The 72,089-nt window shown below is 42.2% G+C and overlaps 2 protein-coding genes and 1 long non-coding RNA gene across 3 annotated transcripts in view; 1 reads left to right on the forward strand and 2 right to left on the reverse strand.

The window, feature by feature from the left end:
* Positions 1-15,458: 15,458 nt before the first annotated feature.
* Positions 15,459-41,008, forward strand: plxnb1a (plexin b1a). Its single transcript, XM_086108904.1, has 37 exons — positions 15,459-16,325; positions 16,448-16,690; positions 17,639-17,821; positions 20,218-20,346; positions 21,008-21,108; positions 21,219-21,351; positions 22,356-22,512; positions 22,885-22,993; positions 23,713-23,821; positions 24,058-24,816; positions 26,189-26,287; positions 26,801-26,923; positions 27,319-27,412; positions 27,535-27,704; positions 28,354-28,505; positions 28,573-28,678; positions 29,057-29,193; positions 29,282-29,455; positions 29,999-30,215; positions 30,305-30,547; positions 31,206-31,382; positions 32,009-32,157; positions 32,256-32,356; positions 32,422-32,639; positions 33,308-33,486; positions 33,599-33,665; positions 33,894-34,040; positions 34,305-34,479; positions 35,029-35,132; positions 35,304-35,388; positions 35,823-35,995; positions 36,307-36,467; positions 36,712-36,859; positions 37,277-37,341; positions 38,441-38,516; positions 38,711-38,785; positions 39,311-41,008. Exons 1-37 carry the CDS (start codon positions 15,459-15,461, stop codon positions 39,413-39,415), a joined length of 6,510 nt encoding a protein of 2,169 aa, XP_085965030.1. The 3' UTR covers positions 39,416-41,008.
* Positions 36,269-37,349, reverse strand: LOC147210345 (uncharacterized). Its single transcript, XR_015100677.1, has 3 exons — positions 37,236-37,349; positions 36,717-36,850; positions 36,269-36,414 (listed from the first exon to the last, which is right to left on the reverse strand). It is a non-coding gene; the product is annotated as an uncharacterized LOC147210345 (long non-coding RNA).
* A 9,840-nt stretch (positions 41,009-50,848) lies between the features above and the next one.
* The window catches only part of LOC147210346 (LHFPL tetraspan subfamily member 4 protein-like), a 24,643-nt gene continuing 3,402 nt past the window's right edge, over positions 50,849-72,089 (reverse strand). Inside the window, exons 2-4 of the mRNA XM_086108926.1 lie at positions 56,419-56,655; positions 54,678-54,694; positions 50,849-52,819 (exon numbers count right to left, since the gene is read on the reverse strand). Of these exons, the coding sequence (XP_085965052.1) occupies positions 52,766-52,819; positions 54,678-54,694; positions 56,419-56,655 (308 nt within the window). The 3' untranslated portion in view covers positions 50,849-52,765. The remainder of the gene's footprint in view (positions 52,820-54,677; positions 54,695-56,418; positions 56,656-72,089) is intronic.

The following is a 72,089-nucleotide window of genomic DNA, read 5'->3' on the forward strand; positions in this document are numbered from 1 at the left end:
AGTAAAATAGTACATTGTTCTAATCTCGAGACTGCTCAGGAGAAAAGGATGAAGTAGGTATCCTCCTCCTCCCTCAGGGCCACATGTGCCTTGGATCCATGTTAAAAAAAAAAGGCTCCTGATGTGAAGTCTGGCTGGTCATTCATGTTCGTGTTTTTGGAGCTCTACGTTTGGTTTTGGGGTGTTGTTTTTATGGAGTAATAAACATTGCCCTTGTAAAAAGTCTTGTTTGTTCTTGTACTTCCTGTAAAATACGCTGACTAGAAAGACTAGTGTTTCCGCAACTGTTGGGGTTGCATTTAATTGTAGCTGTTTATCAAATAAAGCAGTCGACAGTTTTCCCTTCTTGAGAGGATTATTGTAATGTTTACATTAGAGAATCAGCTTATGTTGTGCTTTTTTTTTTTTTTTGACGCTGTGATGCTGAGGGGGGGAAATAAAACCCTCCTAAATCTCCCACTGATTAACAAAAAAAAAAGCAGTCCAGAAAGTCATAACGTTGACGATTAAACTATAAAACCTCCAGGGTGCCCACCACCCAGTATGAAATCAACACACACGGGTTTTTCACGGGTTTTGTGGTATCTCAGCTACTGTCTTAATTGAAAAAAAAATTGAAGCTTTTTAGGTTGTTTGTTTTCAAACACAAACATTCAATGCAACACCCATTTAAATTAAAGTACCGGTACATGAGGGAGAAACGCATATTGCAGCAAGTGCCCGCAGAATAACAGCCGCCCCCATGCAACTGATGTGATGATTTAACAACTTGTCATTCTTCATTTACAGGAAGATTTTCTTTCCACTCCTTGAAAGCTGTGCAGATCTGTTTGTATTTACACTGTCAATTAAGAGGAACATTCTGGTAATTTTTTCAGTTACAAATAATTGTGTCGCTGATGGTGTAATGGTAAACTCGCCTGATTTTTTATTGATTCAGGTATTTTGGCTTAGTTTTCATATTCTATCTGCACTTGCAGAGATTATTTTGCGGTACTCCTGACTCTCTCCCACAAAACACCGGAACTCTAAATTGCCCCAAGGTGTGAATGTGAATGTTAGGGCTGCAGCGATTGAATATTTTGGTATTTGTATAAACTACTAAAAATTTGAATCAAATAACCAGGTACTCGGATATTATTATTATTATTTTTTGCTTGGTTAAAAATACAGAAGACTACTGCGACTACTACTACTAATAATAATGATAATAATCCATTTAATAATAAGTGAACTGTTTTTCTTTTTTAGATAATCAACATTTTTATTATTACATTTTCAACTGTCTGTAGCAGTACACTCTTTTCCTCTCTTGAAACAATAGTGAGAATTTAGATGAATCTTTCCTCATAAATGTTGGTCTCTGAGACAAAGCGACGTCGGAAAACTAAAACAACACACTTGTGTAGGACTGCTTTATGAAAAAATGATCAGTAGAACCGGCAACTGCGTCAGGCTGTCGGCATCAAAGTTTTTCAAAAATTTGACGGGGGTACTCGAGGCAAAAAAAAGTCCCTCGAGCATTTTTTTTTTTAAACCAGCTACTAGTATTACTCGAGGACCAATTTCAGCCCTGGAATATTATGCATGGTTCTCTGTGTTTACACTATACAGTATGTCAATCCTGCAAATGAATAATGATCTGTCCAAGATGATTGTACCTCTTGTCCCGAGTCAGCCTAGTCTCCTCTTTCCTCATTGGAAATTGTGGTTAATATTATCCTGATGTCGTTCCTGCATTATTAGCGTTGCATTCCACTTCCCCATGAACTGCGGTTCAACAGGAAATACTTATCCCATTTAGTTTGAAACATATCTGGCAGGCTGGCATTGAACCTGAGAAGTGGCTTTAAATTACTAATTTTTCAGGTCCGTGGGATCTAACTACGTATATTCAGTCTGTAAGTGGCTGACTTGTTTTATTAGATGGAGAGAGAGTCATCGTATGGGAGACCGGGATACTTTCCATAGTCAACAACAGTTAAAACCATTTGGTCAACGACTTTAGCCTACGGCAAGTGTAGCTCAGGAAAAATAATCACAAGTTGCGAACCATTGTTTTACACAACAATGTCTGATTTTAATGAAGTTCTTGCTGCCTGAGGGATCAAATGTCACTGGCTTTCAGATTATTATTTTTTTGCCTTGTCGTCTACGTGCAGACATTTCTCCAGATGAATCTTTTGATGATTTTATGGACCTTAGATAATGAATAGCCTTTACACTTCTGTGACCGTTGATTTTGAAAACAAGGAAAGCTGTGAGGTGCAAGTGCAACACAGCTTTTATTATTGTATTACCCTCTTCATTCTTCTTTAAAGTTGTTTCATCCTTTTTCATTTCCATTGGAACTAGCATAGGAAGTGTCAGGAATTGTTTGGACAACTAAAAATGACTCCAACGAATCGGACGCTCATTGCAAATGACACCTAAATGTTCCAGTCGACTTCATGATCTTCTCGGCTCTAAACAGATGTTAACAGCTCACTGTGTGGCTATCTCCTGGTGGGGTCCTCCGCCTTCCACCCGAATGGACACCATGCTTATTATTCTAATATCATGCTTTCACATGAAGGTGGGTGACAGAAGCTTGAAAAATAGAGCAGACGTTGCTTTTATTGTGTGTGTGTATGTTTACACTTGCTGGAGGGTAATTTTGCAGCTGGACAAACAGTCTTGATCCAGTTGCTGCTCCACTAGAAGACCGCTCGGTAACAAAGCAAAAAGTGAATGTTTTTTTTTCTGAATTTTGCTAGCCGCCAGTGGCCCGACCGAATCATGTGTGATTGGTTGAAAACATAGTGACAGAGGAGAACAAACCACTTTTCTCCTTATGCCTTACCAGCCAGTGTAGAAGGTAAGTACCGTCCTGTAGAACCATGCAGGCAAACAACACGGGCAGTGCCAACTCTTCATTTGAGTCTGTGGTACGGACTGGAAAAAAAAAGAAAAAAAAACTTTTTTGCCCCTGCCCTCTGGATGCCAAATTGAAATGAGGAACCAGAATGACTCAAATTCAAACGATACCCAAACCTATGCCGAAAGGTACTAAGTCACGGTAGCGCTCACTTAACAATTGAAATCAAACTCTTTGGTCGTTCACGATAGCCAAGGGACTGCAACAATAATTCATCACGTATCGCCTTATCCATCATGCTTTTGTTCTCGGGCGAAATGAAATTTCCTCTCCCCCTCATCCTCATGAGCCAAACCTTGACAGGCCACATTTGTAGACCTCTCGTTCCTCCTTCTGACCCTCCCAGCTGCTATTTGTTGCGTTAAAAAATTTTTTTTCCCCCCCTTCCGGGTGCTCAGTTTGACCCCAGTTGCCCTTGACACTTACATTTGTGTGGCGTCAGCCAATCAATAGAAACTACTATGGCCCAGTGTCAGATGTTGAGCCCGCTAATTGAAACCTACAACAAGCCACAGCAGACGACAATGAACATTTTTTCGGCACATGTGTGTGTCAGAGTGATGAATGAGGAGTATAGAAAATCTGCCACATTCACACGGCAGTCACTTGTCGTGAGCCTTTGTCGGGAATGCAAAGCAACAACAAAACAATCCCGACAACCATTCAAATGAGTTGTTACATTGTGATGAAGAGCATGTCCTTCTCCTTCTTCGAAACGGATGAAATGAAATCAAAGTCCAAAAGTTGGCTGCCATATACTCTAATTGGATACATTTTGTTCTTTTTTTTCCCAATGTTTTCCATCAAGTGATGCAAAAAAAAAACACTGCATACGTTTATTTATTTATGTTCCTTACTTTACATTTGTCTTGTTTAAAGGCAAGGGTTTTATTGACATTACCTGCCTTCTCCAACTCACCATTATTTTCGTGTGCATCACTCCAAGGACGACGACTGGTGTTGCTGAGGAATTGTGATTGAAATTTGATGGTAAATAAATATCCTGGCTTTCACGCCACCTTATTTGGACTCCTCAAAATTCCATTCCCTATATTCTCCTGCGTGTATGGTTAAAAGTCAATGAAAAGGTTTGATGGCTTACTGCACACGATATAATTATTTGCATTCACATTTATTTTAAACACGGATGAAGATCAAAATGATGAACGTAAAAGCTTGTAGCGTTATTCAGATTTAATATACCAAATCCCTTTTCCATAGCAGAGTGACTCCTTAAAAAAAAGTGTGAATGTCACACCGTGGTCATTGGACAGTGATAATTCTATGAGGTTCCTGTGAAAATACTTTGAACGGTGGAAAAAACAGTTCTCTCGACTAAATGATTTCACTCGACATGAATGCTATTAACATCTTTGCTGAAGTTAAATGAAAAGACCAATATTGATTTTTGTTGCATTGAACGCAAAAGGGAAAGGCCTGGTTTCAAAGATAACAATTAATCCGAAACATCACTCAGACTCTTCTCATTAATAATGCATCTGTGAGCATCAGTTCTGACATTGAGCGCGCATCCAAGCTTTGATTGAAATATTCAACCTTCATGCCAGGCGACGGTCGGAGCCAGTCCGACTGCTTTCTCAAGTCGCCTGACATAATTACATGGACATGCTCTTCATCTTCTGCTGAAGTGTTTGTATTCGATGATCCATAAACAGTTTTGTATTATTAAATGTTTTTTTAAAAAAAAGGTAATACTTGCCTAGGCTCACATTTACAGTTTCCATTAATTTTGTTGTAACAATAAAATGATTAATTAATGTCACTTAATATTTTATAAATGACACTTTAACCCTTTCATGCACAAATAATGATAACCTGGTAAGCTCTCCATTGTAGTCAGCGCTGTCCCTGAGAGGGTTAAAATGGTATGGAATGTGTAGCGAGTGAGTCACCACTCCACAAGGCTTTTTTTTTTTCTACTCATCACAAAACAAAGTGAAAATATACCAAATATTTGGTTTACTTATGCAGCTCTATATGAAATGTCACAGTGTAAACTAAAGTAGGCTTACTTTATTAAAAAAATATAAATAAAAATCTGGGTAATTCTCCCCATTGAGCTGTCCTTTTGCACTTTCCCGAAATATTTTTTTTTCTTCAGTGTTTTTCTTCCCTGTTTCTTACCCCGTTTTAGTTAAATCCCCCAGGTATGATCAATCATTGATGATCCCAGGTGTCCTAATGCCTCATGGGACCTTCTAATTTGCTTGCCAGTCCTTATGAACAATGCTCCACATGAAGTGTCTCACACATATGCACACACATACACACACACACACACACACACACACACACACACACACACACACACACACACACACACACACACACACACACACACACACACACACACACATACCTTCTGCGTCCCAGCCCCTCCTCGCTTTTCAAGATCAGAGTTAAACCATATTGCTCTCCCAAATCTCCCTCTCTCACTTTGGCTCTTTCTTATCTCTGCTCACCTGCTCTTCCCCCCACTGGACGAGAGGAGCGGAGGCCTCATTTAAAAAAGCAGCGGGGTTTCCTAAGCCATTAGCCATATTAGTGTTGGGTCCATGCCCATGCCCTTCTCGAACAAAGACATCTTGATGCTTGGTGGATGCAGTTTGGTTGGAATTTGTCAGGCCTGACTGATTTGTTGGGCTACAGCCTGTTGGAAACGTCGTCTGGCAGTGCGGCCGTCTGATCATACGGCTGTTTTTGATTCTTTCGCGCTCATGATCATTCTATGACATCAGCTAAGAGTGTTGGACGTACTTATAACCCTTTCGGGGGCAGCGGTTACGACAGTGGACAGCATATCATGTTATCAGGTTACAGGGTGCATGAAAGGGTTAAGTCAGGAGAGGCCAACTACAGCCGCAGCGACACTGCCGGCAGAGGATTAATTTTAAAGAGATGACTGGTAAATGAAAAGGGTGTTGTCCTTGTGATTAATGACATCCAGAATCCTCTGCCTGTTTTTGTGCAGGTTTTATCAGGCGCTTTTAACCCTTGAGCAACATCTCCTTGGTCTCCGGATGACAGTCACACACCTCTGAGCTCTAACACCGCCAAGCTCCTCTCATCAATCCTCTTTAATTCATTATTATTATTCTTTTATTTATTTTTTTTGCCAACGATTCAGATAGTGGGACGACGACGGGTGCGAGTGTTACTACATTGAGCGTGCATGCGGGCGTGTGTGTATGTGTTGCAGATTGAACAAGATGGAGAGAGCGCAGTCTATTAAGTGTTTGACAGTTGAAGACCTCCCACTCAAAAACAACCTGCTTATATTGTCCTCCCTCTTCCAGACCAAGGAAGCCGAGGAGGGTGGAAGCTGGGTTTGAAGGCGTGTCCCTGGGGGCGTTCTTTTACTTACTAATGAAGCTGTCTGTCACTCAGCTTGCTGACAGAAAGCCAGAGTGTCACACCCACCCGTATCCACCCCAAAATGCCACTCGTTTGTCAATAGCAAAACTCATTTATCAGAACATGCAAAGTGGCTTTCATCATTTAGCCCCGACATCACATCCATTGTGATTTTTTGTGATGGTGGCTAACCAAAACATTATTATTCACTCATCCTGTTTTCATTCACCTTACATCCTGTCTATCTCTGTCACTTTGAATTTTGAAAGCCTTATATTTTCAATGGCTTTCAAGCTCTTCTTCACTACCTTTTGCTAACGCCGGACAGCCTTAAGCTCTCTCATTGTGATTGAATAGTTTAGTTCGTAGGTGTCAAACGCAAGGCCCGGGGGCCAGATTCGGCCCGCCACATCATTTTATGTGGCCCGCGAAAGCAAATCAAACCTGTCAAGTTCTACGATGTTTGCTAAAATCTGTGCCAAAATTTTAACTTCTCATATGTTATAAATAATAGAGATATTGTCAGCATTTTCTCATTCCTAAACCCCGCATTACAGTAACTTAAACAATAGTTGAATAAACCGTCATAACAGCCCTCCGAGGCGAACTCTAACTAAAATGTGGCCGCACCAAAAATGGGTTTGACACCCCTGGCACTATTAAAGATTACGTAGTTGCTTTTGTAGGTTCATTCCTAGCATCATTTCAAAATTAGACACTAGAATTTCATGATGCTTATCCACAAAGTACAGTCATACCTCGGTTTTTGACTATAATCCGTTCCAGAAGGCTGTTCGAAAAGCGATTTGTTAGAAATCCGAAACTATTAGCCCATTATTAGGGGCTTATACTCTATGCAGAAATAACAAAAAAAAAACAGTCAGATTTCCATAAATCACAACAAACACGTCTGCTCACAATGAACGTTAAACGAGGAAGCGTCACTAAGGAAGCCGAGAGCAGTCAAGTGGCATATTCGGGTTTGCTCAGTTTGGTCGAAAACCAGTTTTCGGTCGTAATCCGAGATGTAAAAATGTCAAATTTTCTGGTTGAAATCCAATTTGGTCGATAACAGAGACGTTTGAAAACCAAGGTTGGACTGTATTTAAAAAAAAAAACAAATAATAAAATACTGTCAACCATGGGAGATGGAGAATATTTACCTACAGGACACGGGCCTTCTGCCTCGGAAGAGGTCCGCTCTTCACTGAGTGCCCTACGTCATGCAGTTTTTCTCAACACTCCCCAATTTCAAATTTTCATCATGTACTAGTGAAACCTTTTGGCACAAATATTCTGTCAATAATTGCTCCGTTTTTGTCAGATCATAAACCAATTGTTCTTCCTTCAAAATGCGACCACACTGCAACCAGGATGTATGCACCAGTAGCTTCCCAATAAGCCTTTGAAGGCTGTAATGTACCAGCAACGCTGAGAGGTGACTTAGGAAAACCGTCATCGGAGCTTTTTGAGGGATCCAGCAGGATTATGTCTGCATGGGTGCCCTGGCCTCAGATGAAACAATGTCTGAGATGACACACACTGTGTATGCCGGTAAACTGTTCGGCATACAGCGTTTGGTTGTCTTTCTTCTTGTTCATTCCCGAGGCAAAAACATTTGACTTCTGCCTGATAGTCCAATTTGCAAAACAGAAAAGACGTTGGGGACAAGCAACTAAGCAATTTACCGGTGACCATCCTTGCATGATCTAACGCAACTGCTTCAGGAATGATACACAAACAATTCCCACATTATTATTTTATTCCTGCCCAGACTGAAAGAGTAGACAGTCTGGTGGTAGAACAAACTGGCCTTTCATCAGACTGCCAGTGGGGTTAAAAGTTCAACCGAGCGCTCTCAGATTGGCACGCCTCAATTTATAAATAAATAAAGCAAATCGGAGTGAAGTAAAATGCCTCCGACAGCGCATAATAGTTTAATGAGTTGTCCGTATGTTCTTTTATATCCTGTCCATCAAGCCAAATTGATTCGTCTTATTGTGTCAACATTGTCTTTAAACAAAAAATAACTCGTATATAATTCAGCTTGTTGGTTTTCAGCAAAATGAAGTGATGTCCACGGAGGTTATCGTTAATCACTCAATTTTCTTTTTAATCACACATAGTTCATTACACCTGTACAGGGTTCCAGACTAACTTTTTTTTTACTCAGTTTAGTGGCCTCTTAGGTAAAATTTTGTAGAAACTTTGGAGAGAATTTTGGAAATCGACTGTGAAGTAAATATTCACATACAATGAATATACATATTCATTGTATATTATATTGGCTCAAGTGTGTACATGTTTGTCATAAGCAACAAACACTGTAATTGTTGTTGGGGTTTTTTTGTAATCAGAAAATGTCGTGGTTGCTCATAGGTGAGTGGAATCGGTGGAATACTTTGCACTGTCTAGAATTTAGGGACAGTCTGGAACCCTGTCGATACTGTGGTAGTTCAGGCTTAAGTCTATTAATTCCATTCATCCAATTTCTATATTATATCCCTGAGGTGTCATACCCATTTTTGTCACCATCCACATTGTATTTATGGTTTTCCCCTCAGGGCGAGTTATGGCTATGAAAGCATATAATTACATCATTTTACATTTACAAAACAAATGGATGGAAAAGTACTTTTGAAATCAGAAGTGGAAAAAAATGTGCCAATATTGTTGCATTTAATTTTTTTAAAAAAGAGGCTTGGGAACCCGAGTCAATTGTCTTACTTAAGAATCTGAATGTGTTTGGATCTTTTTTTCCTTTTTGTTTTTTGTTTTCGTGTGGTATTTTGTACTGAACAATGTTCATCACTCGAGGCAACAGAGAACCCATGCCGTGGTTAAACATTTAGAAAATGCTTGGTATCCAGATAGACGCTTAGGATAGCAGCCACGTTGGACAGAGGGACAAAGAAGGGTCAAGGATTTAGTGAGAGGGCTGAAATAGAGGAGGATGAAGGACTGTTTCCACTTAACTTGTTATAAGTTAAAGGTTTGCAAGGGGTCATGTGCTCTCAAACCTGTTCATGAATAAAACAAAAACGATGGGCTCAAATTCTCCTCGATGGTGTTCCTGTGGGAATAGATGCAGATTCGTTGGGCTCCTTCAAGAGCTCCCGAGGCTGCTTTTCATAACTGCAGAATTGATTTGATGCTCGGCAGAAAGCAGACCTCGGCATATTAGCAATAATGCTCTGGTTCTGTGTCACCCGTCTTGTGGCTGGAAATGGGACCCCCCCCCCCCCCCCCATTGTAGCATCTGAAATCCAATAACGCCAATAACTAGGCTCGATGTTTCCCAGAGCCCAACTGACCGAAAAAAACAACTTAAGTAGCATCCTTGCCTTGAGGGACACGTGTATTGGTTGACTGCGGACAGTGTTACAAGCTGATTAAAATGCCCACAGAGCAGGAGAGCGAAACGTCCACTCTGCATTTGCTCAACCCAGTCTGGTTGTCACGACAACGGAGGGTGACAAAGGGCTCCCTCAGACGATTGAGTGGAGTGAAAGGAGAAGTGGGCGCGCGCTTGTGTGTGTGTGTGTGTGAGTGTGAGTGACGGAGCGAGTGACATGGAGTGATGGTAGCTGTACAAGCAGTAGGTGGTAATGTATGCGGACCATGCACAAACAAATGAGTAGGCTAGCACGCCTCCTTAGCATTCCTGCGACACAATGACCCTACCAGCGTGTCCTCTGACGTCACAATTGATCTGAGCATATGGCCAAGGCTGTATTGAGCACGCGGACTAGCTGCAGAAGTTTTTTTTTTTTTTTTTTTTTTTTTAAAGCTTTCTTTCTTTGGAGCAACGGAATACAAAGGCTTTCCGTGCTTCTCCTACATCAAAATTTTAATTTCTGGTACCACACAAAGGGGCACTCACTTGTTGTTAAAGTGTATTCAGCAATCGTCTTAGCTTTAAGAAAGGCACTGAAACACACCCTCCCCCCGTAACCGCCCCCTCCGCCCCCTCCCAAACAGCAGAGATCATGCCAATAGTTTGATTTACAAAGCAGCAGTAACTGCTGCGAATAGAATCAACAACATGGCTCGAGGCGTAACACCGTATTAGTAGCAGCAAAGCCTTCAAAACACCACCATCCATTAGACATGATCTAAACCAGTCCATTTGGCTCTCAAAGCTGTCCACTTGTCCTATAAAATAGTTCGCTTGGGTCAGCTGTTCAATCAATCGCACTCCCCCTTGGCGCTCTTACAAAATGCATCCCATCTGTCTTTCAGGTTGGAATACGATCACCTGACAGTTTGTGGAAACCAAAAGAGTGAAAATGTCTTTCAAAGGCAACATATAGTTATTAATTCCCTTGCCTCATAATGTCATAGTGTCTTCATCATTTCTCACTTAAGTGGTTTCCGTGAGCCTCACCTACGATCAACATTTTGCTAGAGTGGTCCATCTGCTGTTTACGAAGGGAAAAGGAATACAGTCAGAACAGCGGTTAATAAAACTAATGGAAAGAGACGGTGGCCATCGGGAATTTCAGGGAAACGTTCATTTTCCCGAACGGCCAGGATATTTCCGGGGAGCCCCGCGGCCTCCCACAGATCGTCGAAATTTTCTCTGCATGATATGGTTGCAACCTGTCCTGTTGATGACAACTTGTCATTGCATGACGACCCTCTTCAAGGAAATAATAGAACATTTATATTTAATCCGAATGATTTTTGCTGACCTTTTTTTTATTTTTTTAAACCCATTTGGTTCATGTGTTTAACCAAATTATCCTCCGTGTCAAATGCAGATCTTATTCCATTGGGTAGCAAGCAGCTAGGCTTAACACCTGCTTTGCCTGGCAGAGGGTCCGGGGGTGAATGGATCCTGCTATAAATTGGTCTCAGTGTGATTGTGTGCACATTAAAAAAAAAAAAGTGTGTTTGTGCCTGAGCACTTATGTGGTTTAGTGTGTCAGCTCGCTTTCCAAAGGAAGTGACTTTTATCCTGTGTCCGTTCGGGCCAAATTCTCAGCCAGAGAGGAGTGAAAGGGACACTATTCCCTCCAGCGGCAGCACACAGAGCCCCTTCAGCCCAGCGGAGGGGCAGAAGGGCCGAGAGAGAGGGAGAGACAGAGAGGGGGGGGGAGAGAGAGAAAGAAAGAGAGAGAGAGAGACCCTTCTCTCTCTACATGTGAGGACAGAGAGATAACCATTGACAGTAAAGAAGGTGACGGAAATGGAGAGGGGCCAAGCAAGGCAACATCTGCCTTTCATGTTGTTTGCGCTTTCACTTATCTCACAGCACACATACAATCGCATGGACACCATGGCGAGATGCTCTTACCTTCTGAAACTGTCAGCGGAAATACTGCGTCGTCAAAACGCAACGCAGCTGCAACGTTGTTGTCTAAAGTGTTGTTTAATTGCTAGTTTATGGGCGTTTTAAATTGTTGAAGCGCCATGTTGGTTGCTTATGGATGAAACTGAAAACAAGTCATGTGCTGGGTTTTTTTTTTTTCCAGAGGCGTTCTTGGAGTGCTCACACCAATCCTGACTGAGAGCAACCACGTCACTGGTCGCACTGTGACAGTTATTGTTTTTGCTGTGTTGTTAATGTGTTTTTCAAACTGATGTCGACTGTCAACATTAAATGTTAACTTCAAAGTCCTTAAAATTCCTTTTGCAACATCCTCTCATTCACATACTTAATGACACAGCATCAGGAACAACTGTGGTTTCAGTATCTTGCTCAAGGGCACTTTGGCATCACTTGCGGGGTGAATAAAGAAGCTTGTCTATTTCATCCAGTGTTGAACAAAAATGTCCAAAAAAGCAGATACACCGAGTAATGATAGTCCCTTCTGCTATCTCATGCAAGAGCATTTCATTGTTCTCCATGTCACTTCCCATTCCTGGCAGAAATAAATGACCAAGCACACATTCTTTGAAATGAATATTTTTTTCTTCGGACCAATCGTGTTAACTGAGATAAGATTCCACTGCACGCTTGATAGTCTCTCACGGAACAGTACTGTGTTCTGGCAACAGGAATTGAATAGTTTACAAATTTTAAGGTGGTTCATATTTATATTTTTTTTCATTAATTTTTAAAATTCGTTTTTAAAACATATTTGGCAGTTTTGATTCATTTTACTTTTTGTAAAAAAAAAAAAAGAATGGATAATATAGGGAGAGTCGTACGCACAAGGTTTTTCTTTAGGGTGTCTTAAAAACAAAAACAAAACAAAAAATAACATGCCTGCATTGGCAGAGCCACCATACCATGAGAATAAACACACACCATAGAAGCATTGACCAGTTTTCCAGCACCCAATAAGTAATTATTTGAGTTTGTGTTGGGTTACTGAATCGGACCACATGAGCTGTGCGATTGCATAGTCGCGAAGGGGAGCGAGGGCTGCTGCTTCTGCTCATTGACAAAGGCTGCTGTAGCCTTTCCAGTTTTCACATGATCGCATTGTAGCGCCGAGCTATATTTTATATATAACCGGTGTGCTTCTAAACGTCCAACAGATCACAAAGAGACATGGAAAACCTCATCCTGCTTTTATCTTTTAAGTTAATTCTGGTTGTTTTGCACAGCCCTACACTGTATCTGTTCTGTATCCTCTCAACCAGACATGCAACTTTAATGTACCCTGTGAATTGGATGCACACATGCTACTGTAAATGTGCACCGTCCGGGGCCCAAATCCAAGCCCAGCCACCAGAACACAACAAAACAAGGCCAAGCTCCATGGCTCCAGTCCCAAAATCTCCCGCTGCACCGCCATCGCTGACCCCCGCATATTTTATGGGGTCATAGGCATTCAGTGGGCTGTCACGGCTCATTAGGGGCTTTAGTGATGAACTTGCACAGTAGAGTCTCTCACTGATTTATGAATGCGAACAGATAGAATCGACGTAAGAATGGGTTGGTGAAGAGGTCAAAGATGAACACGTTATTGTAGAAGTCCTGAGAAACATTTGCTGCAAGATACACGCATACAGTAGCTGAGTTAGTACATGAACCAAACTCAATTAACTAATGTCTCGCCACTGACTGAACACCAAAGAGGTTATTAATGTTCCCATCTTGAAACTGTGAATAAACATGCGGAATTATTGCTCGACAGAAACTTCCCACTCTCTCAGGGAGTTGTTCGACTTCAGTTGTGTGACATCAACTTTGAGGTCAGTTGAAATGAAAACTTGCTTACTTGCATCCCTCTTGTTGGGGCAAAGATCCATTCTGGAAGAACTTGGCCCCAAAAAAACAAAACAAAACCCAACAACAACAACAAAAATTCCCCCAAGAGCAACATCCCAAACTTATCTTCCGCTCCATCCTTTCACATCTGTATTAGGCTTTCCCTCCATGTTGCACATCCCATACTGGTCACATGGTAGCTCAAGGGGAACCCTCAGCGCTGGTCGGCAAAAGGAAGTTCCCAGGGCGACGGGGTCCTTTGCGAGCTATAAATAAGCTGACCGCTGTGTGTTTGCTGGTCAAAGAGCAGGTGAGGATGACAGCATTTGCAAATCTTTCCCAGAAAAACTCTGACGCTGACTATTTAACTACACAGTTTTCTAAATATTGACTAGGAGCTTTGAAGCGAGAAAACTGCTTTTACAGTTTTCATAGACCCAAAAGCACTTAAGGTCTGTTGAAGATTTTGTCATACACTAATTTCTGTCCATACTGTAAATTGAACCAAGACAATGGCAGAAGGCCTGGAGGATTATACTTATCCAGCTCATGAATAAGTGAAGATCCTGAGACACTTTCACACCCCCCTAACCAGACATGCAGCCCAACATTTGCAGCTGCTCCTGGATGGCCTCCGGTCATCTAGACACTCTTTGATCTGCTTCCGTTTAGACCCTCCCCTGCTTTGTCCTTATTGTTGCCCCAGTGACGAGAGAAGAGTTAGGTGAGATACTGTAGATCAGCGGTTCTCAAAATACGACGATATAATATGATATGACCTGCATGAAAACTGTGGTATTTTCTAAACATAAAAATAAACACGAATCATGACACGAGGAACATCCTATCTGGCCGTAACGCTCTGTGGTCGCTATGGTGACGTTTAAACGTGCCTTCAAAATAAGATACTTGGCAAATGCAAAGTGCATGAAAAATACGACTCACCATCGCCGCATATTATGCAGAGTGGGCTTAGTGTGTGGGAATTTCCCATTGAGATAAATCCGTATTTTAAGTAGGACTCCTGATACTGTCTATTAAATGTAGCCTTCTTTTTCTTGAAAGTCGTAGGCTAACCATTTGGCTACTGTACCGCCTGACAATCGTGTAGCACATTGTTGATCAAGCTAGAAATAACACTCATTAGCAAAGCATATCAATGTAAATTAAGGTCCTTGTTATGTCTGTCTCTAAGCGGTTTCAAAGGGTATAACTCTGTGGTGCTTAAGAGTTACTCACTCATTCCTCTGACCTTTTTTCTCTGTGAGGTCAGTGAAAGGTCTGAGGAACCTGCTCAATAATTAAAGAGATTTCAGCACAAATGGGAATGCTCTCAGTATGCACAAAGTACTCTCTCAGAGGTGTTAAGTGATGGCTCATGACGTGGGAAATTAGTTGTTTTGAATGCCCAAGATGTAAAGAACACTGCCCATTGTCAAAACTGTGCGAGTAAACTGAAAGAGGTGACAAGTCGATGAATATTTTAATTATATGCTAATCATGCAATTTGCCCCGATCTCTTTAGGAATGCTTATGTCTCATTTTAATGTCTGAACCCAATGGTCACTTTTTTTTTTCCTTTTATTTTTCATCCTGACAGGCGGAGAAGAAATGGGGTATGATTAGGCGGTAGGAGTCTTCGTCTCAACAAAGAACATAGATGGTAAAACATTTCTCAATGAAGACCGTTTATCTAATTGCAACATAAGACTCCAACGACAATGTTCAATAATCTCTTGTACAACTGGCATCTGCAAGATTTGTTTAGCACCATTCTGCGCTGCGGTTTTAATGAACTTCTGCATACTTACTGCACTGATTGTGTGTTTCTATCACTCAGGTTTGAGCACACATACAATGCTCAATAGTATAACTTTATTGAATGCTACAATTTTCTGCCTAGACTCAACAGTAGGCACCTAACAGCTCCCAACAGAGCAGAAGTCTTCAACTGAAACAGTGTGTAACCCTGCTGCTTTCCCCCTCTTCAGAATATCTGCCATGCTACATGGGAAGGCTCAGAACTCCTCCCTACTCTTGTTTTTCATCGTCGTCGACATCGTTGCCTTGGTCCATGGTCACTCTTACCCAAGTTTTTCCCGTGATGACACCGAATTCCAGCACCTGGTGCTCCATCCCGACCCATCCATAGGGAAAGTCTATGTGGGGGCCAGGGACCACCTTTTTCAGCTGGATGGATTAGATGGACTTCGGTTGGAACAAGAGGAGCAAACTGGACCTGTGAGTGACAGCAAAGACTGCATCCCTCCTGTGACAGAGTCCAACTGTCCCCAGGCCAGGAGAACCAGTAACCACAACAAATTACTGCTGGTGGATCCGAAAGGATCGGAATTGATTACCTGCGGCAGTGTATACCAAGGCACCTGCCAAAAACGGAGCCTGACATCAATCAGTGAGGTTCTTTTCTCCACCGAGAGGCCAATGGACACTCAGTACGTGGCAGCCAATGATCCGTTGGTTTCAACCGTGGGGCTTGTGGTGGGGCTTCGGGGTGGGGAAAAGTCTGTGATGTATGTGGGTAGGGGCTACACCGCCAGCCAGCCACCAATTTCCACCCGACACCTTTCATCAGAACCGATTTTTTCCTATGAGGAGACGGCTAAGCTCGCCGTCGCTGGCCGTATGTCGGAATATGACCACCATTTTGTGACCACATTCACACGGCGAACATACGTGTACTTCTTGTTTTACCGCCGAGACATAAAGTCGTCATCAAGGGAATATCAGACCTATGCGGCCAGGGTTTGCCTTGATGACACCTCTTACTATTCCTATGTGGAAGTTCCTCTCGTTTGTCGATCGCCCTCCTCCCCTTCCAGAGTTTACAACCTTCTCCAAGCAGCGCAGGTAAATGTAGTATCTCTCCTTCGTTTCTCTCTCTCCGTTTTGTTGCTTCTGTCTTCGGCTCAAGATTATACCACTGCTATGGCACCTCACTGAATTTCTTGGATTTTGTCTACATCTAACAGGTGGGTCAAGGTCAAGACAGGGAGGGCGAGGACTTATTGGGAGTGTTCTCCACCCGTGTCAGCGCCACGAACCAAAATCCCTTAGATGGCTCAGCTCTGTGCATCTTCCATCTGGATGCGCTTGACAGACGCATTGACGCCATAAGAGACCTGTGTTACACCCAAGATGGGATGTTGGAGGATGGAAGAGAGGTGGCCTACATCGAGTATGAGGTCAAGTCGAGCTGTGCCAACTTACTCAGGGTATGCACACAGTATATAGCTATTTTGTAAAACTGGCATGTTTCTTTTATCTTGTCTGTTATCCTACTCCCCTGGAAAATTGCACTCTAAACCTTTTTTTCAATGTCCTTGCAACAGCTTGCACACTGGCTAATAAATTTATGCGGGCCATAACCATAGATCATTTCCTGCTATTTACTCACCTCACTTGGTGTCAGTGGCCAGAGAAAGCGTAAACATAGTAAAAGTCCAGTCAAGCAACAAAGTGTGGCAGCTTTAGTGGGATTAAACTGCATTATGCTATGCAGTGAAGTGATTTTTAGGCAAGTCTTGTAATTAGGCCACGGGAGTGAAGCCCAGTTGCCCCAGAAGTAGCTTTGACCAGCTGCAACCCACAGATGCTTACATCTTGGCAGTTGGAGTTCAGTAAACCAAGGCAACTTGGAATCAGCTTTGTACAACGATGTAATGAGCACTGGCAAGGAGGAACAAGGTCAAAATGGACAACATGAAAGGACAAAGACAAGCCCTGCCAGAAAAATGACCACAGAAAAGAACTGAAGAAATGCAGAATGAAACTCGAGAGGCAAAAGGATAGATGACAATAAAATGTGGTTTTCCAGACGCAAACATGAAGCAGGGTTGAAAAACTTTGACATTTCTCGCCTTTTTCCTCAATCTGCAGCGTTTTGAGACTTTGCAGACAAGAAATTTAGATTGGGTGTGACACGCTTTGATTGATGCTGTACACCCGTCGCAACGATTGAAGAACATTAAGTCATTGGAGAACCAACAGGAAGTCATGAAACGACCAAAGATTAGATTAGAAGACATCCAAAACAGGATCTCCCGAACATTACGGTGTTTGGTGACAGTTAAACATGAATTAAATTTCTCTATCGTCGAATGTTTTTCTCTCGCAAAGGACAGATCAGCTTGGAATAAACCATAGTCACGTCTATGTTGCAGAATACCCTTCAAGCATATCCCTGCGGCTCCGATCACACCCCGAGTCCAATGGCAAGCAGAGTGCCGGTAGTAGCCAAGGCTGTGTGGCAAACCTTTTCTACCCACCTCACGGCTGTGGCTGTCAGTGTGAGGTACGACCACAGCATTGCTTTCCTGGGAGACTCCAAAGGGACACTTCACAAGGTAGCTCATCACATTCATCACTCAGTACTTAACTCCCTCCAGTTTTTGTGCACCCACCTGCCAAGTTGTTGTTGTTGGGTTTTTTTTGTACATTAAATCAGCGGGCCCCACCCTTTTTTGCCCCACGGACCGGTTTAATGTCAGACAATATTTTCAGGGACCAACCTTCAAGGCCGGATAAATACGACGATATAATGTGTTATGACCTGCATGAAAACTGTTGTATTTTCTAAACATAAAAATAAAAGACGAATCATGACACGAGGAACGCCCTATCTGGCCGCAATGCTCTCTGGTCGCTAAAATTTAAAAGTGCCTTCAAAATAAGATACACCGCAAATACAAAGTGCAGGAAAAATATGGCTCACCATCGCCGCATATTATGCCGAGTGGGCTTGGTGCGTGATAAATCCGTATTTTAAATTAAGTAGGACTCCTGATACTGTCTATTAAATGTAGCCTTCTTTTTCCTGAAAGTCGTAGGCTTCTCTTCTGTCTCCTGGCTGGTTCTTTTCCCCTCCTTCCCAAAGACACTTTCCAAAGGTGTTTGTTTTTTACTCATTTTGCTAGCTCCCGGGTTTTATTTTAGCGGTAACCTTGACCTGTGTCGAGTGACAAACTGTAAACTGATTTAACAGAGAATTCGGTAATTTTTCAAAGCAAAACATCTTTCAGATTCCGAAATAAATGAAACGGAAGTAATGTAAGTTCTTGATTCTGTCTGTGCGGCCCGGTACCAAATGACCCATGGAGCGGATACCGGTCCGTGGCTCAGGGGTTGGGGACCACTGCATTAAACAGTTTCTTATGTGGTCAAAAAATATTTCAAGAATGTTTCCCCTAAATATTTAGAATTGATATTTGAAAACCTGGCATTGGAAGTTGGATAAGTGCTGGAATGCACACGGCAGCGTACCCAGTTACTTGATTCACTTCTCAGAAAATTGAGCACACTTTGCACCTGTTAAAACATGAGCAACAAATGTCAGCGATTGTTAACACCTTGAAGATTTCAGTCATTCCGTCCTTCACAGAACTCCGGCACACGAGGAGAAGAATAGCTCCGTAATCCTGCCATTTGGTTTTTATTACGTGCACTTTATTATGTGATTGTTGGACACTTGGAAAGTAATGCATTTTTGAGCTAAGACTATGAGACAGAAATGTATTTTTCTTTGTTTTGGAAGACGGCTGACCAGAAATATTATTCCATGTGCAAGCAACACTTGATTTTGTAACTGCCAACTCAGCAGCTGTGTATAACCACCTGTAGCGCACCGTTGACATCCATCTGATAAGGACTCTTAAAACGGACATATTTCATAAATAAAGACAAATAGATTTTTGTAAAATCTGCACGAGTACATTACTTCTAAACTACCAAGCACCACAGAACAACTTTCATTGCCATTATGTGTTGAGTGCATCCTCATAATGGGGATTCTGCTCACAGTGATCGCGTGCCGCCGGATGGAGAGAGGCAGCAAAAAAAAAAAAAAAAGGCTCCTAATCTCATAAACATGAGGCAACATGAGAGTTTGAAGGCTGGGGAATCATTTGAAACCAGGGGTGTCTTCCTCTGCTTATATTGGATTTTTGAGTGTGCTAATTACATTCATAGCCACTTCGGCTGTGATCTTGCAAACGTTTTATTGGGTTTAGGGCTAAACCTTTTTGTATCACCAACAAAAAAAATACTGCTCCATATGGCCAGTTCAGCAATGCAGTTCTTAGCTTTTGAATGATCCAAGCAGGGCTGCGAGTCACAAGAAGGTGTCATGCCATATCGCCCATGAAAAAAACCTGCTTTCAACTCTGCATTACTGAGAAGGTGGATCAAGGCACAAACTAACCGTTGGTGCTGGCCTCTCCCCGAGCAGTTTTACAGTTGTGCTGTCCCAAGTTTTAAATGCATTGTTATGCAAAAGGGGGACATACTTGTACATCCAATTGCCACACTCGCAGGGCAAGCTAATCTAAACTAAAAATAGATTTTTTGCCGTTGATCTTTCCCAAAATTGTCAGAGCAACGGATGTCGTTTTTGTAACTTAGTTATTTATTTTAACCATTTCAGGGACAGCGGTCACTACAGTGGACAGCTTATCATCTTATCAGGTTACAGGTTATTATGATTGGTGCATGAAAGGGTTATTTAAATAAGATTTTTAGTATAGGTTTGTTTTTCTCTTGCATGAACACTCCCAACCATATTAAACTTTATTTCGTTTTTCTTGTACTTTCAAAACTGTCGCTGAAGAACCAATGAAAACATCCACAATGTTTGTCAATGCACCGCAACAATAGAGTACCTTCTTCATCAATGTAAGATTGATGTTCTATCCATCTACTTTGAGCATGATATTGAGAGTCTGTATCCTTGAATGGTCTTTCTCAGGTGTATCTGGGCCAAGATGGCCAAGTGGAGGTGTATGCCAATGTGACCATCCAGCCCAACTCCCCCATTAACAGCGACCTCATACTGGACCAGAAAGGCGCGCACATCTACATCATGACCAAAGCTTCTGTAAGTCGTGTCGGAGGATATATACACTTTCATGGATGAATCAGCAATTCTTCTTTCACGTCTTTACTGTCAACTTGATAAAGGAGAGGTGCGGTTAACAATACATTTTTTAGCTCGTGAACCTGATATATTTGTTTGTTGTCATGATAAGGTAGTCTTCTCTTTTGTTCTTTAATCATTATTTTAAAGGGTGAAACTCTCTGTCCTGTCATGACACATCTTGAACTTGGCAACATGAGCATAAACAAGTTGGAATTTTTTTTGTCTTGCGACAAGTAGTGTAAATATAGTCCGATTTGGATCGGGTCCACATTTGGCTGAAAATCCAGTTTGCATTCATTTTGTTTTCTTGGATTCAGAGGAAGCTCTGGATGAATTTGAATCCCCTTCAAGGTATTAAAATCCGAGACTGTGGCTGCGCATTGATTTTGCAGGTGTGACAAAATCTTGGCTCTCTTGGAGTGCTCTTGTTTGAAATAGTTTAACAGCTGTAGCCTTTCCAGTGTGGTGGCCTGTCCATTCAACCAACAGCCAGTTGTCTCCATGCAAAAGACTGAAAAAGCTATGAGATTTTCTTCAGAGAGCCCACTCTTTAAATTTGAAATCCTGAATGAATGTAAATGGACTACAACTTGGTTAAAAGGATACATTTGACCTTCAGGTAGAGAAGCGTCCTGTGGCAGAATGTGCCGATCATCTCGATTGCCAGTCCTGTCTGTCTGCCAATGACCCATACTGTGGCTGGTGTGTCCTGGAGGGGCGGTGAGTCCGCGTGCAACTTTGTTTTTGCAGAACGGAGCCCCACTGAAGCTATGTTCTCATGCTCTTTGCTTGTATTTCGTTCGTTCTTACAACGCACATTGGTGCTTCAGGTGTGGACAACGTTGGGAGTGCCGGCGAGGGTCAGTCAAGGGTCAGTGGTTGTGGAGTTTCAACCACACACAGCAGTGCCTCGGCATCCAGCATCTCAGCCTATACAACATCAGCCGCGGGGAGAAGACAAATGTAATGGGGGGGTGCACATCTTCTAAATATATAGTAATGACAAAATATCAAAATTTAGCCTACTGTGACTGTATGTTTTTTCTCCTAAATTCTCCATCAGCTTTAAAAAAAAATGCCCGTAATGATTACCGTATTTTCCACACTATAAGAGGCTTCGGATTATCAGGCGCGCCTTCAATGAATGGCCTATTTTAAAACTGTATGTAGGGCGCATAAAATAGAAGCAACAATCGTGGCTGCGATTGTATTATGCATCCACGCGATGGAGCTATGTTAAAGGGAATACAATACAATACAATACAAGACAGCTTTATTTATATTGAGTCTTCAAAAGTGCTTTACAGAAAATTTAAATATTACATCCAAGAAATCAGAATATTGGTCCATCGGATTATAAGGAGCATTGTCGGATTGTTTTAGGTCTTTAGCTAGCATTCTTTTAGGTGTGCCTTATAGTGTGGAAAATACGGTATTACTATTATTATTATTTTGTGGGGTCGTTTAAACCACAATAAAATGTCAATATGAAGCATTACTGTTTCAAGTTGTAATCATGGTAACTACTGTAGTTCGTGTTTTGGGGAGTTGTGGCTGGCTTTTGGCTTCTCCAATCCGATATTTTTCCGCCTACAAATATGACTAGCCTACAGATGGAAACTTCATCTAGTATAACTGAGAATGCAGAGAATGCATGGAAAGAGTCAAAGATCACTCTCATCGTAGTCATCGAATATTGTCATAATACTGGGAACCGTAATAATTCACCAATAGTATTCACTACAGTAATTACAAAATGTGCATTCTTTTTCATCTCTAAATGATTTTCCAAAAAACAAAACAAAACAAAACAAAAACACCTGCAGTCATAGCTACCTCACAAATATATATATTTTTAGGGCAAGGGGAGTCCCATAATATAGACAATATATCACTGCTTTCAAGGTTGATTTACAGTCAAAAAGCTCATTGCCTTTTTTGATGATTATTATTTTCCTCTCCCACAGATTACAGTGTCAGTCGAAGGACTCCCTAGTTTAGGAGAAGGAGAGGCCTACTCTTGCTTCTTCCATGACACCGAAGCTCCTGCCTTGTTCACAAACACCGGTGTTGTATGCCGTACCCCTGATGCCAGTAGTCTACCCCCCATTGGGCATGGAAACGGTAAGCCTCAGGTTTACTCCGCAGGTATACGGCTATATGTTGTAACACAACACTTTGCTACACACTGGGCTACAAAAATGTCGGTTTAGAATAGTAGTAGAAAGAAACTTGAGGGTGGATCGATGAATTTGAAGTTGCTCATAAAATGGAGTACACTAAAACAAAAATATCCTATGTTTAAAAAGATGTTTTCTCAATGCCCTTTTCAAAAGTGCAAAATGCAGGGGAAAATTAGCTTTTTCTTTTCCTCGCGATAACTTTCCAACTTATCTGCATGCGCAAATATAGCAGTTATTAAAAAAATACACGTTGTTTAGTTTGTATAGGAATATACAGTAATTATTGTAATCAAGTGGTTTGGTCGTCCTCCAGAGTTCGTGATGGTGATCCTTTCCCTACGTTTCCTCAACGTAACGGTAGCGGAGTCGGAATTTACCTTGTACGACTGTAGCCTTGTGCAGAAGCTCTCTGAACGGAGGCCGTGAGTATACGCGCGTATGTGCGCACACGTACACACACACACACACACATATTCTGTATGTGTCACCAGAACATAATTAGATCCGATAAATCATGTGCTTTCTTGCCTAAGTGAGACTTTTTTATTCAGCAGCGAGCACAATGACATATAGACAACGCTTTCGGTGAGACATTTGCTTTTGGAGTTCTGTGTTATCTGTACCATTTTGCTTTTGGGCTTTTTATTAGTGATACAGACCAATGTTTTGTAATGTACATTTTCTTGAAATTTCAACCATTAACTGTGATAAAATACATTTTGTCGGGGATCGACGGGTTAGCACATCACAGTGCAAAGGTGCAAGGTTCGATTCCGGGTCTTGCCTTCCTGTGTGGAGTTTGCATATTTTCCCCGGACTTGTGTGGGTTTTCTCCGGGTACTCCGGTTTCCTCCCACATTCTAAAAACACGCATGTCAGGTGAATTGAACACTCTAAATTGTCCCCAGGTGTGACTGTGAGTATGTTCGTCTCTGTGTGCCCTGCAATTGGCTGGCAACCAGTTCAGGGTGTCCCCTGCCTGCTGCCCAATGATGGCTGGGATGGGCCCCAGCATGCCCGCGGCCTTTGTGAGGATAAGCGGATTAGAAAACGGATGAATGGATGTATTGAGGATATTTTTTAGCTAATTATGAATGATTTTGTTTTGTATTTTTTTGTTTGCTTTTTTTTTTTTTACTAGATGCCAAGGTTGTGTTAGCAGTCGCTGGGGGTGTAACTGGTGTATCCATGAGCATGTCTGCACACACAGACACACCTGCAGCCGAGGCGTCACCATCTACAATCAAAATGTGAGTCAACATTTATGGCAAGGCTCTGTCAAAGTCTCACCGACTTGCATCATGCCACACACGTATGTTTGTGTGCCTCGCCCGATTTGCTGCGCTTGTGTACATTTTCCATTTCCACTTTTGTTTTATTATTTTGGATTCTTCAGTCTTTTTGTTTATCCTAATTTTGTGCTCCCTTGCCTTTTTTTTTTCCTTGCCCTTTCCTGCTTGTTCGTTTGCACTTCTCCATCCACAAGTACAAACCGCCGACATCCACCATTCCACCACCCACCAGAAAAAAGACCACTTTAACTGTGACGACCGCTACGACAACAACAACAACAACAGTGACAGCGACGCAGCTGCCACCCACCGCGACACCTGCTACGACCACTCCGGCTGCCACCACAGCGACACCCCCTCCCACTCTTAACAGCGAGTCCACATCGCGCCATGCCACGGACCCCACACCCCACTTCATTGGGACCTTCAGCCAGGCCACCAGTCTGCACTCAGAAGCCGGCATCACAGACAGCTTTATCTTTGACATGCTCACAACGTCTGATGGAAATGTGGCCACAATGAGACATTTATCAGAGGACGAGCGTATTGATTGGGTGGTAGAAACTGGAGAGAATGCCGACAACGATTCTCACACAACATTACCGAGCAGTACAGTTATGCCGATAGACTCCGAAGTGGGCCTCGTTGAGCCCTCCGGTGAGCCAGCAGACTCTTCCTCTGGTCTAAGCTCAACCACATCCGGTGAAGTTGCTACTTTGTCAGACCTTGCTGGCAGTGACTTGACTGAGGAAATTGCAGTAGTGAGCTCGGATAAGAGTGACACTTCTCCATGGGTGTGGGGGAGGCCTGAAGCTGGCGTAGATGGGGACAGAGTCCCGTTTTATTTGGCAGGTGCAAATGACAACTTCGCCTTTACACAATCCCCTGACATGGTGTTTCAGCCCAACTCTGATGAAAATTACCAGGCAGATTCCGCTCTTTCTTACTTAATGGTGAGTTCAGAAGCTGTAGCTCAGGGGTGTCCAACTCCCAAGCCCTGACGACACTAAACAGCGAATGTTGCGCTCTTGTCAGGATTCGTTCAATAGGCGCACATGGTAGCCAAACGTTCACCTGTGCTTTTCTTGTTGCAAGGAAACCCTGAACATGTTCAAAATTTCCTTCTGAGAAGGAAAAAAAAAAGGACACTAAAACTGTTGTCAGGTGAACGTTAGGCGAATGTTTTGAGAAAATCTGCGACCTTGAACGAACCCTGATTAACTCTGACATGAACATGCATTTCGCTACCTCCGCCTCCAGTCGCAATTGTTCACCCCTCAGTTTAAATCAGGTGTGTTGGAAGAAGTTGTCGAAAAAATGCCGGACAGGGACCAGAGTTGGACAACCCTGCTGTAGCTGATATGGGCATACGAGTAGAACTTATCATGCCCGGTAAACCACTCATTTTTGAAAAACAATTTGTCCTATTAGAAAATAAACACAAATAACTTAGTCGACGTACAGCTATCAAGTGTTGCTTATGCGTATCATTTCTGTATTTACTGAGGGTTGATGTCCACAGAAACCTGGGTGTTTATCAATGTAAATACTTGTATTCTACACTACTCACAAAACGTTGGGGATATTTCTGCTTTCAGTGAAATGCACTATAATAACCTTTGCGGGTGAACGTAATCTGGCCTCTAAACTTTTGAATTCACGTGTCCAACTGTTTGTTCCAGTGCGTTTTACGCACCTTGCAGTTCTCCAATGACTTATAGCTTTTTTTTGTGTGTGTCTGTTTTAAGGAAGTCCACTTCTTTGGCTTTCTGTGAATCCTCCGGTCTCTCCGACACTGTTAAATTCATTGGCCACTTCAGTGAGAACATCTTTTTAGAGCCTTGATCAATTTTGTGGCACAGCTCCTTGATAGAGATGAGCGAGTTGTGAAAAAAGTACGGAAATATCATTCAAAAGTTTACAAAAGGTCAAATTAAGTTCACCTGGAAAGTTTATAGGACATTTTAGGCTGATTCTGAAATGTCACCTCAAAGGCAAGTAACTCAATCTTTTTATGAGCAGGTCATTTTAGCTTTACGTCCACATGCAAACAGCATTTCAGGTCACTGGAAACTGACCTTTTCAGCCAGTTCCCAGTCAAAACTCCCATTTCAGTATCATCATCTCATTGACTTAAAATGGCTCATGATAAGAAGTATTTAAACAACCTGTATATGTACCGTATTAAATGTATTAATTTTTTTATGAACAAAACTTTTTTAGTTGTTTTGATTTCTTTTTAATAATATTTATGTAATTTTGGCTAGGAGTTGGGGGATTTTCTTTCAGTCAATTCAAACCAGTGCATGTGTTTCATTTTTCCAGGACTGTCCTTGCGTGGAGAAAATTCAGGATTCCTCCCTCCTTCCTGTCAATGTAGAAAGGAAGATTACAGTGGTGGGACAACACCTCAACCTGTTTCAGGTATGGTATAACCTGACGGCTATTTGATTGTTTTGCAAAAGCCGGTTCTTTTTAGGAGGGGCCCGGTGGTCAGTGGTTAGTACATCGACCTCACAGTGCACAGGTACCAGGCTCAATTTCAGCTCCGGCCTCCCTGTGTGGAGTTTTCATGTTCTCCCCGGGCCTGCGTGGGTTTTCTCCGGGTATTCCGGTTTCCTCCCACATTCCAAAAACATTGCATGGCAGGCTGATTGAACACTCTAAATTGACCCGAGGTGCGAGTGTGAGCGCGGATGGTTGTTTGTCTCTGTGTGCCCTGCAATTGGCTGGCAACCAGTTCAGGGTGTCCCCCGCCTGCTGCCTGAAGACAGCTGGGATGGGCTCCAGCACCCTCGGCGACCCTTGCGAGGATAAGCGGATCAAAATATGGATGGTTCTCTTTAGCATATTTTTGAAGTAGAGCTGTTTTTCATGTATATGTCCCTCTCCAAATTTTGAGAAAAGTGTTTCTTGAAAAGCTTTGTTTACGTTTAGGATGAAAATCTGGACTATGAATGCGTGCTGGACATTGAGAATCGGTCAGTGGTGGTCGAAGCATCTGTGGAACCAGATGCCAAACAGCCTTCCCTCTTTTTGATTACCTGCAAACCACATCAGGTCAGATTTTTTTTCCCTCCAAAGGTAATCATGTTGATCATTTGTTTGAACCTCTTTTTGTTTGCTATGTACAGAACATACTTGAAACCTACATTTCGCATGGATATGTTTATGAATTGGCTCTTCTCTTTTTTTTTTGGCTCATCAAGCTCCATTTGTAAAGTTCCAATTTAGCTTTAAGTAGAATTCGGTAATTGTTAGGATTCTGATGTTTAAATAGTCTCAGCAGAGCAAAAAAGAGGATTCATTCAAATATCAATAAGACAGACATTTTGTTTTCAAAAACCCATAAACTGCACTTAGCAATGTACCGTATAAAATGTAGCTATTCACGATCTTAACCAGGCAGATAACGCCTAATAACGAGCAATGTTTTTGGACTGCTTCTTTTTCAGTTTGCGTATTCCGCTTTGATGGAGGAATACCCGGCCATGTTCAACGTGAGAAGGAAAGATAACTTTCTCATTGACAGCGCCGATGACCTTTTCGGTGGGGGCTAATTCTCGATGTGCCACAGCACGTTGGCAACCCTCCACGCAGAATGTCCTGTATATTAACATAACAATGACCTATTTTTCCTCGCTGACCTCTTTTTCTCTCTCCTGCCTCAGTGACTCTTTACAACTGCTCCGTGGGGAGATCCGACTGCAGTCGATGTCGTACCGCCGACCCCAAGTACGGCTGCGTTTGGTGCGGGAGCCCCGCTGGCTCCCACTGCGTCTACCATGAGTCCTGCGCCGACGATGTCAAAAACACCTGTCCTGCGCCTGTCATTCATTTCGTAAGTGTTGGAGTTTATCCTCTTTGGACGTTTCGAGTCAGTTGAAAGAAAAATGAATACAACTGTCCACAATGATAATCATGCATATAAACACGCGTTCGGTTGCAGAAGGTGTTGCTGCTGAATATTTTCCATCCCAAAGTTGCATACTGTATGACAATATTTTACTAGTAAACCTTTTATGTACCCATGAAGTAGCTCGAAGTTTGCTGCTGTGGAATGGGTGTCCCCAAATCTACGCATTATTTTACTGCCCGTTACCCATGTGTCATGTTTTTATTGTTCAGACTGTTTTTTCTTGTGGTCCATTCAATTATCGTAATTTTTTTTTGTCATGTCGATAAACACGTACATGGAAATGAAATATCGGAAAAGTGGCGAGTGAAAGTGTGAGTTAATACTTTTTGGGGGGTGGGCGACGCCTTATATTTGATGCCAACCCACTGAGAGACGATCAACATTAAGACACAAAAACAGGAAAGAGTCATCCATCAACTTGAGCGTTCACCCAGGATCATCAAGCCAAGTTTTTTCCTGCAGATACCTCTGAGCTATGATTATATTATGTTATAAACAGGAGGCCGGTGTGTCTGTGTGTGTTTGAAATGTGATCTTGTGTCAATCAGAAAGCTTTTGTCTCGTGTTTCAGTTGGATCCCGTCTCCGGCCCTGTCGAGGGAGGAACCTTGGTGACGATTTCAGGCTCCAATCTTGGACAGAGGGCCGAAGACATCCTCAACTCTGTTACGCTTGCTGAGGTTCCCTGCAGTGTCATCAATAGCCGATATGAAATCTCCTCAAGGTCAATAATGGAAGTCAAATCATGAATTGGTATAGGCGCGTTTGCTGACGACACCTGTGTCATTTAGGATCGTGTGTGAGACTACAAGCAGCCGGGGAGAGAAGAGTGGACAGGCCTCCGTCAAAGTAAGCGGGGGAGGACTCGGAGTGTCTGTTCAGACCTTCAGCTTTCGGGTAAATACCGTTTTTGTGAAAAGAAGCTTGAAATGTATGTCTTTTTTTTAAACAGTGTGTTTGTGTTACTACTTCAATATATTTGCTTTGGTGGTATGTTTTTAAACAAGGTGTCACTTAGACTCACGCTACATGCGCAAGCTGCTTTTCAATCAAGCAACTCATCTCCTTGGATGCCAGCCTCTAATTAATTAGCACAAAGTGATAAGCACATGAATGGCTTCGAGCTGTGAAACAACCCTCCGGTGTTTCCCAGAGCCCTCTTTTATCTTGACAGGAAATCACCCTCACGGCTGGATGTTAGTGTATTATGGAAACGTATGTTTTTATTCTCTGCGGGCATTCTTCTCATGCTGTATTTCTATTTCTCAATGCTAGGATCCCATACTGAGCGGTCTCTCCCCCCAGAGAGGGCCTAAAGCAGGAGGCTCGTCTGTCACCATCAAAGGTCGTCGCCTAAAGACGGGCCACCCAAGTGACGTCAGCGTTCTCATTGGAGGAATACCATGTATGGTGTAAGTGTCAGACCGTCATTTTCGATGTACTACTTTTTTTCCCCTATTTTTTGTTTGATGGGGTGGTTGTTGAAATGTCTTTGTTCAGGATAAGCATCGAGGAGGATCAGATCTGCTGTCTGACCAGAGCCAGTAACAGAACTGGCGAACATAGCATCATGGTGCGTTTTGGAGGGGCTGAACGCCACCTAATGGGCATTGTGTATCACTACATGTCCAACCCCAACATTTCGTGGGCTGCGCCATCCAAAAGCTTTCTCAGGTGCTTTTCACTTCATCAAAAAAATACATTTAGAATTGTTTAGAATGTTGTTGGTGTTGTTTTTTAATGCAAGTGATGCACGTAGCATTTTATTAAGTCAATTATGTACAGTACTCAATTGTTTGAATAAATTACACTGAATTTATTGCCATGGTCAAATGTTTTGCTGTAACATTTTGAAAAAATAATTTTCATTTTTGCATTATTCACTGGAAAATTTATTCAACATTAAGTAATAATAATATTAAGTATTGGTATTATTATTCCTTTCGTTAAACCTTGCATCATACCCAAGGATAATGATAACAATTTTATCAACTTTGATTTCGGTCAAGTTTGACATTGAAGATTTTTCAAATTTCTATGCAGTAAAGTCAGCCATTATGAATACATTTTTAATACATTTACATCAAAAGAACCAGTTTGGGAATGTGGCTGGATTATATGCAATTGATGTCAAACCGTGCCTAATTTGGGTAAAATGTCACTTGCATGACAGCCTAATAAATTCATCTGTCAAGCTTTTGTTTTTTTTCCTGGCAGCGGAGGCAGGATGATCAGCGTGTCGGGTCAAAACCTGGATGTGGTTCAAGACCCCAAAATTCGAGTCACCCTCAGCCCGCCAGATTTTCTTCCTCCCAGGAGGAGGCGGAGCATCAGTCGGCTAAGAGGACGAGATGAGCAGATGCCACTCAAGCGACGGCGGAGGATCATCCCCGAGGCTGACTGCTCTCAGGGCGCACTTTGCCATGTCAAGCAGGTTTGCAAAGTGGCAAAAATCCACCTTTTCTTTTCTACAAATAAATATTTATTGTATTCTTTCTTCCTTCTGTCCAACCCCAACTCCAGTATGAGAATCGTTGTATAGTGAACAGCTCGTCCCTCATCTTGTGCCCGACGCCGGCTGTTGGACCGGACGCCAGGAGAGCGAGGGTCAAAGTTCATTTCCTGCTGGACAGTCTTCATTTTGACTTCAACAATGTGGGCAATGAAGCATTCAGCTACGAACCCAACCCAAAGCTGTACATGCTGAACCGCAATGACCCTGAAAAACCGTACCACCACAAACCTGGCAGCATCATCTCTGTTGAGGTGTGTGGCGATGGACATGATTTACAAACAGTTAATTCATCTGGCCGCCAGCTGAAGTACTGGTTAACACATTTGCCTCACATTTTTGAGCTTTAGAGGTTGATTGTTCTCCTTGTCTTTGCATGGGTCGTCCCCATGTACTGTGATTTTTATCCTGCATTCCCAAAAGTGTGCATGGTCGTTCACTCAAGACTCTAAATTGTCCACATGTGAACCTGAGGATTTTTATATATATATTTATTTATTTTTGTCTATGTATGCCCCGCAAATGACTGACAACAAGTTCAGGGTGTAATCTGCCTCTCGCCCAAAGTCACATTCACGATTCATTTATGATTGTAATTTATTACTTTGTTTTTAATTATGTCCTATTCAATTGAGCATTGCTCTTTATAGTGGAAACTTTTATTTATCTGAAATTCAGTCATACAAGTGTAAAAATAAGTTATCCCATTTATAAACAAAGTTATAATGCCCGACTAAAGTAAATGCACAAGCACGGCAGGCTTCCCCTTTTGAAACATGGTCACACACATGTAAAAATAAGGTTTCTATTTTTTTCCAAGTTTATTTTGCGGATTACAGTAAGACAAAACTGATGGGGGGGCGGGGGGGTTGTGAATTTCCAGGCATATTTTTAACAATCATTTTCCCTTAGGGAGAGAATCTGGACCTGGCCATCTACAAACATGAGGTCCAGGCCCGGATCGGGGATGGCGTATGCTCAGTGAAGACCCTGACTCACAACCATTTGTACTGTGAACCACCAGCCAAGCAACCATCAGTAGGCACCAGCCAGAAAAAGGAGGCTATGGATAGTCTGCCTGAGTTCACAGTGAGTAAATAGATAACAACGTATACCTATATGACATATCCATCCATCCATCCATTTTCCGAACCGCCTGATCCTCACTAGGGTCGCGGGGGGTGCTGGAGCCTATCCCAGCTGTCTTCGGGCAGTAGGCGGGGGACACCCTGAATCGGTTGCCAGCCAATCGCAGGGCACACAGAGACGAACAACCATCCACGCTCACATTCACACCTAGGGACAATTTAGAGCGTTCAATCAGCCTGCCACGCATGTTTTTGGAATGTGGGAGGAAACCGGAGTACCCGGAGAAAACCCACGCAGGCCCGGGGAGAACATGCAAACTCCACACAGGGAGGCCGGAGCTGGAATTGAACCCGGTACCTCTGCACTGTGAAGTCGACGTGCTAACCACTGGACTACTGGGCCGCCTTATATGACATATCATATTATTATTAGCATCATTTTTAGGAAAACCTGATATTCTAGAGAAAAAACAAGGGCTGATTCTGAATCTGTGCAAGTGTTTATTTATTTATTTTGACTTCGGGAGTTTGTCATACTTTGTTGTTGAGCATTCGACACGCTGGACAAGTGGCCCTGTGTGAGTGAGTCATAAGACTTAGCATTCTTTCTTTCCTTGTGTCTTCCAGGTGAAAATGGGCAACATGAACTTCTCCTTGGGTAGGGTTCAGTATGACAGCAATGGCCTGTCCATATTCCCCCTGGAGGCCCAAGTGGGAGTAGGGGTGGGAGCCTCAATAGTCGTCCTCATTGTGCTCATAATTGTCCTCATTTATAGGTAAAAAAAAAAAAATTAAAGTGGAATATTGTTTACAGCTTCCGTCATGAGATGCCCATGCTTTTCTTTGTGTCGTGATTATATTTGTTGATTGCCAGGAAGAAGAGCAAACAAGCCATGAGGGACTACAAAAAAGTCCAGATCCAATTGGAGAATCTGGAGACCAGTGTGCGAGACCGCTGCAAGAAGGAGTTCACAGGTATGTTTTTTTTTACAGTCTGGTGATGTTTCATAAGTCTCAAAATTTTGTTTCACTCCCATCAGACTTGATGACTGAGATGATGGACATGTCCAGTGATTTGGTGGGATCGGGTATTCCTTTCCTGGAATACAAGGCGTATGCAGAGCGCATTTTCTTCCCGGGCCACCAGGAGTCACCGCTGAGACAAGATTTGGATGTCCCGGAAAGTCGCAGGCAGACTGTGGAGCAAGGGCTCGTTCAGCTGTCTAATCTGCTCAACAGTAAACTGTTTCTCACCAAGGTTAGACATCAACAGCCCGGTGTTTGTCTTTTTTGTTTGTTGTATATACACAACAACCCGCCCCCCTTATGTTTTTTATTTATTTATTTTTTTACTGCAAAGATACAAAATTAGGCGCTCTCTCTACAGTGAAATGAAAAAAACACTTAACTGTCCATAAAATCCAAAATACCTATAATACTGTACCGTATTTTCCGCACTATAAGGTGCTTTGGAGTCCAAGGCGCACCTTCAATGAATGGCCTATTATATAACTTTTCATTTTGGTCACATCGCATATTCAGAATAGAATCTACAATAGTGGATAAGGTTGCATTATGCATCCACTAGATGGAGCTACACTAAATGAATACAATAAGATAAGATAAGATAAGAAAACTTTTATTCGTCTCGCTCAATACAGCTTTATTTATATCGCGCTTTCAAACTGCTGCAGCTGTAACAAAAGAGCTTGACAGAACATTTAAAATACTATGTCCAAGAAATCTGAATATTGATCCATATATAAGTTGCATCGGATTATAGAGCGCACTGTCGGCTTTTGAGAAAATTGAATGCTTTTAGCTGCACTTTATAGTGCGGAAAATACGGTCGTTATATCCATCCATCCATACATACATACACCTCCTATATTGTGGATTTTTCACGTCTTTGTCTTGCTCTTGCAGTTTATTCACACACTAGAGGCCCAACAGACATTTTCCCCGAGGGACCGGGCCTATGTGGCCTCTCTGCTGACTGTGGCCCTCCATGGTAAATTGGAGTATTTCACAGACATCCTGAAGACTCTACTTAATGACCTGGTGGAACAGTATGTGGCCAAAAACCCAAAGCTGATGCTGAGGAGGTCTGTAGGGCAGCCAAATTGTCCTTTTTGTTTCTTAATAAGGTGTTGTATCATCATAATTATTCTTATGTTTATTTTTGTAGACATGTACTTTTTTTTCTTTTTCCCCTAGAACTGAATCTGTGGTTGAGAAGCTCTTGACAAACTGGATGTCCATTTGCCTGTTCAACTTCCTGCGGGTACGTAGCATGTTATCTGTGTTAGATGCTTCAAATCAAATGGTTAGCTTATACTTTTGAGTACATGGAATACAGCCTGAGATTATTGTCCGTCATACGTACTGGATGGTTAGTCATGGCACCCTCTAAGTCGGAAATACTTTCCATTCTGTACAATCGCTGAATGAGTCTTGAATTAATTCTGTTGTGATCTGACATTGTTGACCTCCTATAATAATTCCTGGGCAGGAATCAGCAGGGGAGTCATTCTACATGCTGTTCCGGGCAATAAAGCACCAGGTGGACAAGGGACCCGTGGATGCTGTGACAGGAAAAGCCAAGTACACTTTGAATGATAACCGGCTGCTGCGAGAGGATGTCGAGTACCGTAGCTTGGTCAGAGCTCACGCTTCAAATATAATTATTATGCAGGGTTGAATTCCAATCCGATTAGGAATTGTTGCACTATGCTTCCATTGAGGCTCATTCCACATATCATGACAATGGGTCTGTTTTGATATTTGGCACGTCTGGTGGTGTTGTTTTTGCAGTTTATTTGTCATGGTCACAATTTGAAATATCTTACTTTCACCTGATGCACAAGGTAGGGTTTTTTTTCTCTCTCTCACTCATCCTCAAAATTCTATTTTGTCAATGCAGACATTAAATGTCGTCATGCCAGCTGCTGCTGCCAGTGGAGGAGCGTCTACTCAGACGGTGCCCGCCAAGGTCCTGGACTGCGACACCATCACCCAAGTCAAGGAGAAACTTTTGGACCAAACTTGGAAGGGGGCATCCGTCACCTTGAGGCCACATGCTGACTCCTTACACCTTGGTAAGTCTTCTGTGCATTGTTAGCCTAATAGCATGGTTGCCTTAAGTCCAATTTAAATGTTGTCATAATACAAGGAAAACAAAAAAATTAAAAAATATATATATATTTTTAATCTATGAGGAATTTGTAATTTATTTTAATTCTGAGCACTGAGGACTGGTTGAGCCTGTAGCACAAAATCATTATATGGAATATTTCTTTAAACTTTTCCATTTTACATGATTTGATAATAATTTAAAGGAACTTTTTTCCCCCTGATAAATTTAACTACAATGTTAGATGTCAAGATACTGTAGGGGTCCTTCACTGAATGTACTGGTACCTCTATCTTTTCCATGGCCTCCAAAGGCCTTTATTTACGCTTACCTCTATTCGAAAACAAACACACGCACAAAATATTTAAAAAAATCACAACATAGATGAACAAAGATGCATGTACGCTTTTTCAAATTTACTAAAGACAACCCAAGTGACAAATGCAATTTGTTTTCATTTACACCAGATCCCGTTGAACAGACTAATATAATGTAATTACTATTTTCCATCCAGAATGGCGCTCGGGCGTGGCAGGTCACTTAATCCTGTCAGATGAGGACCTGACATCAATTGTGCAGGGCTTGTGGAAGCGCCTCAATACATTGCAACACTACAAGGTCAGTCTCAATCACACATACATAGTGTACATGTACATCACCCTAACACTGAATACACCTGGGCAAAATTGCTGGAAATAGATTCATAAATAAACACGGTGATGCTGTTTTTAGCTTCTTGTCTATGCTATGTGCTGAAAATGGTGTGGTTTTCTCCCTGCGGTGGTGCAGGTCCCTGATGGAGCCACTGTCGCCCTCATCCCGAGAAGCACGAAAAATCACCTCCATGACAGCCATGATTACATGCCTGGAGAAAGTGAGTTTGTTTTCACACACACAGTAGTATACAAATACACACGCAGGATGAAGCAAAAAAAAAATTAAAAAAAATAACGAATTACCACAGGAGGTCGCTGTTTGACTGTATAAGTAATTTATGTTGGACCCACTGTAGTTCTACATTGTAACGGGATTAAAGGGGCAATAGCAGATAACTGTCCACCTATACTGCCTTGAGACTTTTGACACGTGAGTGTACTGTACTGTTAAACATAAGCGTAGAAAAAAAATAGTTTTGTTTTTTTGTGTAAATCAATGTAGTTGCTTGATCTGTTATAAATGCAAATTAAACGCTATTTGCTGACACATATTTTATCTTGGTGAATTGTACCATAACGTAAGTGTTTAATATACTCTAACAATAACAATTTCCACCTCCACCCCGTTTTTTTTTTCCTCGCCGCCCATCAGAGACACCAATGCTGGATGATGGCGAGGAAGGAGGCATTAAGCTGTGGCATCTGGTGAAAGCCACCGAGGAGTCAGAGTTGCCCAAACACAGAAGGGGCAGCGTGAGGGAGAAGGGCGGCGAGCGAGCCAAGGCCATCCCCGAAATTTACCTCACCCGACTTCTTTCCATGAAGGTAACGGAGTGAACATTCACAAATGAAAGAGCATCCCGGTGTTCACTCTTAAAAAGTTGATCAACTCTCTGCAAAAATGTGATGCAATGCAATGGTTTTTAATCAATTTCTTGGCATTTTCTTGGTAAATGTTATGCCATGCATTTTTGTTGGCTTAAGTAGTGGTTTGGTTAAAATTCATGTCAAACAAGAAACTCAAATCAGTTTTAAGTACACACATGACACTTGTGCGGTTGCAGACTGAAAAATGCATTACCCCATCCCCCCCTGCCCCCGCCCCCTTCCATTTGTCTTGCTCGACTCTTTGTCAGGGCACACTGCAGAAGTTTGTGGATGATTTATTCACGGCCATCCTCAGCACCAGTCGTCCCGTCCCTCTGGCTGTCAAATACTTTTTTGACTTGTTGGATGAGCAGGCCCTGCAGCACAACATCAGCGACCCGGAGACGATCCATATTTGGAAAACAAACAGGTAACAGCCATTGTTAAAATAATAATAATAATAATAAAGTAATTTGTAGTTTTGCAATGCACTGTTGCAATAATATCATAACCATTGACAAATAAGTGTAGAAGTGTGTTGTAACGTTGAATCTATAAATCAAGCCAAAAAGACCTCTCTCGTTTCCTACTGTGTACAGTTTACAGAACTGCTTTGTTTATGGTTAGTTTTCCTTTTGATAGAGCCGATGCGTGTGATTGTCTAACCAAAACAGCTTACCGCTGCGATTTTGGATCAACATCCTGAAGAATCCGCAATTCATCTTCAACGTGCAGACCTCAGACCACGTGGACGCGGTGCTCTTTGTCATCGCTCAGACTTTTATGGACTCTTGCACAATTGCTGACCACAAACTGGGACGGGTGAGTCGAGCATAGTCAGGCAATATAAAACTGCTGTCGAGAGCGTTCTAAAACCACTCCGCCGGTGTGTCGCTGCAAGTATTGCATTTTCGCCGGCCACATTATTAGGTACACTTGCGCGGTCTGATGAGTACGAGAGATGCAGCAATTTTTGGTTCTTTGTATTTGCCAGCATTCGATAGAGCAGGTACACTGAGAACCAAAATTCTGTGAGTGCGCTGCTCTAAAGTTACATCATTTAGTAATAAAACTTCTAATATTGATAAATCATTCGATTTTCATTATTGTACATAAGAATAAAGTATTCTGATTCTAGCTCATCGTATAAATTTTAAGGTCTGAAACTCAGCCCAGTGAGGAGCCTTTTTTGACCTACCTGAACGCGGGACACGATTTAAATTTGTCTTCCTTTCACAGGACTCCCCCATCAACAAGTTGCTCTACGCCAGAGACATCCCGCGCTACAAACAGATGGTGGAGAGGTAGGAACTGTTGGGCGGGCAGTCAGCCCACTGGCCTGGGGCACTCTGCATTGGAGGAGAGGGAGGCCTGGGACAATCTGTCAGGGCCAGACAGTTGGTAGACAAGGCCTGCGAGGCTTCCGTGCTTGGATGCTCTCAAAGCAGACACGCCACACTCACTGCTGTCTGCTGCACATTTACACTGGTGATGGGTTGAAGCTTCATTAGACAGCCGTTTTTTATGTAACAAACCTGTCTTCTTTATTTGCCTTGTTAAGTTGTTGATGTAGCATGCATACCTTTGAAGCACCCCAAACCCGCTTCACACTATACGGGACTTGTATATAGGCCATTTCCTTGGATTTAAGCGGTTTACCCTTTCGGTTTTAAAATATTATATATGAAAATAAACTGCTAAAAAAAAAAATAGAGGGGGCACTTGGAGTTACATTGTGCTGTTTAAGTGTCCCCTTTATTTTTTGAGCAGTATAGAATAAGTAGCAAAGGTTGACAATGCTTTTTAATTGTTTTTTTTTTTGTTTGTTTGTTTTTAGAATGCTAACATTCAAGCCTCTAAATTCCATGAGAACGCTTAAACATGGCACAAAGGGCACCTGCAGTTTTATCACATGAGGTTTTTAAAGCCTTCTGATCGGTGGCTGCAAGCCACAAGGCATACAGTTAGGAAATATACCTGTGTGCCGTCATACATAGCTTGTCGTTGTTTGCGAGCCTCTCTCCTTTTTTCTCCCGCCTCGATTTTCACGCATGCATGGAGGAAATCTGCAAGTGGCTTATTGTGGCACAGGATCGTTCCATGGTGTAGTTAAGGTGTGCTTTGAGGTGTGTGTTATCTGATGTTCACTAATCAGAGGAGTCACGCAGTGTGAAGAATGTAGGTGAAACGGATTGCAGGGCTCCATATGTGCCCTACGATTGACTGTCAGAGTCCAGGGTGTACCCTCCCTCGTGTCCAGCTCGTCCACAACCCTTATTGAGAGCAAGTGCTTTTTCGAAACAAATACATAAGATAGAAAAACCTCGGAACAGTATTTAGTATTTATGATATGTTCAAAAAAAGAGGGCGCATTTTCAACTCTACAGCTTCTGCTTTCTCCAGGTACTACGCCGACATCCGTCAAACCATCTCAGCCAGTGACCAGGAGATGAACTCAGCCCTGGCAGAGCTCTCTCGTGTATGTTACCTTCCATGTCTTCCCATGTTGGAAAATGTTGTCCTTGCTTAGAACCTCTAAATCATTCATCGCGGTTTCCTTTTGAGATGGATGTTAAGTTTAAAATCAATTATGAATGGAAACCAATGCGGCTCCTTTACACCCCCCCCCCCCTCCCCCATGGTTCATCTATGTTTTCACCCGTCTAAACGCAGAACTATGCCGGAGAAGTCAACTTCCTGGTGGCTTTGCACGAGCTGTACAAGTACATCAACAAGTACTATGATCAAGTGAGTGTCACAAAATCGTCCAGTGTGACAGTTGCATGTTGACGACGTGCAGATGGTAACTGTACATTTGAAAAATATGTGTGGTTTAATACTTGCCGTACATTTTAAGTACATTTGCATACGAACGTAAAAAATAAGTTGATTCCTTTTCATTTTTCCTTATTCAAATACATAACTGTCACTATAGCAGCCGGCTTGTTGGAAGAAGTTTTCTTTTGCGCTAACAATAGCTTTGCAGTGCTTACAATGCACTGTACGGGATGGCGCATGAGACCATCAAATTCATACAGAGTATCAGAGAACAGAATTTGAATATCATTTGGTCAATGCACCAACTGTAACTTAACAGCTCTTTATTTGCCCGCAGAATATTAAAAATGACATTCCAGCAAGATATTGTCAAATATCAAAGCGGCTCGCCGCAAGCCTTGTCTTTATGTGTTCTGTATTCTTGCAAATAATGCAACTCTCGTGACAATATTGTCTATTTATTTTCATTTGACAATTTCTGTCCAATCCAACAAGATCGTCACAGCCCTGGAGGAGGACTGCACAGCCCAGAAGATGCAGCTTGGATACAGGCTGCAGCAGATTGCTGCCGCCGTCGAGAACAAAGTCACAGATCTATGACCCAACACCCAGATTGGTTTTCCTTTTAAACCACGAAGACTTTGAAGGGAAATTATATGCCATCTCTTGGAAAGCAGAACAATTTTATACCCAAACCAAGGACGTTGTGGACGTCGGCATTTGAGAAAGGGAAACGATAAGGAAGGATGTTTGCTTTCCTCACTGGATCTCGACGGAAAACCACACAGAACATTCCTAAAAATGTACAAAGTACATGCATTAGTCCACATGAGACACAGGAGATGGAGAAAAGGGCGCAAAGTACTTGACTTGAAACGGCTCTCCCAAGTGTTAGAAATGTCTTCCAAAAAAAATTGTCAACCTTGGATGGAAAGCGGCCTTGACAAATTTGCTTCGAGTTACCTTCTGTTGTTCTTTCAAGTCATCCTCAATTCAACGGGGACCCACTTACTCGCGGCTCTTATCAAAAATATTGTACTCTAATGTCACAATTTCCGCGGGCAGTGTAACTCACGGAAGCACTAACTAACGCAACCAAATCAAGGTTTTATCAAAACCCTATAAAGTAACTTTTCACTCAAAAACTGATCCGTCCAACATGGAAGATGATAAAGACATTCCTTGTCCCTCCCCTTCACGGAAATCGGTACAAACAAGATACAACACTTCCTAAAAAATAAAAAAAAATCACAAAAGAATGCCCGTTATTGAGGCTTAAGAACAAGATCACTTTCTATTTGTCGTCGTCTTTTTTTTTTTTTTTTTAAGCTTACTAAAGGAGTTCGAGCAAATGCCATTGACAGTTGTCTTAAAAGAACATTTTGAATCGGCGCTTTTGCTAACAAAAGGCGCTCAAGCAAATGTCATTGACGGTTGTCTTAAAAGAAGGATTTAAATAGGTGCTTTTAATTGTGCGGTTCATTTATTTGCAACTAGGCCGACGGGCATGACAGAGAAAGCTTTTGTTGTTGCTGTTAGCATCCCGATATTAGCATTTAGCATCTCTGTGCCAAAGTGCAGCCTCACCGTGCCATGACTGAAACTTTTGTTCATTTTTATTTTTGGTTATTCGTCGTTGTAATCAAGTCATTTGCAACAGTGTTTTTCTCCAAACGTAAGCGTATTCAGAAAAATGCGCGTAAAACCTGTCTCCCCCGACCCGCTATTTGGTTTATTTTAACGTCTGTTGGTTTCATGAAGGTACCTTTGATCCTCTGTGAATTATTTTGCCTTGAAACGTTTTATTTATTGTTTATTTATTTTATCGCTTACGACGGTAAATGTTTAGGATTTTGCCTCCGGAGATACCCTTCCAAGTTCACTGTATTTTATTTTTTATTTTCAAAGCAAAAAAAAAAAACATCTTTATTTGAAACCTTTGGGTTGTTTTAAGATGTGAGCTCTTGCTGTGACTTCAGAAAAAACAAAACTTTTTTTTTTTTTTTATGTGGTACTGACTATTTTTGCAAGCCCTCACCCTGTACATACACGTTAGTGTAGCTTGTAGCTTGCGGGTGGATGTGGACGCTCTTAATTGTAATTTTTTTTTTCTGTAGATGCACAGTCTTCCCAAGTAATCCTGACTTAACAATGGCTGAACATATCACAATAAAGTGTTCCTGGTTCTAACAATGGTTTGACTTCTTATAACCGATTGCGATACATCAGATTAATATTAGAGTTGTCTTGCCGGCTTTATTTGAGACATGCTCACATTCTTATTCATAACATGAGTTGATATCTTTACCCGAGACAATTAACGATGTTCTTCTACAGCGCCGTTGCTACGGAAGGGCACGTGATTGATCCTGGTAAGCCGTTTCATTCCAAACTTTGATCTTTTAACTTTTATCTTCCAAGTCAGTGTCATTGAAATGGTTTGCTGCAAATTACACTTAGCTCACTCTGTCGATGCCATTTTGTTTGTTTGCTTGATTCTGTCATCAAGTTTCACGGGAAATTGAGACCAAGTAAATAATCATTTCTGCTGCTGACAGCATCAAACTCACGCAATTTCCTGGATGCAAGCGAATGAAATAGGTTTCTTCAGTTTCAGGATGTCCGGGCTCTCCCCTTGAGATAGGGTGAGAAGCTCGGTCATGCCCAGGGAGTCTAGCCACAGCTTCTCCATGTTGAGGGAAGCCAGCCGAGGTAGATCGGGCATCTGATTACGATGACTACTGAACTCCTCACTGGTGAGGTGTTCTGGGCACGTCCCACTGGCAAGAGGCCCCTGGGATGACACACTATGTCTCCCAGCTCCCCTTGAAGTGCCTGGGGATCCTTTCGGAAAGAATCGGAAGAAGTGGCTGGGGAGAGGGAAGTCTTGATGCTTTTGAGGTAACTTTTTTTTTTCCAAGTCTCATTCTGAGATTTTTTCCAATACTCACATTTCCATGGAATAAAGCAAATAGTAATTCCAGTGGAATTTCATAAAATTCAGAACTCCACAGAAGAATGCTATTATTTATTTTAGGCAGCAAGTTTCAGATCTGATCGCTTTTTTGGATCAACATGTAAAAGGTTGTAGATCTCTCTGAATCCAAATTTGGATGTGCTTTATCTCACTCATTCTTTTCTTGTAGGCCAGAACAGCAGCTAGTTGCCAGGCTACCAAATGATTGACATCTGAGTTGTAAATAGTATGACTTCCGTATGTCCGCATTTAGCAACCTGTGCCGCGGGCCAAATTTCCAGAAAGGGATGAAAGTCTGTAAGAACTTAGTTAAAAGTAGTTCCTTTGCCCTCAGGGACCCGAAAGCAACACGAGCCCAGCCCTAAATATTTGACATGTCATCAAAATGTGCAATGCAAACAACTCCATGTTGGCGCATATGCGTTTGCGTTTTGTAGCTATGTCAATCAGCAGGATCAGAAGAAAAATAAAAGTGGATTGCGTGTTGCTTGACAGCCAACTCTTATCCAGACAGCTTTGGATGAGTGAGCTGGAAAGGAGACATTTGGCCTCACTTTCCATCAGTTCTCAGTGAATAATGCAGGCATCTTAATGAAAAAATAAAAAGGCATATCCAGTATCCGGTATATCGAAAGGTGTGGCTCCAAATTAGGATTGTTTGGCCTTGATAGAGGTATGCTGTGTACAACTGCCGTTGTTGTTGTCTTCACATACTTTGTGTGTGTGTGTATGTGTGTGTCAGGAGTAAATCTGGGTTATCTCTTAGTTCCGAGGTCCTGGGAGGCCTCAAGCAGCTGGAGCTCAAGGATGCTGAGAACCCAAGAGAAGACCGTTATGGTATGACGACGTTTCTTAATTTCCCCCATGATGCGCATGCACTAATATAATAAATATGAATGATATACTTAACATGTACTCACATCACAATACTGGGATTGAACAAGAGGTATTGTTATTTTAAAATGATATTTTTCAAGTAACGTAACCTGTCAAAATGTTGGTCTTGATTGTCATCCGCTATAAATGTCCTTAAGTGTGATTGATTCACAGTGCTTTGCTTTATGTCCTAAATTCTTTTTGTGGCCGTCAGTATTTTATGTCGAAAAGGTTTTGGACTGATAAAAAGTGTCTGTTTTAAAATTAATCCTAACTTTGTACAGATATTCAACACACTGGTTTTTGTCAATCATCTTCATTCATGGTGTGCAAATCGGAGAATACACAAATGACTGTTGGATTTACATGCTCACAGGTTAAATTTTATCTGGATGATATTTTAAATTCAATAATACCTGATACTGATATGCAGCCACTCTGTTTTGTCCATTCAACATCGACGGTTACGCTTATGGCAACTTTTAACTTTCCCAGAAGCCCACATTCCACTCCGACATACATAAGCAACATCCTAAAAGGCTTTGCATGTGCACAGCTCAAAATCAGGAGCAATGTAAGGTGGAATAATAAGGGCCCATGAGTGACAAAGGCCCGAGAAAATATCTTCCACTGCCAAAAGATGCCATTTCTGACCTGACCTGGACATTCGTGCTTTGTATCTCAGATGTGGTGAGAGGGAAATGAATCATCATCCATCCATCCATTTTCCACCGCTTATCCGGGGTCGGGTCGTGGGGGCAGCAGCTTTAGGAGGGAAGCCCAGACTTCCCTCTCCCCAGCCACTTCTTCGAGCTCTTCCTGGCGGATCCCGAGGCGTTCCCGGGCCAGCTGGGTGACATAGTCTCTCCAGCGTGTCCTGGGTCATCCCCGGGGTTTCCTGCCAGTGGGACATGCCCGGAACACCTCACCAGTGAGGCGTCCAGGAGGCATCCTAATTAGATGCCTGAGCCACCTCATCTGGCTCCTCTCGATGTTGAGGAGAAGCGGCTCGACTCTGGGCCCCTCCCGGATGACCGAGATTTTCACCTTATCTCTAAGGGAGAGCCCGGACACCCTGCGGAGAAAACTCATTTCGGCCGCTTGTATCCGGGATCTCGTTCTTTCGGTCACGACCCATAGCTCGTGACCATAGATGAGGGTTGGGACGTAGATCGACCGGTAAATTGAGAGCTTCGCCCTTTCTCTCAGCTCCTTCTTTACCGCAACAGACCGATACAACATCTGCATCACAGTAATAAATCATCAACACACTTAAATTCAAGCTTAGTCATTGTCTGACCGCTTTATTCGTCTTGTAATTGTTTCATATTTATCAATTATTCAAAAAAATACCAACGCCTTTCATCCTATCCAGCTGTATGCTGGGCATGCCAAAAGAGGATTTCTTTCATAGACGACCTTGTAACCACACTCAGTCCTGAGCCGCTGACACTCCCTGGGCCAGGAAGTGGGTTTCATGGGCCTGCGGAAAGAGGTGAGACACGGTCGTGATCACTCAGGAGAAAGGAAACCCGATGAGAACCAGTCACCATAACGGCACGGACCCCGAATGAGACTTTATTATATAACCTGAAGTGAATGATGTCGGCTACTCACGCAAAGCAGTAGGAGCCAAAGTTGTGGCAATAACACTTATCACAGCCTCTCCTGAATGAATCGCCGGGCTTGTAGTACTTGTTCTTATAAGAACACATACCTGAAAACCAAAGTACCAACACAAATGTGGAATGTAGTTTAATTTCACGTGTCAAAAAAAAAACACGTTATAATCTTTTCTTAGAAATTTAAGGTCCTGCAGCCTGCAACTCGAGCATTTTGTTCCGACCATCTGTTTCTCTCCCCCAAATTGTACATTGTTGTCTCGCAAGATTACATTTTCAGTCTGATAAAAGACTGCCTTTCTCTCCAATTACAGTTGAAGTCACTTCAAACCAAAACCGTATCCAAATAGTTTTGGAGAGTTTATATCTTCACAAAAGATATGTGTATTTATGTATGTGTGTGTGTGTATATATATATATATATATATATATATATATATACACACACACACGGTATATAATGTCTACTCAAATGACATGTTTTTGTATAATGCTTTTTGTACAACAAAATGTTTTACCCTCAAAATTCCAACTATATTCTGTTTTTTTAAATGGCATTAAAATTGTTTTTTATTTACTAATATTTCTTTGTTCTTGGTCAGTAATGGTCAAATGTCAAATGTTCCAATACAAGTGTTGATTCAGTTAATCATGGCCAGAAAGACCAAAAAAAATGTACTACATTGTTGATTGCTATTACTACAAGAACAAAAAAAGTAACGATAAAAAACAAAAATCAAAGCTTACCTTTTATGTGGTATATAGAAGCTTCTGTGCAGCCATTGCTCAAAAGAAGAATGAGGGACAATCCGGAAACAAACACAAAAACTAAGGAGCATCCAGGAACATTACTCATTGCCATTTTGATGTTAAAAAATAAATAAATAAATAACAAATGTGTCCTTCCCTGTCCACTTTTTCGTCATCTACTCGCCTAGAAAAGTGAGTGTGACTTTATTCTGAGGCTCACCCTATTTAATGTCATGCAACTGTTGAGCCAACTCCAGCAAATTCCTTGTGATGGCCAGGTAGACATTGGCTAGCATTTATAGTGTCACATCATTTTTAAGAACGACAGAGAGAGGGAGAGAAAAAGAGCAAGACAAAAAAAACAAAAATAGACAACAGCCCACATCACCTTACATTTATTTCGTGGCTTCCTCCAAGACCATCTCTGGGAGGTGTGTTTGGACTTGGCTGTGTACTCGTGCATCACTAAATGTTACCTTTGGTAAACTGGAGCAGAGCGAATATTGTGCAAAACAACAAAATATAAATATTTATCCAGGTTTTTTTTTTTTTTTTGCTTTTTGTTATGATCAATGCAAAATATTTGCTATATACATTTTCTGCATTTACTATAAGATCAATTAAAATTGCTATGCTGTGCTGTGCTTGGTGGTCATTCTGGTGGACCGAGGCCGTCTTCTATTCCACTCCTCAAGCGATCCTGACAATTTGGTGACAGCCTGACAATTTGGTGACAGAAAGTTGAGCAGACTTTAGGCTGGCTAAAAGTTGTGGCAACGGCGGTACAACGTGATTTAGATAAATTTGATCAAACCGCAGATGGATTCTGCTTTCCGCTGATAGCTGTGGTGGATGGCATCGTATTTCATTCAAAAATGCAAACAAGATGCATTCAACTTTTGGAATTCTTTTAGAAGTAAATGAATTGAACGCACTACTGTTATCATCATCTTTGCTGTAATTTTTACGCCCCGCCCCCGCGCTCCCACAGCGCCCCTTGGTTGGTGTGTTGGCTGTGTTCACTTCCACAACAGCGCAACCGCCCCTTTGTACTTGTGCCTGTCAAGGAAAGATGGGCGCTTTGGAGCAAGAGGGTCACAGGTCCCACTGTAAACAAGATGGGGGGGAAAAAAAACAGCAACTATACTGTCGAGGTGGCCCAGACCAAGGCATCGTCCCCATCTCAAGCTCAAGGGCACTGTGTGCTGCCCTTTCATTTTGCATCTGTCCTCGCATGCCTGGACGTGTGCGACCTAGTTCACTTTCACAAATCTATACAGCAAACTGTGAGATGAATTCCCCCTCGAGGGGGAGTATCTTCCATGAAAATAAAAGCAAACTGGACACGTAGCAGGAAGGTTGCGGCAGCCAAGCAGCCCCAGCTGGAAAGCGCCGCTGTCTCCGCCTCCTTTCAGTGTTTAGTCACCAGGGGTAACATCTTCATTATTGCCACACAGCGACAAGAACCGTGGCCCACTTCTGTGTGTCGTCAAGATGAAAATGCAGTTCCACGGAATATGAGTGAACATTTCTGCACATGTGTTCTGTTCAGTGAGCTTGGCAAGTCGGAATTCACCCGTAAACATCCATCCACAAATCTATTGTCTTTCGTGGTGAACGTGTTCAGGGCCACAGGGAGCATGGACTTATATACACACACATTTGCGAGTGACTATATACAAGCGGCGTCATATTCACCGTAGAAAACGCCGCAGGCAAATCTGCGTATTCAAGTGCGGCTCGCCGCGGCAAGGAAGCGGGAGGCCACACATGCATGGACTTCCTGGACTCATAAGACCAAGATTCTTTGTGGTTGAGCATGCATACAACAAGAAGCAATGTCCCGTTCGATGTGTTTATAGGACCAAATATTCTGCGTGGGTTTTCTCCGGGTACTCCGATTTCCTCCCACATTCCAAAAACATGCGTGACATTCATGGAAAACTCTGAATGGTCCCTAGGTGTGACTGAGTGTGAAGATTTGTTGGTCTATGTGTGCCCTGTGCTTGGCTGTCAACCAATTCAACTGAAGACAGCCAGGATAGGCAAGTGAGGACAAGCGGCTCGGATGATGGATGGCTGGATGGTGTTGCAGAAGGGAGAGATTGAAAACTGGCAGGACAACGGCGCTCGAGGAACACGATGGAAGACCCCTGTTGTAGGGTTTCTTCAAGTTAAACATTGGATGCAAAAATGAAGTCGTTGGACACACACCAACTTGGTTGAATTAAGGATACAATTTAATGTCGCTGACATGCAACAAAGTGTGGCGGTTGCTCGAGTCAGACCACACAGAGGAAAAGAGCCACTGATGATTAACAGACGTTTAACCGGACAATATTTACAGGATTCACACAGCGGCTGGCGCTGTTACCCAATGCCACCCTGGCTGTGTGTGTGCATGTGTGTGTGTGTGTGTGTGTGTGTGTGTGTGTGTGTGCGTGCGCGCGTGTTGAGATATTTTGGGTTGTGTGACTCACCCACAGTGCTGCGGATGTAAATGACATCAACAGTCTCCTGTTTGACTGAACCTCAACTTGCTGCATCAAGATGGATAAACACCTGCCATATTTGTTCATGACTCACACCGACGGGCCTCTTCATTAGGTACACTTGAGCAGTTAACTCATTCAGTACCAGCCAATTCTAGACCAAGTCTGAAAAGACGTTTAAAAACGTCATTGGGAGTGAATGAGTTAAAAGCAATCCGCCGCAAAGAGCTAGATTTAACAAAAAGTTTGTCTTGAGAGAAATGATGTTTCATTTAATACTGTACTTGGAAATTTCCAAAATGTATTGATCAAAAAAAAACAAAAAAAAACAAACATGCGCTTCTGCGATTGAGGCAAAATGCCCCATGAAGGAGTTTGCATCGAAGCATGACAAACCAAACTTTTCTTTGGAATGTAAAATGTTTTTTTATTCGACTTTCTCAAAATGTGTTTGAGTAACAGAAATTGTCGCAGTGAGTTGTAATACTATTCACATAGAGCAATTAATTAGACAATATAACTTCAAAATCAAAATCCGCATCATGTCAGCATAAACCATGAAAAGCAACAAAACTCATTTGAGACTCTGTCAACAATAAAGACAATTCATGACTTGACTTCTTTCACTCTCTCTCTCTTTTTTTTTTTTGTGAGTGAGTTTTCGGGGTGTTGAGTCCAACAGGAAATCATTGATTCGTAAGTTGAAATCAATTGAGAAGAGTGATCTGGTTGTGACAAAACGACAAACATCATACGAAAACACAACAAATGGAAACCTTAATAAAGAGCAAAACATGAATCAAACCAACCTGACATATATGCTCACAGAATCATTTTTGTAACACAAAACAAACCACAATTTTAGAAAAAGCAAAACCAAAAAAAAAAAAATCTCATAAGTGACATTTTGGCAACATTTCAAGAATTAATACAGAAGTCAACGAGAATCGGAACATAATCACTGGACATTAGTCAGATTTTGCCCCGTACTCCATCCACCCCCCTCCCAGCAAGATGTCTTTATACATGGTATTGCATGACAAAACACTTCAACGACATTTACAAGGTGAGCAAATATTTTAGGGAAATCGGAAAATACCTTTCCCTCTCGACGTTTCTTTCTGTCTTTGAATTTAAGATTAAATTGTTTAATTCAAAGTTGAGAAACATTTGCCCCCAAATCCAAGTTAATAATCAAGTGGGTCATCTTAGTTATTTACTTCTTTTGCTCGATTCCAAACTGAGTGGACCCCCCCAGCCCCATTCGCAGACAGATCCATCTCACATCAACTGAGCGCTCAGTCAAAGTGTTGTAGTCTTTGAGTAGAAAAAAAAAACCAACCAAACAAACACAACAACCCTACTGTGTCACTACTTGGTTTGCTGGTTCTGCACCACGTCTGGATCAAGAGTTCTTAGAGGCACCTGGAGTAGTAGAAAGATGTGCTCATCAGGGTTAAGATAGCGTCAGCTCCTTGTCAAGGTTTATTTCAGTTTGGCGTCCACTCCTTGGGATTGGCAAACGTGGAGCCCAGGGCTGGCTGATGTGCGGCCAATGACGCTCGCAAGTCCGAAAAGGACTACATAAGCCTCTTTCGAGTTTTCGTTTGTTTTGTGAGATACACCCCGGACCCTTAAAAGTATTCCCAAGTGAGAGGAGGGTAAGAAAATCCTGATATAGTCCCTATCAAGACACATTACCACCTTCTTTATGCAAAGCATAGAGATGGAAAATGTCCATGCTTCGGTGTCAGCATGAGGACTAGTTCTCTAAAAAGCGTCAGGGAAGAAGGGGGAAAAAAAAAACAAAAATCACATTTTCGACCACATCCTTTACATATTACAACAATGATTTGCACACAGTTCATCGGTGGTTTCAAATCAAGGCTTGGCACTGCGATGGTTGATGAGGCGAAAATTGTGAGCGCGACAGCATCGTTAGATTCAGCATAAGGGCTATTTTCATGTATTGCCTGCTTGGCCCAGCTTGTAAACCCAGAGTTGTCAATCCAAAAAGCGTCAAAAGGGAACCAACAAGGGACGCCAGCACACGCGCGTGTCTGCAAGACGCACTTATTTTCCATTAGGAACCAAAAATACAGTGCTGTGTACACACAGCTTCCTGAGAGTTAGCTAGCTAGCATCCAAAAAAATAACCACACATTGAGGAGTACATCTAGCTATCCGCTCATGACTGTACCTTGACTATATAAAGCAAGGTCAAAGGATCTTCCTGCAGAGTAGGCTCGAGCGTGGCTCATGTTTGATATTGGCGTTTCGATTCATTGACGGTAAAACTTATCGCGCCGGTACAAAGTCACGGTGCCTTTTCAGACAAACCTGCAGATATCCGAGGCGGGAAAATGACCGATAGTTTTAAAGTTGTTGACTTGTCCACACATCAGCTGTATACTATGCAGCTAAAATCAAGTTCGAAATCTGGGTTGAAACAAATGGTTGCCCTTTTGCAGTACAGTGGACCTTCGGAATTTGAACACAAGCTGTGTCAAAGTATTTTTGCTGACGGACTTCATGTAAATTGATAGTTAGCGGTGGCATAATGAACTTATGTCGGCTAAGCTTCATGTGTGTGTTTACGCTTTGACCAGAAGGTCGTGATAATAGGGAGCCTTCTTTAATTATTTTTTTTTGGGGGTGGGGGGGGGTAATTTGTTTTGTTTCTCTTTCCATTGTCCTGGAAGGAAAAATACACACAAACAACATAACGAAGAAAGAAAGAAGTAAACTGAGGAAGGAATCGTTGTTTTTTTGGTCTTCTTCCATTCAAAGGATTTCAGCTCAATTTCCATTCCATTATTATTCTTATTTTTTAAATCAACCTTCCAAGCTCCGCTGTATTTGACAAAGGCCTACTGTCACCGTCGTACGCAATAGGTCCCACCAAATTACATATTTGAAATTGTCCTGTGTCATTCACGCGTTGCTGGTGCAGCAAAAACAGGAGCTACATGTTTATTGGAGCAGCAATGTAGCAACATATGTAGTACAAAGCTTATATCAGTAGTGTCATTGGTTTGGAATTCTAGGAATACCTTCACCGAGGAAGTGAGGTCTTCCTCCTTCGACTGTCGAGCCCGATAAAGGTGCAAATCCAGGATTTGTTCCCATGCGTAATACAGCGACCTTCATGACAACATCGCTAAAAGACACAGAGATCAGATTCTATCTTACTCGCGTTCCGGTGTCGTGCGACAGCACTTTTGTGAGGCTTGGACATGTATGTGTGAATCAGAAAATAGAAATAAGAGAAAACAACTTGATGATTCAACACAAATTGGTCGGATTCCTTGAAGGAAAAAAAAAAAAATCAGCTCATTGGGATTTAGTAGGGGAACTGAACAAAAACATGATCGAATTTTATCATTTCATGAAAATAGTGTCCATCCATTAGCATGCACAAATCCCACCAGTGACATAAATTAAATGACATAAAATAACATGAATCTAGTTGCAAAAAAAAATCATGAATCTCTGGATGCATTTTGCAACAGAAATAGCAAAATACTGTCAGGATGTCTTGAAACAAATCCAAGAAACAAGTTGTATTGTTTTTTTCCCCCCAGTTTTAAATGAAACATGACTTTGAGACTGAAATCCCTCTCTCGTGAGTAAACATTACCTTCTGTACAGTGAGGTGAGGGAGGAGGTGAATGACTGACTAAGGAATTGGTGTGTAGGAATTTCAGTGACGAAAACCTAAAGGAGTCCCTTTTTGAAATTCAGGAGCTAAACTTGAATTTGTGAATGCTACCAAGTGTAGGTGTCAATCGGACTTCTGTGATTCTGGAAACAGAAACCCTCGATGATAGAAAGACTTTATAATTGGGTCATAAATGTGTTATTATTGATGGGGGGGCTAAACTATTTTCAAACATTTTGCCTCTCATGCAAACTGGTGTTAATGTATATAATCTGAGTGATTCATAAGTGTGCAATGAAGTAGTTGCAGTATTTGTAAAACGTAAATTAAATGTTATAAATGACTTTCCGCAACAAGTGTGGGCTCACTGTTTCTTAAAGTGCTGCTACCTCTCGTGGTTAGTCTGGAATCTTGACGAATGCTTCCAGGTGTGACTGGCAAAATTAGAGCCTTTTCGTCAAATATTTGGACATCGTTTTGACGACCATTTACAACAAGCAGAGGCAGAGTACAAAGGTGTCCTCACTTTTAACCTATGACCTATGACCATTTTATGAACCGTTTATGAAAACGTTAATGAGGGTACGTATCACACAAAAGTCGTACCCTAAAATCTACAATTTGCTACCGCCTTAATTAACCCCGGCGCAGTACGTTTATTATTGTGCTGACTGACGCAGTTTCTGGCGTTGATCAATGTGACCTGGAACTGCTGCAGGCACCGTTGCTTGTCCAGTGAGCGCTTTTGGCCTCCCACTGATTGGAGATGTAAACATAATCAAGATCAAAGAAAACATAGAATCATAAATTCCCGTTCTACTGTACTCTGGATGGAAAAGAGGAATTGAGTTGGTTTAAAAAAATAAAATCACACTTGGGCACCTTACGAAGAACGAAGCGATGTCGGTCCACTTTTTCTTTAGTGTGTTGGTACAATAAGAAGAAAAGAAAATGTATATATATATATATATATATATATATATATGTATGAATGTTATTTACAATGTTTGGTATGTACAGCAGAGAATCTCCCAGAGGTGTTTGTCAAGCTGCTATGGGCCACTCCTTGAAATGTCGTTCACAGCCGACTGCTCTTGATGTTTCATCACGTGCGGCGGCCATATTGCAGATTAAAACGCAACTGCTGTACAGGGAATCGCATTCGTCGCTTATGAGGATGTATACAAAAAACACACAGCGATAAAGTTGCGAAACAGTGGTGTCAAAAGAAATCAGTGACAGATAAGATGAGTGCTCATATTGAGAGATTCTCACAAAAATTAAGACTTGAAAAGGATTTGTAGAGAAAGTCAAGTGTTCAATCCACTGTCCAGACGTTCACATTTTTTTCCTTTTCTTCCAAAATATAGTTCATCCCAATGAATTTGTTGTTGAGGATTTTTTTGTTGTTGTTGTTTTATCTTACATAATCCTGTACACGTGGTGTCTGTATTAACATTGTGTGATATCCTGATCATTGGAAAGAAGAAGAGAAATAGAGAAGAAGAAGAGGAAGAGGAAGAGAAACAGAGAGGAATACAAGAAGAGAAGATGTCCAATGTGACGTCGTCCTCAGTGGAGACGTTGCACCCCGTACCTCGGCTCTCTTCTATCCCGAACCTCAATCTAAAAAAAAAACAAAAAAACCAAAAAAAAACAGAACACAAGAGAGTCACCAAAGGAATGACTAAACTCAATAAATAATCTATTGTCACAATACAGTTCTGTAATTTACCTTTCATGATTTAGTTCAGAGGACCAAATCATGTGTACTCTAGACGACCGTATTTTCCGCATTATAAGGCGCACCTAAAAGCATTCAATTTTCCCAAAAGCCGACAGTGCGCCCTGTAATCTGATGCATTTTATATTTGTTGTTAGTTACAGTCTCTTTACATTCTCCATTGAGCTGTTTACCTCTTTGTGTTCCTATGCCATCTAGTGGTGATTATTAGCAAGAACTAATTGGCACCTAAAAGGGTTCTGCCCGACATTAATTGACATGTGCATTCGCAGACACGCACTCGGAGAACTACTTTATGAGCTCTGCGCTGCCATTACGAAAGGAAAATAATACCAAAAAGCATCGTTAACTACTGACTAAACAAAGGAAGAAGGAGACGAGCAAGACTTGGAAGGATATTTAGCCCCTTGTGGACATCCACACCTTTTTGTTGAATCACTTGTCTTCATAACTTTTGTCTTTTATTTATCCTTTTATAATGCCATTTGTATTTATTGTATATTATTTATACGTTTCATGTCCGTGTTCAATACCAGGTCTCACGGCTTGCTAATGAATAAACCCCGCATTCTTATGGACTCCGTGTTGTGCTTCATGCTACATCCTGAGGGAGCTTATGGATTCATATTCTGATTTCTTGGAGGTAGTATTTTAAAAATTCTTTAAGCACTATGTCACAGCTGCAGCGGTTGTCAAGGCTCGATATAAATAAAGCTGTATTGTATTGTATTCGCTTTAGCGTAGCGCCATCTAGTGGATGCAAAACGCAACCGCAGCCACTATTGTAGGTTTTTCTATCCAGGTTTCTCACTCCCACCCTGACTGCTGGAGCAAATGTTTTGACGATTTAAAGTTCTCACCAGGCACATGACCTGTCACATTGTAAATGTCACTCGAGCTCCCTGTTAAAAGAATACACCAGATGGTGGATTTGGCGACTCTTAAGTAATTTTATTCAACATTTGCCGAGTTTTATTTTTTTTCCTCCGATCCCTGCATTGGCTCCTCTTGGTACTTGTCTACTGAGACTTCCCATGAATAGCTACCAAAAGACAAATTCACAACTTGCTCCAGTCCTTTTATCTGATTAATTTGCCATGAAATTAAACTCTTTGGCACTCAGACGATTCATTATTTTGGAGCCAGGAAAATACCTGTATTAAACGCCCTCCAGTAAGTACCCCCCAGCAACACACACACGTTCGCTTTGGCATTATGCACAGAGGGGAAATGACAAATCGCAATATCACAGTAACACCTGTTCTCACGAGAAAGTTTTTTTTTTTTTTTTTTTTTGTCAATGCACTCTAATTGGGCTGAAAACAAGAGCAACCTTAAAAAGCTTTGTTTACGAAGTGAATGTGTTTTATTGACGTTTTGATGACAACTAATTTAGTCTCGGTGTATGTTTTGTTGGCATTTCGACCTCTGTGCATGAGTTTGAATTTGACCGATGTGATTTTAACCTTTAATTTTTCATACGGCTTGCAGTGGCTATAGAAAGTAAACACACCCCTGTTAAAAACACCCATCTATAATATTATAAATTATTCATCATGCTCTCATTTCTTACCAGGTGTGTTCACTCTCTGTATCCACATTTGACATGGTGTAATTGTGTTTGGTTTTACCCCTTACTTGCACCCTGATACATTTTGTGAGTAAACGAGTGTGTGTGTGTGTGTGTGTGCATGTGCATATGATGCACGTGCAACTGACAAAGCAAAATTCCGTACTTACCCTGGACACGGCAAAATCTGAAAAGACACAAATGGAAGAACAGCGTTAGCATGTGGATTTTTTTTTTTTTGTAAAGGGGAAGAAAGTGCATATTTGTGCAAAACGCGAATACGCTTATGTAAGTGTGAGTTAAGCATCAAAGTCATTGTTTACGGCTGAATGAAGACCTTCCTTGGCTGCATGTGTCGGCTTATACGTATTTCATTTCCTCTTCAAATGCTTCCCTTTCCGTGCCGTTTTTTTTAAACATGAATCTAGTTTCATTTCCCTCGTTATTTGACTGCCGCCAGAGAGCAATTTCAATTTCGATGAATGTAAAAACTGGAGGGAAGGAAAAGGAAGTTCACACAGCTGATGAAGCAATCGGGCCATTCGGTGTGAAAAAACAAACAAACAAACAACAAAAAGCAGTCAGTGGGGTTAATCCGATAAAAACAGAAAGGCACGCCCACGCGCTGGAATATCTCCAGTTACCATGGAAACCATCAGAGATCCGTCAGAAAGGTGAGACATCTTATGTGACAATTTTGTGGAAATCTCGCAGTCTCAGCCTATGCCTCCTCTCTGCTTTACATCTCGATCCCCCATTCGTTGCCACGTCTTACGCCGTCGCGCTATTCCTGTCACTATTATGTCATGGCGTCACTCTATTTGCCTCCTCTGCAGCTGATGAACTCTCTTTCTTTTGGCGTCCTATGCGACACCTTCTGCTCTCCTCTGCCCCCGATCCCTCCTTTCATTCCTTCCTTCCAATCGTCTTCTGCTTTCGCACGGCTTAACGAGAAGGATTCAAGCATCCTGATGCAACTTTGTGCAAACTGTCAAGAGTCACGCCAAGGGAGCTTCTCCAGCTTTTGAGTGGTGTGCTGAAACTCAAACGGAAAAACCGAATTCCTTGTCGTCGTTTAGAATTTGAAAACCCACTGGAAATGCCATACTATCGGGTAAAGGCATTTCCATTCTGGAGCTGATCATAAAACAGCAACGTTTTTCCAAATGGAGTGGAACATCTCATTTTAATAAGGAGCCTTATTTTATTTAGGAGTTTTATCCTGATTTGCCAGACATTCGCATGGCGCACAGACACGAACAACCATCCGCGCTCAATCTCACACTTAAGGACAATTTAGAGCATAGGTGTCAAAGTCAAGGCCCGGGGGCCAGATCTGGCCCGCCACACTATTTTATGTGGCCCGCGAAAGCAAATCAATCATGTCAAGTTCCATGATGCTTGCTAAAGTCTGAAGCAAAATTTGAAATTGTCATATGTAATCCACAATAACAGGCATTATTCTTGATTTCTGATTGTAAAACTAGTTATTGATCAATTTGTTTTGCGCTGTGTATGTAATATGTGGACAGGATTAAACATTTATATGGTTTCTCAAAATTCATAACGGCCCTCCAAGGGAAACTACAGTGTGGCCCGCAACAGAAACGAGTTTGACAACCCTGATTTAGAGTGTTCATTCAGCCTGCCATACATGTTTTTGGAATGTGGGAGGAAACCGGAGTACCCGGAGAAAACCCACACAGCCCCAGGGAGAACATGCAAATTCCACACAGGGAGGCTGGAGCCAGGATTGAACCCACAACCTCTGCACTGTGAGGCGCTAACCACTGGACCACCGGGCGGCCCAAGTCGTGAAAATAAAAACAACAAAAAAAAAAACTACACACTCTATATTTGGGAATACAGTATATTCTACAGTGTTTAAATACAGGAAACACTTGTCTTAACCTTTGTTGTCAGTCTGCAGGTCGTCCAGGTAGAAATCATTTTGCCGGTTGCCCAGGACAAAGGCCATTAAGGAGAGGACCAGGGCGTTGAGGATGCCAATGATGGCCAACATGTAGGCCCAGCGTACTGAGCAGTCACCCAAGGAGTACTTCCCGGTATGCTCTCCACACATGTCCCGGATGACCTCGGCATCCCATCCATCAGGAAAGATCATGCAGCCCAGGACCAGACATACTCCTGAATGAGGACCAGGAGAAGGAAGAGACGGAATTAGGAGGGAAAGAAGTGTGATGGGGTAACGCAGGTGTGAACCGGTCAGTCATTTGAAAATTGTCAACAAACAAAATGTTATGCCAGGAAAGGGCCATTGGGTGCGTCGTAATTCGTATATCTGAAAGTTGTGCGGCTGGCGTGACTCTGTGCAGAATAAGCGGTATAGAATATGGATGAGTGGATGTCGTCACCGGGAAAACATGAAAACATAACTGACTTATTGAGGTTAACTTGGCCTCGGTACCCTTATACATCTTCGCTGCAGTGCTTGAGAGCGACACCTCAATCACCACTGCTCAATGGGCTGCAAGAACATTCTGCTTCTATGCTCACAACATTTCCGTGTTCGTAAGCCTAAATGCTGCTGAGGTGCAATTTTCATGCATTAGAATGCCATGAAGGAGGGCGGACAAATACAACAATAACCCTGTCAGCTTTCTCTTCTAAGTGCTCGCTGTAACTTTGCTGATGCCCCACAGTTGGCTATATGGACCAAAGTGACCAACACACCTTTGAATCCATTAATTAATCAATAAGGGGGAGCATTTGAACCTAGGGACAATTTTGAGTGTTCCCCTAACCTGCCATGCATGTTTTTGGAATGTGGGACGAAACCAGAGTACCCGGAGAAAACCCACGCAGGCACGGGAAGAACATGCAAATGCCACACAATAAGGCCGGAGCAGAAATTGAACCTGGTACCCCTGCACCGTGAGGTCGACGCGCTAACCACTGGACCACCGGGCCAACTAAAATCTATTCTCGGTTCAAACTTAAGGGTAATCAATCTAATAAAAATAGGGGAAAATGCAAATCTAAATGTGCACAACTCTACATTAACATCATCAGTCACACAACACGTATGGTGTCCTGGCTAGCCCGCCAATGTGGTATGCCAGTGATGTACACTATCTTATCTATCGGTGTGGTATTACTGTGGCAACAACTGAGACATAATAGCATCAAAATGCTAATTAAGGGTGTTTGTTAAAAATGCAATGTTGCTTTCTCTCTGCTGATCTTCAATCAAAGTCTATTCCCTGAAGTACTTTATGTTCCCACATCGTGCCACTATCGTTCAGCAGGCATCCTGTAATCATACTTCTGTCAGGAGGTGTTGCTGTTGCTGCCACTCATCCTAAATGACGTAGTCTCCCTTTGAAATATTCACCAAGTATATTTTATGGACATTGAGTCGACCAGACATTGAGTAACATGTAATAACCACGAGCTGGGTCGAATCTGACCCTCTCTTTTATGAGCAGCGCTGGTGATGTTAGCTATGAAAAAGACGTGTCGTGGCCTGAATGAAGATTGAGTGTGAAGGCTGCCATGTATGTTCACCATCTCTCAGTGGAGCCCACTGCTTTACTTACAAAGCCTCCGGCAGGCGCAGCCTGAATGCTATTTAAACAGAGCTGGTGAGAGTCGGCCATGGTCCAATCAGCTCCCTCTGTGATGCTCATTTTGATGAATGAGCATATGTGCAAAGTATGGATTACCATACTTTGGAAACCGGAGTACCCGGAAAAAAGCCACACAGTAACGGGGAGAACATGCAAACTCCACACAGGAAGGCTGAAGCCAGAATCACACCCTGCACCCATGCAATGTGAGGCAGACGTGCTAACCAGTCGACCACGATGCCACCCTCAAAATAATTCATTTAAACGAATGTTGTCTTTTTTTTTTCCAAGTCCAGCAAAGGAAGAATTTGAAATTAGTTTATTGTACCTGCCGCTGCTCATTCATGTGTATTTGGGATCATTTGAGGTAATATTAAAATATTAATATTTTAAAATCTTGGTTTGCGTGTTTTGCAACTTTAGATGCTTCTTGGTGGTAGTCTTTGTTTTGCTCTTTGTCAAGTTGATACTTGAAGATCATGCAGTTTGCGCATAAACAATTCTATCTGTTGGTTCTTACGTTCCCTCCCGCTCATAACATATTCAGTCTGTCCTACACGCTTTACGTCAACACTTGTGGTCACCCAAATCGTGAATAAAATAGGCTGCGGGGCACATAATTTCTGTATGTTGCAGTGCAATAACAAAACACAAAGACACACGACCAACTTCAAATTGAAAGAGGGATAAGCAAAATTTCTGTGAATCTTTTGATGCACGTTGAAATGATGATGCACATCAACACACCCTGAGGTGTGTTTTCTTCACATTTTGAACTGTAAGATTTAAGAGGTTTTGTAGACAACGTTCGACTTTAGAGGTTTCACTGTATTTTGGGGCTTTTTCAGACTTGAAAGTTTTGGATACAAGTGTAAAAAAAAAAAAAAATCAGAGTCCATTAGGTATGTGGTGGAGTCATGTAACATTAACGATTCCCTATGAAGACCCCCCTGCTTCACCTACACCATCCATCACAAGTCAATGGTGGGCGGTGCACTCGTGGCAACAGATGAGGGAGAATACGAGATTAGTCAGAGCAGATTCTCGAGCAGGGATACGCTCAAAGTGTGACTGCTTCCCATTCAAAATCATTGCTGTCGTAATGAGGGAATGTAATGAGAAGGGATATAATGACGGTATTACAGTAAGTAATGAGAGAAAAGAGGACCAACTCCAGCCATCATCTTGGGAAATCAGCACATTATTAGCTTCTCTTTATGACCTCCGTGCAAGATAGAAACATAGACGGGCAATGAGAAAAATCATTTACAGAGTAATGAGCATCAGGTAACATGTTTTATGGGTTTTTGATGAATGTGTGCGATATGAAAATGCTCTGGGGTCCCTCTGAGTTTTCAGAGAGCGCGAGCATGTAGTTGAAGAATCTGGAGGGAACGAGCATATCCACCCTCAGGGCAGCTGATTAACCAACGGCTTCTCTTTGTTTTTGCCAACAACCAACTTTGTGCACCTGCTGCTAAGTACTGGTGCATGCTCACACCTTAACAAACACGCACAGGCATGTCCATGCACTGCAAGGTTGAATTGTGTGCTCTTGTATGATTTACTTTGTTGCTAGTAAACTGTATTGTATTGTATTACCTTTAGTGTAGCTCCATCTGGTGGATGCATAATGCAACTGCAGCCACGATTGTAGCTTCTATTCTATGCACATCATCATGAGGTGCACCGTATATATGAAAACAGTTTTAAAATAGGCCATTCATTGAAGGTGCGCTGTATACTCCGAAGTGCCTTATGCTGCAGAAAATACGGTACGATAGTAACATAAAATAATTAGAATAAAAACTTTTAGAAATACCTGCCATCAGCATGGTGAGCAGGTACCGAGAGACATACAACACAGCTTTCTTAATCGGTTGGATCGATCGTTCGTAAAATGGGTTTGTTTTATTCTCTGACTGTACAATAGATGGAAGTTTTGCTATAAAAATACTGTTGAGATGAAATAGCCTGGTAAGAAATTATAGTGACTGGCCTTGTTATTTTGCCTCCCCACACCACATACTTAACCCGGTTAAGGACTAATAAAAGGACGGACGAAACCTACTTTCTTCCTTGCTTAATCCATCCTTTTTTAAAAAAAACTTCTCATCCTCCATTGTCCGTCCCAAAAAAGGACAGATGCACCGTTCCATCCCAGGACGGAATGCCCATCTCTGCTGTTCTTCTTTCATTTTTTTTAATTATTATTATTATTTTTTTACAGATTCTGTTTACTTCAATTTACAAAACAAAGGTAGAAGGACTAATTAGCTGCAGCAGTACACATTTCTGATGGACTAAATATGCTCAGAGCTCGCAGCTGGTCATGCAATATTACAATTCTGAGTCATACGATCACCTAACCCTACTTATATTGTAATCGACGGGGTGGATACCTGTGGGGTGTTGCCGCACCACAAAAAAACCACAAAAAAACCCTGAAATACAAATTATATACTGTATTTTCCGCACTATAAGGCACACCTAAAAGCAGCCACTATGAAACAAAGATAATACCAAAAGGATAGTTAACTACTGACCAAACAAAGGAAGAAGGAGACAAGCAAGACTTCTAAGGATATTTAACCCCTTGCAGATGTGAGTCCACGAGGTTTGTGTGCATTTCTGTTGAATCAATTGTCTTCATGACGTTTGTCTTTCATTTATTGTTTTGTAGTGCCATTTGTATTTATATGTATCATGTCCGTGACCAGTTCTCACGGCTTGCCAATGAATGAACTTTGTATTTTTATGGACTTCGTGTCATGTTTCATGGCTACATATGATCAATATTCTGATTTCTTGGACGTAGTATTTTCAAGAGCTTTGTAACAGCTGCAGTGGTTGTGAAGGCTCTATAAAAAGCTGTATTGTTTTGTATTGTATCGTATTCCCTTTAGTGTAGTTCCATCTAGTGGATGCACAATACAACCGCAGCCACAATTGTAGCTTCTATTCTATGCACCTCATAATGCAGTATGCCCTATATATGAAAATAGTTTTAAAATAGACCATTCATTGAAGGTAGGCCTTATAATCCGAAGCGCCTTATAGTGCGGAAAATACGGTATGTATTTTTTTTTCTTGGTCTATCTCTGTGCGGCCCAGTACCAGCACGCGGACCGCTGAGGTATACCACTTATACGTCAACAACTAAAATCGAAATTGAACAGCTGAAATTCCAACATATGGATTCATGTTAGTACACTGGCAAAGTGCCGGTGAGCATGACACCAAACCGTGGCAGCTAGCTGTGGTCGCATATACCTCATTCACACATTTAAAACGAATGAGAAAGAAGAGTGGCGATACATCCTTGTCCTCTATTTCCGATTCAAGTGCGTAAATGTGGGCACCAGCGAGCTAAAAATAAAATGAGAGAAAAGCCCTTTGAAGCGGACAGGGGGGGTTTCCCACTTCCTCCCCTTCCAATTTCTCAAGACGCTTCTTTCAGAACTCGGAGCCGAGAGACATCAAAGTTGTCAAGCGCGGGAATCGAACAGCAAGTGGTCGGGAAAAAAAAAACGGGGTGAGCTGGATACCCTCCGCTGCAATACACTGTCGTGTCTTTTTTCATCTCACTTCTTCGCCTCCAATCTTTTCATAAGCTGTCAGCTGTTTGGAACAGGGCTTCAAAGACGAGCCCACTAATGAGAGCATTTGAAAAAAAAGAAAAACGTTACTCAGAGTTGTGATCCAACTAGTTAAATATGCTGCACACCAATCTATTAATAGCACAAATAAGATATTTCGAGAGCTATTATGTAACAATTTTAACAGACTTTCTCTTCCACGTGGCATTCTAATTCTAGTTAAACAGCCCCAGTGATTATATAAGAGCTCTAAAAATATTTCCAGCAGACTAAATTTAAGTGGGTGTGCACATTTTTTTTTTTTTAAGAGAGCAGCTCAGAGTGCATCAATGTTTCTCCGAAGCATTCTGACTTGGTCTTCTGAGATGCTGATGTAATTCTTTAAAAACACCCATCAGTCAAAGAATGACTAACTTTGTCACAGAACTGCATCCTTTTTTTTTTAATACATTGAGACATACATGTTTAAAGGACCATGGACAATTCATAACCTGACAAGAATTTATCCATTCCGGACTTCCAAAGGTTTTTGTGCAAGAAGTTTTCGCGCAACAGTATTGTTGTGGCTATGATGAAATGTCATACTTAAGCAACCAAACAATTGGAGTTGTTCGATACCAATTTGTTTTCAAAGCAATGCCAGGATCAGTACTCAAGTCTTGACTACACGATGATATTGATACCAAAATAGCCGATACTGCGAGCAAATTTGCTTCATAAAAATTTCTGTTACACCAATGACAGATCATTTTAAAGAACAACTGTTTATTTCTGATGAAAGGCGAGAGAGTCAAGAGAATTTAAGTTCAAAATAAAACAAACAACTCACTCAGATTTAGAATTTACAATTTGTAATAAATGTGCAGAAGTGTGTTCCATTAACCTGCCATGCGTGTTTTTGGAATGTGGGAGGAAACCGGGAGTACCCGGAGAAAACCCACGCAGGCACGGGGAGAACATGCAAACACCACGCTCACCACTCGACCCCCTATTTAAAATAAGAAAACATTTATTTGCAGGGTTTATTGTTGTGTGTCAAAGCAAGAAAACAATTAGTTGGAGACCAAGCACAATCTATACAATCTTGCACCAAACCTTACAAGTTTGATTCTTCTGGTGGCCAGTCAGTGTACAGCTTTTTTTCAAATGTCGGTTGAGGGTACAGACTCCTCAGAGGTCCATAACAAATTGTTTCAAAAGCAGCATTCCTACTTTGTTGACACTGGTGGTCCAGACTCTGGAGATTGGTGAAACACTTGGATCAAATCCCGGTTGACGGTAACATTTCTCAGTGTTATGTAACAGAAGCCAAATGTTTTTTTTCAGAAGTCATTAATATAAGAACATTTGGTGGTTTGTGAGGAAACCAGACCAAAAATAATAATAATAATCTAATCAAAACTGAGCTCAGCTCAACTGAAAGAGGAGGTACTTGATTTTGTTCAGACATGTAAAGAAGCAATTAACATTTTCAAGTATTAGCCCTCACTCAGAATTGAACTGTGGCCCCCTATGGCTTGTGGAAATTCCTAGCATTGGAGCATCCGTGTGTACAGCTGCAAGTACGTGAACATAAAGACATCAACATGCCCAGGCAGTAATGCAATAAAGCTGTCTGGACTCTGCCCTCGCTTTGCTACTGTGTCTAGGCCTTGGCCTGCTGTCCTCCGTCCATCTAATGGATGGCCTCCTCACTGATACACGCGGCTTTTATTGGAGTTGGGATCGTGCGTGTGTGCGTGCAGGCGCTGTGCTGAGAGTGGCACTTTACACAATCTTACTGCCTCCAGGGTTCATTGAGTCATGTTTCACTTACGAGTAAGGTTCAGTTCAGCTTACCGTGGCACAGTTTGGGGCAATTTCCAGAGAAGATGGCAGTTTCCGTGACTGTATGTAAATATCCATCCATCCATTTTCCGAACCGCTTAATCCTCACTAGGGTCGCGGGGGGTGCTGGAGCCTATGCCAGCCGTCCTCGGGCAGTAGGCGGGGGACACCCTGAACCGGTTGCCATCCAATCGCAGGGCACACAGAGACGAACAACCAAGCGCGCTCACACTCACACCTAGTGACAATTTAGTGTGTCCAATCAGCCTGCCATGCATGTTTTTGAAACGTGGGAGGAAACCGGAGCACCCGGAGAAAACCCACGCAGGCCCGGGGAGAACATGCAAACTCCACACAGGGAGGCCGGAGCTGGAATTGAACCCGGTACCTCCGCACTGTGAAGTCGACGTGCTAACCACTGGATCGCCTTGTATGTAAATATCATGATAGAATTGCACTAGACCATGAGTGATATAACAAGGGAGAACAGCATGAAGGACATGGAAAACTTATAGTCACCAAGCACTGTGTCTGTATTTTTGTTTTGCGTGTTGCATTATTGCACAGAAGCCATCATTCTCATTCAAAGGAACTACGTCTGCCTCCACCCTCCCCCGGAAGGAAAGATGTCTTCACCCCTCCACATCCAGACTGCAAATGAGTGATGCTTGCACAAAGCCACTGCTGGCTAGCTTGTTATTTATTTCTTAAGTTATTTTGAATCAGGTGCATGAGGCAATGACATTTTATGGCTTCATTGTTGAATGGTTGCTACAGTATTAGGGCACTGTTGCTCCAGGGCTCGCCTCAAAAATGGACAGCTGTAAACAGGCATCTTTTAAGAGTGAATGGCGCTAGCGCCAAAACAATATTAGCTACTTCGGTGTTTTGTTTTTGTTTTTTTAAGTGGCTGTAACATGGATGTGGATGTGATACTTTGTAGCTTCCGAGTGTAACCCCTTCATGCCCACTGAATGGTTCAGGTCCTGATTACATGAAAAAAATAAAACCAGTAGAGCTCCGAGGTCTTCGGATTTGGATAAATTAACTACTGCCCAGAGGCGGCTGGGATAGGCTCCAGCACCCCCGGCGACCCTAGTGAGGATCAAGTGGTTCGGAAAATGGATGGATGGATAGTGGAGCCCAGAGGTCAAAGCAAACGTGGTGAAGCAGCATTTAGCTGTTGTTGCGCACCACAGGCATGTCATCAGGGCCTTTGGAGCCTTTTCTAATGGCTCAAACTATATCTGAAACATAGACTTACAACGCAAATTCACAATTTACATGAAATTGTAATAATTTATTTCCAACATCTTTTTGTCTTTACCTCATAGCATGAGTCTGAGCCGTGCAGCTTCGAGTCGTTGGTTTGTTTTTTTCTCCGGTCACTTTTCATCTCGGAGGTGTTACCATGCACACATTTCATCCAACGGCTTCACAATCTCATGTGCAGGTGTCGATCACATACGCACCATCAAAATCGCTGATTCTTCCTTTACCCAGTCAGACACACCAATAATGACCATCAATGTGTGTTTGTTTTTTCATTTACAGATTTTCATAAGAAAATTCTCCTTTCCATTATTTTCCATCGCTGTTTGTGGAGCCCATCCCTGCTTGGATATTGTCAAAGAACCGCCAGTCACCCTCACGTCTAAAATAGTTTTGTCCTTTCTCCCACCTTTCCATTCTGCCCCCTTTTTCTCTTTTGTCTTTTTTTTTTTTCTGACTGTTGCCCATGTCCTCCACTTGCCGTGGAGGATGTTGCTGGCACCCACCCCAAATCTGAAAAGAGGATTGGCATCGGTACAGAAACATCAAGTGTCATCCTGCAGGCCCAGGCATCGTTTTACTTTGAGACATGCACGGCAACTATGTGATGTCGTGAGGAATCTGTACATTCTTTCTTTTTGAGCAAGCCATCTAATTCAGAATTACAGTGGGGGACACGATCACAGAGCAACGGCGTGGAAAAGCTCTCCACATAGAATTTCAAGTCGCCGACATTGTAATCTTAACTATGACTGGACCAAGTGATATGATTCAATTGCGGTCATACATCGGCTGTTTAGAGGTTGGAAATGTTCTGTTTTTCCGTTCCATCAGGTTGATGTCGAGCTCATGGATGGACAAAAACTGAAAAGTGTTCAGGGTTGATACTAAAACAACATGAGCGATCCCTGGCTGGCTGGTCCGACAGTACGGTATAACTGAACAATACTGGAGGTTGCCGACGGTTGCCATGGTGACAACAGTGATGCCGTTCTCTTGAGGAGAAGCGCATGTCCCATTAACATGTTTTATAGTCGGAATTAAATATTGTTGCTCAATAATTGTGGCCCGGTAACTAATTTAAGGGAAAATATTGTTAATGAGGATGTTGAAAGTATCCCTGCCACAAAAATAAATGAATGAAAATACATCCATTTTATGGAAAATGTAATGAGAAGATATTTATATCTGTTGTTATGCTACTTAGAGCACATTAACAGACAGTATCTATTTCTGCTACAGTGTGCGACAGCATCTATCACGCAGACACACAGTCACACACACACTGACAAACAATGCAGAGAAGGGTCGAAAGAATCCATTAATCATATGTCAGCCTATTTTAGAACCACCCCAGTGACTTTAGAATTATTTAATAGGCGCCTGATTATTAAAACATGTACGTTTGGTTGGAAAACGCCATCCAGAAATCTCAGAGATGGTGAGAAAGAGAAGGGGGGAGGGTTATCTCCTGAGGAATCCCTCTCTTTCTCTCTCTCTCTCTCTCTCTCTTTGTACTTCTATATTTAACTCAACCACTGCGGAATATGTTGAACTGTGGGCACATTAGTTCATATACATGAGCAAGGACTGTTCTACACACACACACACACACACACACACACACACACACACACACACACTGATGGACACACATTTACTGGAGGTGTGCATGTATATATATATATATATGCGTAGGTTTTCTCCGGGTACTCCGGTTTCCTCCTGCATTCGAAAAAACATGCATGGCAGGCTGATTGAACACTCTAAATTGTCCCTAGGTGTGAGTGTGGGCGTGAATGGTTGTTTCTCTCTGTGTGCCCTGACATTTGCCGCCCAACCGGTTCAGGGTGTCCACCACCTACTGCCCGAAGACGCCTGGGATAGACTCCAGCACGCCCCGCGACCCTTGTGACAATAAGCGGATCAGAAAATGGATGGATGGATGCATATGCTGATGTACCGTATTTGTAAGTTACTTGAACTAGTATGCCTTTAAGACTGGATTGTCTGGCAAACGAGTAGCCCTGAAATTCTTGAATAAATAAAGTATTTATGAACAGCACACCATTTCATTCCAATTTGGAATTCAGTTACCATCATTTCTCACAGATGTTTCAGGAAACTGAAACAGTGAAATCCCCAAATGGAAATTAGAAAATAAGGATTATCCAGAATTTATTATTTTTGGTTTGGGATCAACTGAGACACCAAACTGAATAACTGCCAGTGTTACATAAAAGTCTGATCATATAAATGTAATGTGTGTCTTTGCGTATTTCATTTCATTTGGTTTTCTTCAAATTAAAATGGCATGGAAAAAATTGAAGCAGAGCACAAACTACAGGGCACAGAGCTACTCGGGAAGATCTAGTGACCGTGTGTGTAATAATGGGACATATGGATATGAATATTCATGTGAACATGCTCCTAAATGCCCCCCTCCCCACACACACACCTTCCCAAAATTCTACCATTTCTGATTGGGCCAAAGTTGCACAAGTCAATACCCTGTGGCATGATTGGAAAATGCTATCTTTGTAGCATTTAGCCAACATGTACGTTCAAACGTATTTGCGAGCATAGTCACATACAATTACAAACATCCATCCATTTATTTTCAACACCGCTTATCCTGGATAGTGTCGCGGAAGGGTGATGGGGCCTATCCCAGCTGACTTGGGGCCAAAGGCACACGACACCCTCAACTGGTCGTCAGTCAGTCGCAGGCCGCATATAAAGACAAACAAGCATTCACACCCACATCCGCACCGTCACTGAGTGGGAACCGATCCCACGCGGCACACTAGTCAGACAAGCGTATCGCTACACCATCAGCATTACAAATGACAAACATTAGATTCTTATTAAAGTCAATGAGCAACAATTTAAACTGTACCAATAGCAACCATCTCCAGTAGACTTGGGCCACCATGATATTTATTCTTCCAGCAACACTATACTCACTTGGCAACCTATGTCAAGATGGCGCCCGAGTAGGCAGCCGTCAGCAAGTGCTCTCATGAGCCTTGCTTTTTTTGTTGTTTTTGTGTTTGTTTTGTCACTTTGTGTTTGTTGTTACGTCGTGTGGACCTGATGTGGACTTTTTCAGCATTTTTTGGCCACGACATTCATCAAGGAGGAGACTCTGTGCTTGGTGGTTGCGCCTTCTCGGCAGCATGGGTATACCAGCACTGTTTTTGACTGGGAGGAATGTCGGCGCCATTTGACTGTCGTTGCTGGACAGTCCCGGGGCGCTTGTGTCTTGCGCCTGTAATGGGCAGCATTTTTCACAGCCCCACTTTGTTCAGCGGAGAGATCGGTGCTATTGAACGGTCTGCGGCTGGATGGATGTAAGTCTTGAGGAGCCGACGATGAGAAGAAAGGAGCGTTAGCGCGGAGCGCCGATGCGGATTTGGAACTGGGAGTCGCGGCTTGGAGTTTGAAGCGGATTACGTGGGACAGGAGAAGTGAACTAATCTCTTTTCGTCAATGGACGCTACAGCTTCGTGTTTGCTTTCAAAACTTAGCTTGTAGCAGACGTGTGCACATTTTCAGCATGACGTCTCTGATCCACTGGTGAAAGGACACTTTGATCCTCTCCTCTTTCATCTATAATTGCTTCAGACAACAAAGTGTATGCAGAAAATTGGTGAAGATTGCACGACTGTCTGTGTCCTATGTGTTGTGTTGTGTTGTGTTATTTTTGTTATTTTGACTTCAAAATAGCGCCGCGTGAGTGGTTGCCTTTCCAGCAGCTCCTATATTTTGTTGTTCTACTTCTTCCTTTCGTAACTTTGCTGCTGTGAATTGGGAATTTCTCCATTGCGAGACTAATAAAGGTTTTTCTTAACCTGCAGCCATGGCAACAAAACTGAAAAGGTAAAACCATGGGGAGTGTCTGATTTGAGTTTCGTCAGCAGCGATTTACTTTCGGCTTCATGGAGGATGACAAAACAGAGTGGCGGTTCATTTGACGGCGTAGTGACATTAAATCGGGAAAATCAATTCCTGCATCCACAGCCACATCTTCATGCGCCCTCCCTCCAAAAGGTTTTGCGGAAAACTGTTTTAATGTCTTTTAAACTGCCAACTGTACCTCTCCTATTTGGTGTCATAGCTTAGTGAAAATGCTGTGAAAAAAAAAATGAAAAAAAACAAAACGGTGGTGGCCAAAACTGTTGTTCAGTACCGCAAAGTTGATCTGTTTAAAGCAGCGTAACATAGATTTATTTCACTAAAACCTTTATGGGCGTGAATCAAGCTGCAATATCCCGGTATTCTCCTAAAACTGTCCAAAGCTAATAATTTATTCACTTATTGGGGATAGGAATGACATCAGCCACTTTCCTCCACATCAATTACACACGCGTGCGCACAGACAAATACTCGAACCGAGCGAGAGCTGACACTTCATTTCTACCAGGACAGCTCGTCCCCTGCGCCACGGCCCGTGTCCTGCTTAGTTCTGTTTAATATTGCAACAGACGAGGTCAGACGTAAAGGAGGAGATGGATGGATGGCTGAGCTGATGGATGAGAGGAGGGGCTGCAATGACTAATGGGCCACAGGCCTTCCTATAGTAGCTCATTTCTGCTGGAAGGCCCAAGAAAGAGAGTAGGAAATGAAGAAAGGCTGTGATAGAGTGATGGAGCGGAAAGGGGAATAAATGGGAGAATACAATGTGCTCTACAGGCAGAAAAGTACAGTCAACCAGTCAATCTCACAGCTTGTCCCGCTCGAGTGAATTTTTGCTCACCCCCCCAAAAAAAAGAAAACAAACTCAAAGTAACTTCACTCGAGAATATTTTGCTTGAATGGATGAAAATTCATGCCGATGCGCAAAGCGGCAGAGATCCTCACAGGCCTCGATGTCTTTTGGGAACTCTTGCCCTGCGCTTGCTCTTTTCGTGTGAGGAAGCATGCAGCGTCGTCTAGACTCTTAAATTGAACATGTGTCCATTATTTATGTTTCAGTAAAAGTAGGGAAGTCACCAATGGGAATTTCTGATCCCCGTTTAAGCCAATCTCTACCATCTTTTGTACCCCTACTTCATATCTTTAACCCATTCAGGGACAGCGGTCACTACAATGGACAACCTATCATGCGATCAGGTTACAGGTTATCATTATTGGTGTATGAAAGGGTTAAACTAACAATTGTGAATCTAAGGATGGGAAAGTTAGTATCACAGCAGCAACGCCAGCAAATATCACCAGCAAATATTCGTTTGTGACGCTGCTAGAGGAGCATGGATGTACACGGCAGGGGTATAATCATTGGATATTTGTGTTTTGGTGTTGATGTTGGGTTTTATTTTCTTTCCTCTTTTATCCATGTCATTGTTTTTATATACACAACATAGGGAAATAAAATGACCAAAATCAGGGTTACTGCATTTTGTCCATATATTTACCAGAGCACGATATCATATATGACATTGTAACATGGTGTATGTCATTTGAATGACTTCTTTCCCTCACCTAGAAAAAATAAATGATAAAAACTCAGATAGATAAGCAGTATTGATAATGGAACGGGAAACATTCAATTCTTATCAATTCCCATCCCGAAATTGTGGCTGTCTTTATAAAATTGTTGACCGGTAACGACTATTGTGCAAAAAAACCAAAAACAAATCTAAACAAGCCGATAAAATCGGGTTCTGGTTTTCCAGTTTGTTCAGTGATGAGCAGGACACTTTATCTCCGAGTGCATTAACCTTGTTTGAATTTGGTCAGTTCAGCACAGCAAGGAGCCACTGTTGGCCCACTTTCAGATTAGAGATGCCAAGACACACTGTCACTTTGCTCGGCCAAGAAGCCCAGTGATTTGGCCTTGCTTCTATTTTTCATCATCATTTTCAGTTTAACCTTTACTTGAACTATCCTAAGTTCACCGCAGTAATTCTTCAATTTTAAAGAACCGCACAACCGCAAATCTGACGCAAAGCTACATTGGAAAAGTGTGGGCGTTCGGGGCTTTTCAATCGCTTGAGCTGCCATAAAGCTGAGTTGATAATGGAATTTTCATTGGGTGAATAGCTCTCTTTCGCCCTGTGAGGTGGACTTGCATGCACAACGCCAACGTCATGATCCGCAGCAGTCGACGCGTTTGGTCTATTTGGCCTAAATTGAGGCTGCTGTCAGTTCAAATTGGCCATCAATGTATTCGCAGTAGCATAGTTGGTCAGTGGGCTGTGCCAGGGGACAAGCTGCTCCAGCCGGCAGGCCAGAGTGGAGGATTAAATGATTATCTTCAAGGTGTTCGAACAACATTAGGCCATAAGCCAAGCTTATTAGACAACATACCTCTGCCACACATCACACACGTCCACTAGAGGGACAACAAAACATTTGCAACTTTCACATACATGAACCTCATTTAAATATGAAATAGATATCATTAACCCTTTTAAAGGCGGCACGGTGGTCGACTGTTTAGCACATCCTCCTCATAGTGCAGAGGTTCAGGGTTCGATTCTGGCTCCGGCCTTCCTGTGTGGAGTTTGTATGTTCTCCCCGTGCCTGCGTGAGTTTTCTCTGGGTACTCCGGTTTCCTCCCGCATTCCAAAAACATGCACGATGGGTTAATGGAACACTCTAAATTGTCCCTAGGTGTGAGTGTGAGCCGGGATGGTTGTTCGTCTGTGTGTGAACTGTGACTGACCCAGTCATCTTCCGGCCGTAGACGGGGTATACCCTGAACTGGTTGCCAGCCAATCGCAGGGCACACATGGACCAACAACCATCCACGCTCACACTCACAACTTGGGACAATTTAGAGTGTCCTATTAACCTGTCTCGCATGTTTTTTGTAATGTGGGAGAAAAACGGAATACCCGGAGAAACCCCACACAGACACAGAAAGAACATGCAAGCTCCACACAGGAAGGCTGGAGCTGAAATCAAACCCTGCACCTCTACACTGTGAGGTGGACGTGCTAACCAATTGTTTGTTTATGTCCCCTCTGCAAAGTAAATCATTTTTCATTTCAGTTGAACTGTACATGTGATAGGTCACATACTGTAAATGATGTGGAGGGGGGGGGGGGGGTCTTGAAATGATTTATTATGGTCTTCCTCACTTTGATATGGGCAATGTGTTCCATGCTACAACAACCATGCTTCAAGTCCCATTTTCCCAAAGGTGTATTGATGATTGAAAAATTTTCGACCATAATAGTAAAGACAATCAATCTTAACCAATCCCCACTAGCCACCTTCATAAATCTAAATGGCATTTCACGTTATGATAATAGATTCGCCATTCAGCCATTTGTAAATGTCAAAC

The sequence above is a fragment of the Hippocampus guttulatus genome, chromosome 1 (genome assembly GCF_054856545.1).
Source record: "Hippocampus guttulatus isolate MCC_2025c chromosome 1, RoL_Hgut_1.0, whole genome shotgun sequence".
Taxonomy (NCBI): Eukaryota; Metazoa; Chordata; class Actinopteri; order Syngnathiformes; family Syngnathidae; genus Hippocampus; species Hippocampus guttulatus.

What these genes read in the sequence shown, in the direction of transcription:
- plxnb1a (XM_086108904.1), top strand. Translation starts at nt 15,459, where the DNA reads ATGCTACATGGGAAGGCTCAGAACTCCTCCCTACTCTTGTTTTTCATC. An exon ending in ACATCATGACCAAAGCTTCT is followed by an intron (nt 20,347 to 21,007) that starts GTAAGTCGTGTC and finishes TTTGACCTTCAG; the next exon opens with GTAGAGAAGCGTCCTGTGGC. An exon ending in CCCTGGCAGAGCTCTCTCGT is followed by an intron (nt 38,517 to 38,710) that starts GTATGTTACCTT and finishes GTCTAAACGCAG; the next exon opens with AACTATGCCGGAGAAGTCAA.